The 72,089-nt window shown below is 45.3% G+C and overlaps 1 protein-coding gene across 1 annotated transcript; it reads right to left on the bottom strand.

Annotated features, from left to right (window-relative positions):
- Positions 1-29,503: 29,503 nt before the first annotated feature.
- Positions 29,504-56,791, bottom strand: DUSP10 (dual specificity phosphatase 10). Its single transcript, XM_075088814.1, has 4 exons — positions 56,643-56,791; positions 54,174-55,010; positions 35,108-35,485; positions 29,504-31,777 (listed from the first exon to the last, which is right to left on the bottom strand). The coding sequence occupies exons 2-4, from the start codon at positions 54,964-54,966 to the stop codon at positions 31,512-31,514; spliced, it is 1,437 nt and encodes a 478-aa protein (XP_074944915.1). The 5' UTR covers positions 54,967-55,010; positions 56,643-56,791; the 3' UTR covers positions 29,504-31,511.
- Between the last annotated feature and the right edge of the window lie 15,298 nt (positions 56,792-72,089).

Here is a 72,089-nt window from a genome sequence, read left to right as displayed (position 1 = left end):
TAGTGTACTCCCTGTAGGCTAGAGTGTCTTGGGAAAAACTTTTGGTTTCTTTTTTTTTTTTTTTTTTTGAGAAACTCCTACAAGCATCTACAAAATGTCTCCATTGCAGAGCTCTTTTGCCAAGTTACCCACAGACAACCTGACAGCTCGTAGACTGCCAATTGCCCCAGGTCCTCTGTCTGTGATGCTGACTAGCACCATTTTGTTATTTCCTTGTCATTTCCTGCATGTCTTAGACCATTTGGTCTCAGACTGTGGAGTTACTTGGGAGTGGGGGACTTCAACCACAGAACACCCAGCACTGCCACGCTCTGGGTAGGAAGCAGGCAGTGACAGCTCCTCCCGAGCTTTTGCATGGGAAAAACTATAAGGGAACGTCACAACTGTTCATTACTGCAAAAGTGACACCTCTCTCCATCAATATATTTCATGTTCGTTCCATCTGAGAGCTCACTGACACAGAAGCAGGTAACAAACCACTGTCCTCTTAATGTCAGATGACGTAGTGGAGCCAGCTGGCTCCCAGGAGGGAGTGTTACGCAAAGCAGCTCCCACCTTACCTGCGCTTTGTTATCAGAGCTGTCTGCTGACACTGCACCTGCTGCTTCTAAAAAGTGATAGAGGAAATCTTATAATATACCCAGCTATTACATTACAACCCATGTGGCATGTAGCAAAGAATTGCACAAAGCCCCCAGCGACAGATTGCTAAGTTATAAATAGGTACAGGACCTACATAACTGGAGTGACTTGTAGCTGCAGAGCAGGCCTCCAAATTAATGACATTTATGAAGTTTCTTGCTGCAGCTGGCTTGCTGGCTGCCAAATAACTGACTCTGTGGACTGGGCAGCAGCAGCTTCCCTCCAAGTGCCAGCAAAGAAAGCGAGCTGGTAACAGGCGCATCCAGTCAAAAAAAATTGATGGAAATGTGCAAACAGAATAGAAGGCATACAGGTGGGGGAAAATGTTTTTATGTAAAACTCTCCACTTACAGGGAGCGTTATGTTCACAGCATCCGCCTGTATGCAATGCCAAATCTTGTATTGTTTATCCACATAAAGCCATGCAATGACATAGTCCCAAGAGCAACATGAACAGAAAATGACGGAGTTTTTCTATTTACTCAACCCAATTATCATCTTATCTGCCTGTTTGCATTGTTCTGACTCCTCCTTACAAGTGATTTAATTAAAAAAGAAGAAAAAAAAAGATTTCTCCATGGAGTTTTAATGATGTTTATACCATTGTTTATAGCAGAAATACCCATGACCCATGTTTAGGGCACGCATTCCCTGAATTGCTGCTCTGAGCCACAAGTCAGTACCCCACTTCAAGCACTCCCAGAAGAAGACCATCTGTCATGGCCTGCACGGCGGCTGGGTTGGGAGAGCAAACCTGTCCCCTGCACCTGGCTGGGCACGTTGGCTGAGAAGCCACCTACTCTAATTGACTGGTTTGTTTTCACATGAAGAGTCATCAGAGATGGGGCAACCATTACATCCACTGGATTTTTTTTTTCCCAGAATACCAAAACCAGAACGTTGTTATCACATTTCAGAGTTTATAATCCACTAAAATAGGGATTATTTTATGCCTGATGAGTTGCTTCCAGCAACCTGTGGGCTCCAACACGCACAGTAGAGCATGCTAACTGATTGGCAGTAACCTTCCTTGGGCACACTCTCACCTCAAAAAGCACACAGTGTCTGAAATAGTTTAACCCTCCCTTAAAAAAAAAAAAACAACCAAAAAACCAAGCAAACAACAACAAAAAAAAAAACAACCCCCCAACCTTTCCCCCCCAACCCCACTAAACTAACTTAAACCAGCTTGTATTTGCTGTGAGACAACAGCAAGCCAGCAGATGGCTATGACAGATTAGCCGAGGAGAGACAATCTGCACTTTTCCAAACCTTATGTAATTCAATTTTATATTTTGGCTGAGGTTTTAACACCTTCCTAACTCCAAGAGTTTGCAACAGCATTTTCCCTTCATGGGATGCATCTGTCAAAGCCAGTTCTTTGCCCGGGGTAAGTAGACATTTATACTGGAAATTCTCAGATGGGATTTGGTCACATTATGCTGTGTCCATACATCTTTATCATCCTGGCTATAGTCCATATCTTTATATTCTTGCCCTGAAATATTGATTGTCTAAATAGCATGCCAAATATACTCTGGTTTCTAAGAAAGTCTTTCTTAGGCATTTAATTTTCAAACATGTTACACAGGGTCTATAGATAGCTGAATCATGCACAGAGATGTCCCACATGCCACGGATACAGGCACTGCAAAAGGCAGGTAAGGGTACTTTAAGATTATGGGCCTTACTGACCTGGTAATGACCTATTGCAGGAGTCTTTATGCCCCTACATGTTTGTATTGTATTTTATGCGATCATGGATATTACATCATACACATGCAGCCTGATCCCTTTTTTTTTTTGCATTACCCCATATTCTTGGCTGTAAGGCCCTCCTTTAGCAGGAATACCCCTACAATGGACAGTGTCTTAAAAACAAATATAACAAATTCTTGGTTTGCCAAGTAGTCAAATACTAAAGAGGCTACAAACCAATTCAGTCTCGCACCTCTGATCTAGCAGAGAAATTGTGCTTCTTTTCTTTCTTGTAGCCTTTTCCCTTTTTCTTGCCTTTAGTCATCTTTTAATGTAAAATCCCTGCCTCTCTATACTCCCCTTGCTCACAATTAATCCTTTTACCACTCTCTGGATCCCCCCAGGACCACCCCAACCTATTTCTTTTTCTACTTCAAACTCAGGCTCAAATACCTGATTCTCTCTCTCTCTCTCTCTCTCGTTTCCATTTTCCTCTTGACTCCCCCAGAAACGTTTTTCCTCTTGATGGACCCACTGCTTTCAGCTTCCAAATCACTTCTCAAAGCCCCCACCACACTTCTCCTGCCCTCTCCGACCTGCCTGCCCTTGACTGGGTGCAAAATGCCATGCCTGGTAAAGGCCAGGACATTTTAATTGAGTATTTTCAGTCGCCCACCAACTTTGGCTGTGTCCAGCAGGTTGTGTTAGAGGAGATGGAGCAAAGGTTGGCATTGCATGCAGTGAGGATGCCTGGAGGAGCTATGCTGTGGGCATGCTTGGCCAGTCATCCCAGGAGCTGGGCACGCCAAGCCAAGTACAGCATCAGGCTTGTGAAGCCAACGCATAACTAGTTTTCAGAAAAGCTTAAATGCCCGCTGGAGAACTGACAGCCTAAAGATCACAGTGTTAATAGTGGGCCTAAAAATATCCCCTTGGGAATTCAGAGTGCATAGCATAATCATTAGGACTTCTGATTTCCAATAAAGTCAGAAGGTATTTTATCTATAAAAAACACCTGATCTCATGAAAGTTTTCAAAGAAATCTTCTGGCAGTTCCAGCTCTTACTGAAGTGCTTTAGATTAGGTTTCATATTGAAGGTAAGAATAGAAATACACAAAGAAACCCCAACCCTTTCCACCAAAATAGCACCTGCAGTGTCCCATGGTAAATGTTGTCCTTCAGCAGCCTCAGCTCCTCATTCAATTCCTGCACATACAATAAAACTGCTGGTGACTGGGAGTTGTGGAAATACCACACAAAGCAATTTTTGGAAAGGTTAGGATGGGGTAGATAGAGTTCTGCATCCCAACTTTCCCTGCAGCTGGCAGCATTGCCTGGCAGCAGCCAAACACATACTGCAGTATTTTGCTTTCCCTCCCTGTATCTCGCTGGAGAGCTGCTCTCGGTAGTGCAACAAGGAGCTGAAGATACTGAAACTGTTGGGTATATATTAAGTTAGAAAAATATCTGTTAGCCTGCTAAATCAATGTAAGGCATCAAGAGGCATTTTAGACACTGAGATTAGAAAACTTGGTCCTATTTCCAGTTCTGCCTCTCATCTGCTGTCTCAAGTTGGTGACTTGGCTTCCCTGCTGGTGATATTTCTCTTCCCTCTTAAAACCTCCGAAGTGCTGAGAAAAGTATGCAATGAAAGCCAGTGAGCTGCTAATTGGAACTAATACCAGAAAGAAAGAAAGAAGTAAATATTTATTTCATTACTATTTGTCTGTTGCTTTTAAGGCAACCTCTTCTCACACATCTCGAAAAAGATGCAAAAAGGCTGAAGTGAAATTGTTGTCTTAATCTGCAGCTAAAATATTTAGTAAGAAAAAACATCTCTTTCAGGCATGACTGCTGCTAACATCTCAGTGAAATCTTAAGCAGATAGGCCCCCGTGAGTAGTCCCCCTCAAAAATACAAATTTATGATCATTTGGGCCTCAGGCAATTGGGGCTAGAAATTTGGTAGCAAGAGCTGACAGAAAATGTCATATTGCTCTGTGTAGGGAGGACAACTAAAAATAAAGTAATATCAAAGCTGAGATGACTGCGTCATGCTCTTTGGACATTATTTTGATCTTTCAGTGCACTGGAAGTAAGGTTTATAAATTATAGATGTTATTGGGGGCGGCATGTAAATATCACAAGACAGAAACAGGTTATTAAAGAGAAAGTAAGGAATAAAGAAAGATGGAAAAAAAATTGAGACAGCCTGAGGAGAACAGTAAAATCTGTTCTTGGCTACAACTGTATACAGAGAGGTTTTAATTGGAAGAAGTAGCTTTTTCTGTCAAATACAGCACTATGTTGTCATTGACATCCCAGCAACAAATACAAATATATGAGTCAATGCTTTGAAAAAATACAGGACAGATTAATGAGTCATTATCTCCTACAAACCTCCAAATCATGTGAGTGAACAAGGCGACAAGCTCCTGAAGCATCCCTCTCTAACATAGCTTTCTCATTCAGCATTACAACCAGTAATTCAGTGTGAGATCTTGTTTTGGAGGAGTCAAACTGCCAGAACTAGAATATGCCTATATTTTTTAAATTATCGACAACAATTTCAACCATTTCCTGACTCAAAAAGGCTGTATCTTGACTTGTTCTGGCCAATAAAAAGGAGACACAAAATGAAAACAGAAACCAAGTGGTTACACTTTGGTACATGCGAGTGCTTTGGCTATTCATTTTGAACATCACAGATGAACAGCCCAAACCACTGATCTAACTCTACAACCTGCCATTTCACACAGCTAAAAATATTTGACAATGAGATGGAACAAAGACACATAAAAATATGAGTTATCATTGTTTAAGAGCATTCAATAATTTTAAAAGCCCTTGGTGAAGGGCTTTTAAAGAGGAGATGTGAGCAACTGCACAACTGAAACAACATCGAAAACCTAAGCTATAACACATAGCCAAGTGCGGAAGTTGTTAACTGATAATACAAATTTAAATAGAAAATAATAGACGATTGAAAAAAGAAACTGAATTCAGCACTAAATAAAGAGGACTGGGGTTTTCTGAGGATGCTAAGAAAAGCAAACGATACAAAAACAGTGGCATTATCAGTAGTAACAACCGAAAATACAGTAGCAGTCAATAGATAGTTCTGTGCTACAGAAAGAAGTAGAAGAGCATCAGCTTGTATCATATGGTGATGAAATACCCTGTGTTATAAAAATAACAGGAGAAGGTTTAATGAAAGCTAATGCGGATTCAAGTTTTCAAAAAGAACTGTCCAAAGGGTTGTTTAGATCACTGAAGCCAAATCTTTAAACCTTTGAATGTTGGAGAAGTTCCAGGAGAGTACAAGAACACGGATATTGTACCACAGGCACCTGATTTTGGCCAAGGCAAGAGGGCGGCTGGCGTGGGACTTCATACCAGAGGTAGTTTAGTTTTTACCTTTCTGCAATAGCTTGCCTTCTGGACCAAAGAACGACAACAATACAAATCCATGTAGCACATGCCAAGTAGCTCTCAATTTGGACAGTGGTCAGATCTCCCACTGCAAATAAGGGATCATTTCCAAACACAGGTGGGTTTTTGTGGGATTCTGTGGGAACCAGTCCTCACACAGTGTTATTTACAACTTTTTGTCAGTGACCTTACAGCACAAGCAAAATCACTCTTGATCCAGGGTTACAAATGACAGACAGATCTAAAGACCAGTAAATAAGGAGGATAGGTGCTGATGCTTGGTGACCTAATTGCTGGTAAGCTGAGAAAAAGAAAATACCTCCCACACTCCAGGAGAGCAAACTCAGCAGCTCTGTACCCGAGGGAAGAACCCAGGCCACGCTTACCAGGGAACCAGCAACTTTTAAAAAAGGCTTGTGTTTACAGCAATTATCAGTCCACTGTGACTTACTGTGATCAGTATATTTAAAGCATGCAAACGGGAGTATCAAGGAGCTAAACAACCTCTCATTTGGCTCTGTTGCAACTACTGCTGTGCTCCATTCTGGTATCCACATGCCTAGAAAGCACCTGAAAAACATTAAAGGGATCAGTGAACAATGAAAACCGTTGAAGAATGAGGGATGTACAAAATTCAGTCTATTTAATTTATGTAAAAGAGTATTACAAACGTTTTCATCGCAGTTTAATCACCAACTACCACAACTGCCATAATACTAGAGCATCTTACACTGACCAAACAAGAGTATAGCGGGAGTCAATTGGTGGAAGATGAAGCTAGGCAAATTAATCCTAGAGATAAAACACGAACCAAGAGTGGAATAACTGATCGTTGGAATTATGTATCTAAAACCTTATGATGGATCTTCCCTTACCGGAAGTCTTAAATCAAGAAAAAAAAAACATCATCTGAAAGCTATGCTCCAGATCAACTCTAAAGCAGACTTTGTATTATAGTTAATTCCAGGGAATTGTTATGACCTTTGCAACATAAGAGTTAATCGCTTACACCCTTATGTATTCTCCAAACAATTCTGCTTGTAACCCTGAAATGTAAAAATGGAAATCAGTATAATTCACCAAAATATACACTTTTCATACATTTTGAGGCTTCTGTGCTATCCCATGACCTCACAGTATCTCCATATGGATATATCTTTGTACATCTGTTATGCTGATCGCTGAAAGAGTAGTTTCTTGGAAGCAGCAGACAGCAGCATTAAAATTCAATATTTGGCTCAACTCCACCTCAGCAACAATATCCAAAAAGACCAGGGCAAAAGAAAAAGGTGAACTGACACACATCATAAAAATGTTCTGAGAGCAAGTGGGGCAGATTTTTGAAATCACGATCGGCTGCTCCCTCTGAAGACAAGAGGTAGCTGTGTGTCTGAGGCCCCTCATGAGCAAGGCTTTGGTCCATGGACAGCAGTGGGACTGTGCCATGAACTTCATCAGTTTGCCCCCGCACCCTCTGAGCTGTCCTGTCCTGCTTCCCCACCCCACCATGCCGTGGAGCTGCGTGCTTGTGGCATCATTGCTATCCATTCCCCCAGCTCTTGCAGGCTGAAACAGCCACTGCCCACATTCCCATTGCTCCCTATAAGGAGCATCTAAGCTGGTAGACCCATTTTGAACTCTGAAACCCTCCTGCTTCGCTCTGTGTTGATGGATGAAGCATAAAGAGGGAGACATGCCACTTTGCTTGTGGATTTTCCCAGAAAAGTGATTTTTAAGGACAAAGATCTTTTGGTGACTGCGGAGCACAGGAACAACAAATTATGCACCTGAAAGCCAGGGTATATATTAACCTGTTTCTTGTAGCCTGGTCACACTTAACTTGCAATCCAGCAGAAATTATAACATCAGAGAAATGCTGGTAATAAAACTTCCTTCTTTCTGTCCTCTAGCCAGGCTGCGGTTTGTACTGGGACATCTCCTTTCTTCCAGAGGGAATCCAGTGTGCCAAAGCCCAAACTGGCTTTATTGTACTAGTCTGCCAAACTCAGTTTCTGTTCCCTCAATAAGCCTCTAAGATCTGATACTTTCCTTTCCTGGGTACCTGACGGAGACCCCTAAAGGTCACCTGAGACCTAAAGCACACTTGGAGCATTCCTGGGAGCTAAAGGCAAGTGCAGGGTTGCTGTGATTGATGCTCTGCCACCTCATCAACTCTGATGAGCCAAACACTTGGCTCTCCAGCCAGCTGAACTCATCCTGTTGCACAATGGTTGTTTTTCCCCGAGGTGAACAGCAGAGGAAGAACTGTTGCCTGTTGGTAGGAATTAGGGCACCCTAATCTCAAGCAGGGATAAAGAAGCTGTGGGAGAACTCCAGAAGCCCCCTGCCAGCTATATTGCTCACTCATAGCATTTCTCCACATAAGCCATTAACACTTTGTGTCTTGTCTGAGTCAACTATGAAACACAATTAGGAGGTTCTATGAGGCATAATGAAAAGCATGTATCAAAGGCTGTCTGATGCGCAAGTTATCTAAATGCAAAACACCCCTCCTTTGCCCCTAAATGTTTACACAATGCTATGTACAAGTCAAGCACTCTCACAGAGAAGTTACTGCAAAACTCTCTTATCACTGACTCCCTCAATCACTGTAGAGTCAATAAGTCATTCAAAGTTAAGCATGAAATATTCAAACAGAAATATCTTGGAAACAGCGCTCTCCTTAAAACAGCAAAGCAGGTCATGATAGAGGCCACAGGAAGATAAATTTTCATAGAAAGGGTTGTCGTATGTAAGCACTGGCCTAATAAAAAGTCAGAGGTAAGAGGGCAGGCAGAGAGATGGAAAGAAAGATCATGCTATTTTCCAAAAGACAAGCATGAGATACAGAAAAAAACTCTAGGATGGCCCATAACACTACAGCCTGACTTCTGAAGGAACATAGGTTGGAAAATGCATTTATTATTGTCTCTAATCTATTATATCCCTCAGTGCAACAATGAAGAGAGTAATTTGATTTTGGAGCTGGAGAAAATGCTGTAGATGTTTAATCAAACCTTATCCGTAACTGCTACTGTCCATAACTGTGGTTATTTTAAGGAAGGGTGAATAAGCTACCTTGCAGGAAGAAAAGGGCTCGTCACCAGTACTTTGCAGGTGGACTGACTCCGGGAAAGGGACACTGAAATGAGGATACATTTAGCAATTCCATCCAGGCAATGCCTGGAATCAGGTTAGATTTGAGACTCAGAAAAACATACAGAAAGAAAACAAGTAGTTGAGCGTCTATCCCTCAAAAATACCACAAGGGCATTGCCAAGACAATGTTACAGTTCTACTGTTATGGGTTTGTCCATACCTATTTGTTCACAGCAGCCCCATGTCCCAGCCACAGTTTGCACCTCTTTGGGTCTGATTCTCTGCTGAAATAACTCAGTTGAGCGTATGTCTTTGAGTTGCTGCAGAAAATAAGAGACTAAAGATATTGTATAATTGTAATCAGTTAAAAAAACTGCAGATCTTAAAAATCAAAGCTTGACTGGCAGGAAAAATAATCTAGAAAACAAGACTTTTTGCTTTATTTCCACGTGTTGAAGGGAGAGCAGTGTCTTTAAAGGCAGCCTTTTTTAGATGGGTAGGTTCACTGACACATATATGACTCACTGCTAGTGTAGGTCATGACAGCCTGAACATCAAGGGTACAGGTTTCCTGTACACATCTAGCCTACTGCATAAAAGACTCTTTGGACAGTGCAAACAAAAGGGAAGGGGCAGAGTGTATAAGTGACTGCTGATCTCTTCTTGCCCTATTAATTCAAGATCATCCATCATGTTGGATTTTTCTTTTAAAAAAGTGCATATACCTATGTATTTTATGTGCCCAAGTATGCTGTTTCTTCTTAGCATGTTGAATACCTCCCATTCAATCACTTTGAGTGATTTACCATGAAAGATCCAGCAGGTATTTCTGTTGTCTGAAGTGGGGGAACCTTGCGAGAAGCTTGGGATTCCAGTCCCCATCTTATAGTGGTGCTTCTGCTGTGTTTTGGAGATAGGGAAGTGCTATATTATTTTCTAATAGGCCTTGGGGCCCAATACTACAAAAGATGACCACAAGCAGAACTCTTCTCCAAGTTTTTGTGGAGTTCCTCTCCCTGTTCTAGCTACAAAACCAGAACAGACACTACCATATTTTATATTAACTGCATATCCTCTGATAGTTCAAGTGAATTAAGTGCCATTTTGGGCAAATAGCAAATACAGCATGTCAGAAAAAAAAAAAAAAAAAAAGGCAGCATGCATCTTTATATAAAGCTTCATTTAATGTCCTTTGAAATCAACGTAAAGCCTTGCATTGACGTCAGTGAGCTTTCAGTCAGACTCATACCACTGTGAATGTAAATTCAAGCTTTCCAGTAGTAGAACTCATGTAATAAAACCACATTTTTGATGTATTGAACAGTGCAATCAGACTTTCTTTTGATGATCCACAGCAATCCTCTGTGGGTTTTAAAGTGTGTTACAAAGGGAGGCAAGCATCACCAGCCTCAATTTACAAGCAAGAAAGAAGAGGCAGGAGGAGACAAAATGATTAGCAAGGCTGCCTAATACGTCAGTAGAGAGATGAGAATATAGCACACACTTCCCAACACCAGACTGAGGTCTCATTGTATTTAATAAGTCATACTGATAGAGGATCTAGTTTGTTATTGAGATATCAAAATAATCCTTCCTCTTTATCTTCTTAGGCAGAGCCTTCAGAAGGAATGAGCTCCAAAAGCTTCAGACACAAATTCCAATAGATACGGACGTTAAAAAAAAAACCCAACCAACCAACCAAAAAAGACACCCCCAAAAGTCATAAACAAAACTGAAATGGTGCAAAGTAAAAACCTCATGTGACCTCTGCATGATTCAAAATCAGGCTCAGGTCCACAGTGAAATTTCACATGTGAACCTTACCTTTAAATGGGCAAAGGTTCATGGGAGCTATATTTTTGATATCTCCTGGCTCCTTTCTCCTCCTGGGAGTGGGGTCCCTGACTGGATGACATCTTCTGTGACATACCACTGTGTCGCTTCTTGCTGAATGGGTCATCTCCATGCTTTATTGCACATCCTCCTTAAGAGGAGGTGGCCCCCCATTCCAGCCAGCTGGCATTGTAGGGCAGCCACAGCTCCAATTTCCACCTGGAAGTTAACTAGAAATCAGAGAGGGCAATTGCTCTGTGCACAGCCTTAGCCCTGCCCAGTTGTGGGCATCACCCATCCCAACATTCAGCTCCTACAACAGTTAGCGGCTCCTCTGAGGGATTACCTGCATGACGCTCTACCTTCTGGACACCAAAAACCTGCCAGTGGGCTAGTCAGCTGTGGCACTGTGCAGCACCCCACCTTGGGGACCACCCATGGGCTGCAAGCCCTCAAAGTGAGAAAAATATATAAATGACTAAATTAAAGGAATAAAAAAAAGTTTCACAGTTGAAACTTTTCATATTGCTGCAGTCAGGTATAACACCATGTGCTGACCTTACGGGTGGACAGGTGGAAAAAGGAGGAAAGTCTGATCAATTTGCATTAGGCCAAGCAATTACATATTTATTCCGTTTAAAAGAACTAATATCAGATCCATTCAAATAAAGAACCTATCTAATATTTTACATATCATTTCCCCTGCTCAGAAACTGCAGCACTGTCTTGCACTACTGTTAGTCATTTGTGAGTAGTTTGCTTTCCCTAAATTTCAATGGACAGCATGAAGATAGCAATATCAGATTGCTTGCCAGAAGTCCTCATCATTTATGCAGAGAAAAGCCTGATTAATTAATCAGTCTTTATTTAAGCACAGAAGAGGAAGGGAAAGCAGAGATACCGAGCCACTCCAAAAAAGACTCTGTAAGGAAATGCTATTTTTAATATAAAAGATTGGCTCCCAGTGCAGTGCTCAAAGTCAGAAGGACTTAAAAATTGTTTTCTATTTCTGTTAGCAGAGCAGTTGCAGTTAGGAAAGCTGGAGCCCACTGCTGTTTGTGCATCAGCAACAAACCTATTTATGTAATCTTCCAAGTATTAATATATACAAAATTGCAGTGCACACAGTTTGTAAACAGGCAGACAATGCTGGAGAGCCAGGGATGCAAACACGCACACTCAAACTTCATCTCCTCTCCAAGAGGAGGAGGAAACACTGTGCACTGAACTACCTGAACTTTGCATTCAGGGGCTCTTCCAAAAGTCAAATCTGAAGCTGCCAGATAAATGTTTCCTCGGATGCATCTATGCATATTGATGACATCCTGTGGCAGGTTCAGTTAGTCTCAAGTCTCTTACCTACACTTGCCCCATGCAGCACTACAACTTTTGTCCTTCCCCACCAGCCCCAGCCCCGGGACAATGGTGGATGCAGGCGGCTGCTCCATCACAGCCTGCTCTGCTCAAGGCTGGAATGAGCAAGAGGGCTTTGTTTTAATCAGCTCCTGGGTTAATTAGTATCTTTCTGTCTTTTCTCACCTGGTGGTCAGCGTTGCACCCCTTTCCATTGATCATCTCCCCTGCTGTGGGATAGAGGCAGCACTCCGAGCCCTCCTGCTATTTTCTCCTGCTTCCCTGCGAGAGCACGCGTTTTACCAGGGGACATGGGGCATTGCCACGCTGTTCGCTGCACATCACATTGCCTTTTAATACTTCACGCACAGATCCAGAAACAGCAGCGCATTTTTTCCTGTCACAGGACATAGACCACATGGCCAAGTTACTGTTACAGCCCCCACCTCCAGCAATCTGTGCTTCTCTAAGGTGCTCTTATGTTTAATCTTAAATCCAGTCCCTCTCCTTAGGTAATTGCCATTCATTTAGAGGGCCACAAGCAATAGCTTTCCTCTGTGTCAGAGGAAAACCTTTGGTTTAAGTCTTTGAGATGTGCCTTGCCCCAGAGGAGGTCTCAGATGGCTTGAAGAGCTGGCTGACAGCTTCACTGGCATGAAATACATGAAGATCCTTTATGCAGATGGCATATAGGATAACCCAGTCAGGTTGACTAGGCCTTTCCCAAGACGGTTAAAATCTTAAACTATTTTAGAGTCTGTTGAGATGCAGCTAGTGGACTAACAAAGTCTAGGGAACAGGGCTGTGTCCCTTTCTTGATGGGTGGACGTGATGGTGGTGATAGGGCCAGTTCACACCTCAAGGATGAACAGTTTTTCCATTAAAAAAGATAATATAAAAGTCATCTGTATTTATTTGCAGCAGCACTTTCATAAGAGCTGACTGAAGCAATATTAGGACTGTGCCTCAATGGAATTTATTAATCATACATAAAATACATATGTTCCTCTGGGACTTGTTAACAGGGCCAGGGGCAGATGGGGCTGAGACCACACTTCTTGATGGTTAGATGGGAAAGGGAGATTTGCCTACTAGAAAGGCTTGAGAATCACTGCCGTAATGATCGGTGATTTAACGCTAGGAAAAACTGTAACCCCTCAGTAAAGGTACTTGGACTAGATTTTATGTAAGTAAATGCAGAAAATCCTTACTCATTCTTATGTCACTAACCCACACACCTCATAATTTGCACAGGGTGAGGGGAGGAGAGGAAAATCAGCACACTGCTGCTTGCCAGCCAAAACATAACACTGATTTCTTACTGCCCAGATTTCATTAATGTTCTACAAGACAATAGCAGAGTGTTTACTAACACATGCAAAACCACACACAGACCCCTGGAGGTATTAATTGCCTTTGCTCTTCAATACCCATGTATAACCAAATGTCTATGCACAGGCAGGTGTAGAGGCACAGCCTTTTTTGGCGTGCTACATTTTAATGGTCACAATGAAATGAAATTATGCCATTGGCTGTTATTTGGGGGCATCATCCTTCTTTTCCTGTATGGTTGAAACTCAAATATTTCACAGATCAGCAGGTAGTGTCTTAATGTTAAGTCAGTCTTTCTGTGCATCCTTGTGTGTTTTCTGTTCTTGGAAAGACAGCACAGTTATTATCTCCTCTGCTTTTCCATCCTTCCCTCTACCCACAAACACTTCAGAGGCATTGAGTAATTCAGTCCCTGCTTTCTCATAGCTGCCTCCTTACCTACTGCAAGAGTGTATTTTTAGATAAGAGCAACTAATGAAAGAGAGCCTTTGAGAAGGTAAGGGACCCTGCATGCACAAAGCATAGGGTCCCTTCATCAGTACGAATACACACATGCTGAGCTCCACGTACCCCAACATACGTCATATCAACCGAGTCATACGCAGGGACTTGGTAAGCTTCCACTTCATGAAGCAATGGATGTCCTTTAAGCACCCATTGGCAGTACCCAGAAGAGTGTCTGCATAAGCAGAAAAAGAAAATTAATTAGTTGCTAAACCTTTCCCAGGAACCACATTACCCTCAGACTTGATGATGTTATCTGGTGGTTGCTGGCTTTGGGGTTCTTCTTAACAGCTCCTGATGCTCTTGGTCCTCTTTCCCTGGGAACACTGCATTTTTCATACGCAGGCACATAATTGTCAAGGCCAAATGGTAACATCTGCTCTGTTCAAAGTTATTGCTCCACAAGTACACCATCATGTTATGAAAAAGTACAAGCACCCACAAATCTGTCTCATTCCTCCTTAATTGGGCCCCACAAGACCTCAGGACTACAGATAGCAAGAAGGAACTGAACAAACATATCCACTAAACAAGCCAAACCAGAACTATTTAACAAAAAGTTTCCAAATGTTCTTGCCCTTAGAAATTTTGCTACCAAGGACCTTGTGGAAAGGAAAATATAATGTCCTGACCTTACTGCACCATCATTTTGTGTTTGGTAGGAGACTCTCATTGCCTCTTCAGCAAAGACCAACCAACCACCCAAATTTTGCTCTAGTGATCTGAACACGGAGCTCCCTCACACCAGCATCTGCCTTGCCCTACCCAGCAGCAGGAAATGGACCATAGTGTCAGTCCTGACAGGTCCCGTTCACAGCAGCACTTTCACACAATACAGACATTGGTGTACTCATGCTGTGGAGCCAGAGGCAACCACGGCACTTCAGTTGGCAACAGCACTGCTCTGCTGCCACGAACAGCAAGATCTCCTCCCTCTAAGAAAAGGGGAAGACGATGACCAGGACTACTCACTCCGTGGTCATAATCTGTTGTAACCCTCTGGGAAAATGCAGTATAAGCTTAGGGGAGCTTTAGCCTGCATGTTTGCCTGCTTGGTCTCCACAAACGTGGGAAAAATGTATATTCAGGATCATGAGAACTTGCAAGAACATGACTGATGCCCACAACTTTGCCTAGCCACAGCCAAAAGCTTATGCTGTAGAAGAGAATTAGACATTTTGGAGACCCTCCTGAGGAAGCCAGTTCATTCTTTTTCTGAAAACAGGGCACTGGTGTATAATCAGAACTGCAAATGCAGACACTGAGTCACCCACACCTTTCTGTCACGTAGCTCTAAGAAAGCTGTGGTTCACCACAGCTGCTGCTTTAGACACTTCTAGCAATGCATGCATGAAAACTGACACCAAGTTTCATGAGTTCCGGCCAAGCTATAATTCACGCTCTCTGACAATTATTGTAATTTTATTATTTTTAATTGTGATATTTTGATCTTATTACATCTAACTAGATAAGCCATGATTTTATGAGACTGTACTTTACACCAGTTGCTGGCTATTTAGTTATATGTGACATCCAACATTTTATTAATTTTAGTTCCCTTTTAATTTCAGCTTTACTCCAACTTCATGCCACATTTATAATGAAAGGCTGGATTCCCATATACCCTTGGGGCTCCCAGCCCTTAGGCTTGGGGAACGCAGTCCCCTGAAAACAGAGGCAGCGTGGCAGCTACATCTCACCATTCTTGTGTCACTGAGGTTCAAGTCAGGAGTCTCTGCAAACTTCCCACAGGGAGAGGAGGCAAAGCACATGGCAACACAGGCTGGTAACTCAGCATTAGCACTTCACATGTGCATGAAATGGTGTCTCATCCTCCCTGAACACTTCCCTTTCTGAGGGAAAGCATCAGAAACATCAGGATCTCTTGGAAAATCCACTGTTACTTTAGGATGAACTAGAACAGTTACCACAGTTTTTGACACACACTTTTTTGGGCAATGTGCAGATGTTCTGGACTCAAGATCATTTCCAAGTCCCTATTTAAGCACTGCATAATGATTGCATCAACCCATTATTTCCTCTGATGGAAATTCTCATTCCCAGATGCCTATTTCCACCCTTTCTAGTCAGTTAGAAAACATTATTTCTTGGGCAAGCCCAGTCCTAACCTATGTCCTCTTAACCAAGTCCTCTCCTTCATGATCAACAAGGGACAGATGTGGAAAGAGGACTGTGGTGCTCCTTATTATCCAGAAAGCATCTTCTTTTTTAAACATCTTAAATTTGGTTTATTCAAGATATTTAATTCAACCCTTTCTCACCCCAAATTTTATGCCACTCAGAAACACTATTCAGCCCTGCCTGGAGGCAATTACTATGGTCCAAGTTTGTTTCGGGATTTATGAAAAGGCTTCTACAGATTCTGGCAACAGATTTGTTTGTTATTTTTAAGGAGCTTTCATAGACTGCAGGTGATCACTGAAGGTGAGAGTGTTATTGCCAAAGAACTACATCCAGGTTGGCAGTAGCACTATATTAATTTAAAATAAATAAAAGGAAAGGTAGGTCAGTTTCCCTGCCCGTGCACATAGACCAAGAACAACAATGCCTTTAAATGAAAGCTATTGCTTACATAGTAAAAAAAGCACGTTTTAATGGAGGACTGCAGGTTCCAACCTACAACTGGGTTTTACTGATGCTGAAATCACAACTAACATGCATTTCACATATGACACAAATGTGTCAGCTTTTGGAAACTACCTGGCTGGACTGGATTTGCTAAGTGACCTGACAATGCAGATGGACTTACCCTTCTGCCAAGCCACCTGATCACAAGAACCTAGAGAGTTAACACTCAAACTCAAAGCTAAATTAGTTTTTCAAGAAGAAACTTAAAGACCATGCTGTCCATTAGGAAGGAAGGCGATCACAGGAACACAGTGCTTCAGAAACTGAATTTGTCAGGTCAGAGTAGCTTAGAAGCAAGGAATGAGGTTTACTTCTTCCTGACTTAGAAGTTAATTTAAGTTATTCATTGAAATTTCAAAACCCAGTGTTACTATCAGGATTGTAATGCAGTAAGGATATAAAAACCTCAAAACAATTAGGGTAAAAAAATGATGTAAAGTACATTAATAAAATAAATACATTAAATAATTATCCCCTTATTTGCATTCAAAAAGAAATCCTTTAAAGGATTACTGAATAAGCTTGAAATAAAATTAGTCAATCAACAAGCTAGTGTGTGGTTAGGATGACAGAAAGCAGACTACCTAATTGTTTGTGGAAGGTTATTTCTGTAGCATTCAACCTTGGGGTCAGTTCAGGAGATGATGAAGGAGCAAAGCTGAGCAAAAGCAAAACAGTGTGAACAACTAGTAGTGGGAAAAATATACTGTCGGTGGATTGAGGTGGGTCAAATTGTAACACGACCAACGATCACCACAATCCAAAAAGCTGGTGCTAAACATGACAAAGCTTGAAAATCTGGATTTATAAGTAGCCACTTTCAAATAAGATCACAGATTTTGGCTTGAACTGCCAAAATTAGTGAGTAATTTTAAAAGTATGGGTACAGAGAGGCAGACTTATTTTGTAATCGCTCCAACATTGTGATTTTGATAACTAGACTGGAATTTGAACTTTCACTGATTTATTTTCTGGGTTAGAGTGGCGCTGATAAGGAATAAAAAAGCACCATATTTTCTGAGAACTATTGCATTCTGTCTGGAACAGGATAACTGAGTGTTCAAAACATAATAAGGAGTGGGGGAATCTAGAAAAAAATACATTTTTCTTTACAAATTATCTCTCTCTTTCCATTTACAGAACACAACCAGAACCTGGGGAGAGGCACAAGAAGAACCAGGTGCGTGGAATGAGCATCAAAGCCTCCAACTTTCTGAGAGCTTCAGCTTCAGGCAGTGTTCGCAGGACTTTCAAGATCAGTGGTCTGAGAGGGTTTCCCTTTGCAGGAGCTTAGAAGCTTTGGGGATTTCAGCCCCAAGGCAGTAAATAGGAAAATAAGATGCTTAAAAGGAGGTTTGCAAACTCATCAGTCACCTGGACTTTGGCAGAGGATGTGGCACTCTAAATGTAAAAGCACCAGACTGCCTCTCTAACTACATCACTTTGCACCACTGAGTGGTGAAGGGTGAGGGGTGAAGAAGTCATTTCTCTTGGAGAGCTGAGGATGCCAGTGCTCCCTTCACTAGATCACCAGCCTGACAGGTGGGACACCCCAGCCATATCCTCCATTTTCCTGGTTTCTGAACTTGGTTTTGCTCAGCTATGCCACACTGAATATTTGGACAGTTTCTAAGCGGGGTCTTCCAAGAAACCACACACATCTTTCCTGAGGCTGCTGTTCAAAGACATGCAAAAAAGGCCATGACACAAAGACTGCATGTCTCTCACTTTCTTGAAAGTTTACTCACAACTGCTAATTGCAAAGATGGTTTTGAGGAAATCAGATTGCTAATGCTCTGTAAAAATTTTGCTAGCGAAGTCCAAAAAGTGCTATAAAGTTTATAAAATAATTCAGAGGAAGCAATCCTAGTTTCATCCATGCAAAACCAAAACTGTGCAAACAAGATATGAAATTCTGCACTTTACATTTTAATAGAGAAAAGTTGCTGGAAAATTATTTAAAGTGATACCTTTTACCTCGTCAGTGGAATTATCCGTATGAAATGAAACAATTGCCCCCGGTAGCTGTCCTGCAAACAATGTGCAGATGTTTTTTAAAGACATAAGAGGTAATTTACCAACTTTTATATATATATATATGAATTATGAAGATATTAAAATCCCTTTTTGGCATACTTTGCTTGCTTTTAACTCAACCTTAGATGCCAGCTTCTCCACAGGACTGGTTTCATCATAATTGTGAACCATTTTGTTCTTTTCAGCACATTCTCAGCTAATTTTCTTGTATTGTATTGCAGGTCTTTATACCAGCTTTTACTGCTTGTTCTCTTTTATCACAGGGAAACCAACTTCAACATGTTGCTTTTTTCCTTTCACAATTTTCTTGACTACACTAAACATCAAACCTCCTTTAATTTAGCACTAATCATCCCTAGTGAATACCTAAACACTTTTGCTGCATCTCTAAATGACCCAGGATAATTCTGCACAAAAGCATGGGGATCATATAGCTGAAAAGACAACAGCAATGTTTTACGCCGAGATGAACTAAATGCTCTGAATTATAAAAGCCATGTGTTGCCTTTATCTCTAGCCTGGTATTCAGGCATACCTTGATTTCTTACCAGCATCTTGCAATAGGAAAGATATGCTTTCACTCAGGCTCAGAATGAGCATGGCACTTCAGGCACAAGGCTGTCGGCACAGCCGAGCACTAGGAAAGCAGAGCTGAGCAAATCAGTCATGGGCAATGTGAGGCCCTTGGCTTTCAAGCGTATGAACTTTCATACTCCCTACTTCTTGAATTGCTCTTTGGCAAGTCAAAGCACTATATTGACTTCAGTTGCATAATATTGTTTCACAAACATATTAGTGTTCCTGCTCTTGTTAACAAGCATTCCTATCCCGTTACCACATGCAGTGTCAAGTGCTCTTTAAGTGCTTTCAGGGTGAATCCAGAGAAGTACACCGGCATTTGCTCCTTAGGCCACAACTCCTCTCTGAGGACCTCCAACCTAACTTCTTCCATCCACACTCTCTGCAAGGAGTATGGAGCTCTGAGATGTAAACTATTCCCTCCCCTCATTTTACAGGCAAGAATGCTGAGCATGACAATTAAGATCACACTTCAGCACAGAAGTGTCTGCTTGTCCGGGAAGAGGACCAGAAACAAGGAAACCTCCCCTGACATACCTGTCAGGTGAGATCCCAGATCAGGGAGATCAGCCCCTGCTGTAACCTCTACACTGGCTGGTGGCCACCTTGGGTCAGGATGTGCTCCAGGAAAGGGATGAAGTAGCTCACATTTCTCAGAGCGGGAACACAGCATTGCTACAGCCCAACCCTCGGCAGCATGGTTTGTTCTTGGTGTTGGCTTGGATTCGATAGTTTCCAGGGGTCCCAGCTGGGCTGGACCCTCACATGGAGATCCAACACTGAACACCCAGCTCAAACACATGCCCAGAGTCAATAGCTCAGTCAGGAGGAGTTGCACCTTCCAAGACTACAAAGATAAAACTCCTGTAAGATCTTCTCCTACTACTTTCAGGACATCAAGTGAAGGCTTTTCCCAGTAGACATAGCTGAGTACTTCTAGCCTGAGTGCTCCAAAGGAGATCAGGCAAACAAATATTAGGAAGAAAGAAAAGAAATACCGGCATAAAGTATGTTGTTAGAAACTGTCACCTAGAAGGAAAGCTTCACTTCCCCTTAAGTCTGGCACGCTGAAGAGACTGAAGCAGTAGTTTGGAAAAGCTTGAAACTCTGGGGAGCCTCTGTAAGTCAGTATTTTTTAAGATCTCTCATGAATGTAAGAGTATGTCATTGTTTTCTATAAAGAGAATTTCACCTTCACATTAAGACCCAATTCAGGGATAACTATTTGGCCCCCCTTTGCAATTAAATAGTCCTGGTAAAACAAATACAATGTCAACACCTACCCTCCAGGAAAGATGCAGCAGTATTGTAGGTGCTGTTAGCTGTTGACTCAGACATTTTCCTATCTCAACCATAGCCCCTTAAAGTGGGGTTTAGCAGTAGCATGACTAGGAGTCCATGCCACAGACCAAACTGCCCGAAGACAATATGAACAGGAAACAGGAGCTACTTCCTGTTTTCTCTCTCCCACCAATGCCAGGTTGGACCCTTCTCCTACCTGGTTCCAACCACGAGTGAACTCTTGGACTCACCTGGAAGAGCAGGAGACACATTTCAAGGTGTCAGCACACCACTCTGTCATCATTAACAGATCTGGGTAACACTCATGATGCAGGCAGTTGAGGCAGGCGCTGTGTACCAGCAGTCCCACCAGTGACCCACACAGACCCTGCACAAGCCCCTGGTGAGGCACCTCCACAGCCTCAGGGTGCTTCAAAGACTGTAAAACAAATGAGGCAGTCAGGCAAAGCTCCTCTCCCTGCTCACATTTGCTATTTGGGATTATTATCCACTGCGAAATACTGACATTCTTTATTGGAAGAAACACCATCATTTCAAAAACTGCCTGCACCAAGCCATTTACAAAATGGTTAATTTACAGATGACTGAAAAATTTTGACAAAAGTCAAAGCACTTCTCTCCAGCAGCAACTTCTTAGATATGCATTCAGAAGATGAAGCCCTTTTTTTGGGGGGTGAGCAATCAAATTATTTCATCACTAAAAAGGCCAAAGTAACACACTCTGACCCAATTATTTTCTAAACAAAAACCTTATTAGAATTACGCATTCCATGCAATGCCTTGCTGTTAATGAAATGAATAATTCTCGTTATGAAAATTAAATTATTTTCATTTTCCTAATGAATAAAAATCAAAACATCTTACTCAAAAAATCCTCGTCAGTTCAAGCTAAAAGAGGATTACCTAAGAACACAATGGAAATAAACTAAATCAGCTTCAGATGAGTGCAAAGGGCTTAGCCTTGACACCCACCCAGGATGGAAATATTTAGCCCCAAATAGCTCAAGTTCAGCGAAGTTATAAGGAACTGAAACCCGAGCCTTCTCATGATAAGTGCAAGGATAAGGAAACTGTGATGATACTAACAGAGCCGGCGGGGTGATGACAGAATGCCCAAGTCCCCTGCATGAGGCAACAGAATTTAACCTTCATAGCAAAAGGGTTGCAAGGAAGCCAAGATGGTTCTCAGGTGGGCAAAGCTGCCAATAAGCTGGACACCCAGGCTTGTCTCCCAGCATTAGGATGCCAGCTGGACCCAACTGGCTTTCGGTCATCAGGATGCAGCTAGCCCCAGGCCCTCCCTGGGAAGCTGAAAACTCCTGCAGCATCTCAAACCTCCAGATGAGAACACAATGTCTCCTTTGCCTTCTGCAGGTATCCTATCCCAACCCAGCTCCCCCCACTGCCCAGAGCAGGGACTAAGGTGGACTTTTGGCCACATAGAAACTCCCTTTCTGCTAGGGTCACTGTTTCCATCTCTCTGAACCAGGCCAATGATATCATAAAGAAATGCGTGAAGCAAAATTACTGTTTTGCTCCAGCCCAACTCCCAGGACCCCATTCTTTTCCTGGTCAGCAGTTCATCTCAAGTGGTCCACCTACTGACTGCCAGGGGTGGTGTTCCTGATTCCCCATCACTCAGCAGAGATCCAGCATTGTCCCTCAAACCCAGGTGAGGAGGCACTCTCACTTCTGTGCCCAGGTTTCCCTGTGCGTGCCGTCCTCTCCTTCTTAGCATCTCCCAAGTGTGGTGTTTTCCAGCAAGGTGGTTATGCCTTTTCCACCCTCCAGTCATTAAAAGCCTAAAATTTTTTCACCTTAAAGGTGAAAAAAGAAACAAAGAGAAATACTATCTCCAGCTGAAGCAGAAAGGAGAATTTTAATAAGCAAGACATCATTATTCTGTGGGTGTAGACCATGCATGTAGAGTGCTACTGAAGGCATCCAGCAGGCAGAAACATAGAACAGGAGAGATTAAAGCAGCAAAAATACTATACTATATTTCCTTAGGACCTTAGAATGATCCAGAAATCCTTTTGCCCAGTTTCTCCATACATGACCCTTACTCTGACAGATTGCACTAAGTCATGGCTTCTCTGCTTCCTCATGTACAATATGAGGTCATCCTAGCGAAATCAAGGCAAAGGTAGCAGGAGTTTATTTATTTAACTCCCCAGTGGTTTATCTAGCCACGTCCAGGCCAGTCATCCCAGGAATTCACCTGAGAGGGACATTAGGTCCAGTGTATCCTGGATCAAACAACTTGCAACAAGCAGCTCTTTGCAAGGTGGTGAGTAGGAAAGGGCTTTGCTCTGCAGAGGCCTGTCTTGAACCAGGTTGGTACCGATCAAGCAGATGCAGATGGCTGTCAGATTCAGCTGACACATCAGGGTGTGCTATAAGATGTTGCTGTCTAGCTGTTCAGTCTTCAAAGCCAATAGGATACACACAATTAAAATGAAGAAAATAGATGAGGAAAACATTCCTAGCTTTCAATTGGCATTAGCCTGTTCCAAAACCAAATCTCCTGCCTGCACGATACTTAGTGAACTGCATACCACATGGGTATGGGGCAGAAAACCAAACCCCCATTTAGCAGCCAAAACAGTGGTACCATTGCACGTGTGCTTGCCCTGTTGCTATGGTCCCTGTTTTTGCACTACTGTCCTCCAACCTGTTACACCAGGTAGGCGGCACTCTGCACCTCATGATGCACTGTGCAGCCTCTGCCCTAAGCAGGACCATTTCCCAAGTCACTGTCTGACTCCAGCCTCAGCTTTCTCGTTTGTGTAGTACCTGACTCCAGGCTCCTACCGCAAGGATTTCAGGATGATTGCAATAGTACTGAGTGCCATTAAAGACTCAGGTTCAGATTTCAAGAGTAGCTCACACCATCTCTTGGGAGAAAATTTCTGCAATCACAGCTTAGACTGAAGTCACTGAGGACAGCAAGAAAACACAGACTTGGCTTGTTAACAGTGCTTATTACAGCCCCTGGAAAAGCTTTGTGCAGGTGTCCAGGAAGAAAGGGGACAAATAGAAGGGAGTCTGGGCTGGGCAGGCAGGGACGGCAGCTGCTGTTCCCCAAACTGTGGAGCTGGCACACAGCAGCTCGGTGCCATCACCTGAGCCCGGCTGCATCCATCACCCCTCTCCAGGCTGGCTGCTCCATGCCCAAGGCTTCTGAGAGCAGCTGCCTTTGGGGCATCGAGCTGGAGCTTCGCCTTGGGGCTCGCTGGCCGGCTCCTGCACAACAGCACAGGCCCTTTGCCCAACAGCTCCCTCTGAATTATATCTTCTGGCTTTAAAGTGAAGGCTGTAGCAGTGTAAAGCCATGCCAGCTGGGTCCAGGGCTGGTGGGGCCAGGGAGCAGTTCCTACCACGCTGGTGCTTGTGCTGTGCAGCTGACAGTTGCCGGCACGGGCAGCAGCCCCACCACCCCAAGTGATTAGAGATGCTGGTGTGATGTTTCACTGCTCACCGGCATGGCCACCTGTGCTGAGGCACCTGCCAAACCAGCACTCTTGCTCAGCCTAAAGTCGGGGTTGCACAGACATCTGTGCCCTCCCCAGTAGTCCCCCAAAATGCTGTGAAGCCCCTCACACCCTGGGTTATCTCTGCTGTGGAAAGGCAGCCCAGCCAAGGGCAAGTCCCTTTGAGGCTGTGCTGGAAGCTCATCTTTTCCAAATACGTCGAAAAGAGAAGGCCAGGGCTGGATGCAGGTTTGCTGAGATCAGGGCTATTCTGGTGCAGACAGGCTATGTGCTGCTGATAGGGAGGATTAATGAGCCAGGCTGCTCATCCATTGCAATTAGAAACAACACTACAACTATTTTCGTGCCATTTCTCTGCAGAGTACTCAAAAGGCTTATCAACCCCTTCTATATCTCCATGTAATCATGGCTTTGTTAAATATAGGATGGTAAACTGCCTTACATATGCATTGCTCTTCACTTAGAGCTAAGGTGCAGAGTATCATTTGCTAATGCTCATACAGCAGTAAGAAGGGGTTTAGTCAATGGCACTAATAAGACTTCAGTGTCACTTCGTTGAAGCTAAAATTGCTCTGGCATTTTCAGTGCATATAGGACAGCTGGACACAATAAGGACCTAATTTGCTTTGGCTTCCAGGAGAAGAGCATCGACGTCCGAAGCTGTAGCTAATCACCACATTTATCAGCAACCAGATGAAGTTTTCAGAAACGGATTTGTAACATTAGTAAAGCAAGAGTTCTAGCTCCTGGGCTCTGTTCCTCACTCTGCTCTGTTACCATGGTCATCCCTGTCCTCTGCCCCCCCAAACTGCAAAGTGGAAGGATATCACCTGTCTAAAGCATAAGGTCTTGCCTCCTGCTTCCACAGTGTTATTTACAAGTGTGGGTGAAAATTAGCAGCAGAGAGGACTCCCAGAGAAACCCAGTGCTGCCTTATAGCCAACATACTGTTTCATACAGATCCTATAGACCTGTAAACATTTTATCTGCCTAGATTCCCCAACAAAGTTTACGTACTCATGACTGCACCAAATCCTCAATAAGCATCAGAAATTGAGCATAGGTACCAGGTTCTCATTTCAATCTTTCTGAGATTTTTACTGATGCTACATGGGCAGTTCAGCTGAGTCAATTGGCAGCAACAGCCCACCCAGCCTGCTTGAATTTCCCTTTCAAGCACTGCAACAGACCCCAGCCCAGAAGAGCCAAGCCCAGAGGGATTTCTCCATAGGCTGCACTCCAGTATGATCAACAGCTGAAGCACAGCTGGACTCCACACCATGACCTGATGGTCACTGCAGCCCTTGCCACTCAAGAAGCACAGCTGAAAACAAAAGAGGGTTTGGAGAAGGAGCACAAACTGCCAGTCTGCTCCTCGGCACCACTTGTCTGCCGCTGGAAAAAAATCCCTACAAGATACCATCAGTAACTGCAAGTTTGGCCTTAGGTGTTGGAGTTTTACAAGACAGAGCAAAGCAACGTGAGGCAGATGCACAGCACTGCATCGAAACTGGATGCCTTGAAAAGAGCTTTCAGATAGATGCTAGTAGGGCAAAGCTTTGTTCAGGACTGTCAGACCTTGTTCAGACCTCTGAAAATGTAAATGGCTCCAGTCAAGCTCCTCAGCCCCGCTGCCAATATAGTTTTTCATGCCAGCATCCTTTTCCATCACCCCAATGGGTTTTAACAAATGACCAGAACATGCCCTCAGGAAAGCTGCTGCCTATGCCTCTGGCTAGACGTTTTGCATCTGCATGGGTCCTGGACCAGAGAGAGATCTTACAAATCCGGTGTCTCTCTATTGAGAGTCCCTCTATTCAGACAAACCTCTGTCCATCCTTATAGCAACTTACTACTGTGCTCTACAATGTGATCTTCTTTAAATGCTCCACTGGCATCCGCCAGAAGCGCAACTTGATATGAAACCTCCAAGTGCCAGACAGCTCCTTCATCTCTCCATGACAAATAAATCTTCATGATAAATCCGTGCTCTCCAATGTCACCTCTTATATATAGACAATCAAAGAAGCTAAGGTACACAAGTGTGAAGATAAGGTATATGAATCAAATTACATTTAACCTCTGGTTAAGTGCTTTTATGTATGAGAAATTGTTTGTTACATGTTTTAACTTTACTCCCTGATTCATGTTAGGTTTTTTAAAATGTTTCTGTAGTGTGCTGAACTCTTTCCCTCCCAGATCCAGCAATTCTTATCCCCAGGAACAAAACTTTAGGTTATTTTTCCTCGTCACTGAAATGAACCCAGCCCTGAGGCAGGAGTTCACAGGCTCTGTGCTCACTCTGACAAACTTATGTCACAGCCCAGGAACATGCCAAACAGATGGGCATCTCATGGTGGAGGATTTAAGCCAGACTGGATCCAGTCATATTTAACAGGGGCTCAGACAGCTTTTGAGGCAAGGGACCGTATCTCTACATACTCCAGCATACTGGCTCCATAAAGATGCAAAGAGCGGATCAGTCACTGAGTGACCATCAGGATTTCTGGCTGCACACGGGGTAAGTCCTGCTACAGCTCATTGCACACCTGACAGGCCTCCCCACACTGGGCAGGACCAACTAGAGACCAGCATGCTTCTCAGCAGGTGATTGCAGTATGTAATTTTGTCATCCCAACAGTGTCCTTTGTTTCTAGTAACAATGTGGTTGCAAGCTCACAAGCAGGAATAGCTGCAGAAGGTGGTCTTGGGCTCTGGCCTCCCTAGGAGAAATGCTGTCTGGATAATACCCAAATCAAACGAGGAGCCCATCAGGGTGGCTGAAAACATTCATCCCGCTACATACACCTTGAAAATGACTGGCTTTAAATAGCTTTCCTCTTGCCTGAGGAATGACAGGGTTGGAAAAGATGCAGAAGACAGCTAAAGCAAGACAAGAAAGGAGACCACTCTTCCATCTCAGGCTCCACTGGGACAAGAGTCCAACAGATGGTGTGGAGATAGCAGAAGAAAGAAACCCCTCAGCAAAAGGAGCACCTGATTGAGCAGACAGGTTAATACTGCACCCAGCAGTGGGAGGATGCCGGGGGCTGGCAGCACCCAGGACTGCTGGGAACGCAGCATGGCTTGAACCACCTCACTTTGCTGCCAGCAGCATCATGCCCAGGGGGAAAACCAGTGGCTCTAATTATCGGCTGCTGATGTCAGGCTGTGCTCAAACCATTTGAAACCTGCTCATCAGTAACCTCCTCCGTGGTACCTTTAGGAAAGCAGATACTACTAATGAGATAGCCATAAACCACTTGTTATCTCTCTGATTACTTTCTTAACTCAAAGAGATAGCATGCTTTATTTTTGTCCTCCCTACTGAATCAGCATCTTCAGTTCCCAGAGGCTTTCCTGCTGCTGGCAGTGCACGCGCTGGGAGCCAGCTCCATCGTGGCCGAGTGGGACCCAAGGCCAAAACGCTCCCAGTCTGCTCGGCACTTTCCCACACCCCTCATGGCTCCTATCTCGGTCTCATCAGCTCCTGCGTGTGCTTTTGGACACACCTCCCTGCAATGAGTTGTTGGCAGATCCTGTGACCATAAAGTAACAACGCACTCCCTACACGATTGCTTCATCTTGAAACATTCCTAGCCCGTATCTGTCAAGCAGGTAGGAGAGTGACCTTTGATTTGTCTTTCCCCAAAGGGTGTTAGCACATTTGTGAAAGAGAAAGTCGTAAGAAGCCTCAGAAAATCATCTGTCAAGACAAAAAGGGGGATTTGGTTTGGTCCCTGGTGTGACCCAGAAGAATAAAGCATATGAGATACTTAGCAAGGAACTTTAAACAATCTCTTGGGTCTGAAAGTCCAACCTTGAAATCCGGATAGCTTGCAAGATCAATGAATTGAACAGTTTTAGCTTTAATAGAGATTTGCAGCAGGTCTTAACACTCTCACACACTGATAGTTCACCATTCCATAGAATTCCCAGTTTACAAAGAGAAAGTAAATTCACAACCAGAAGTGACACTCGCTCCAAACACCCTGCCTTGCTTTACAAGCTCAGTCTGAGGGACCTACTCATGAGACCCAGGTCTCGAGGGCAATGCTCTCAGAAACAAGTACTCAGGGGTCTATCCCAAGCGCCCAAAGGGGAGAAATGGTTAATAAGTTATGAGGTAATCAATTTTCCAGGACTGTACCTGTTTTAGCATACCTTGCACACAAGCACAGAATGCTGACGCTGAGCTGGGAAAAGCAGGTCCTGCCCTCACTGACACGCATGCGTACATCAAAGGCTATTGAAGTATTTTCCTGATTTATGTTTATTTTATCTGTGCCCTACCTTGGAGAGGCTGGGATTGTGTTGCAGCCAGCAGTAAGAGCAGGGGATTGGTGATCAAGCCTCAATTCTGACCTTAAAGTCAGAAATAACCTTTCTGGGGGGTTCTGTGGTAAAGCAACGCCTATGTCTGCTTAAACGCCTTTGCAACTGTAGCCCCCACCCCTTCAAGCCTTGCTTTCTCCTAGAAATGGGGCAAATCTATTTTTCTTTTTCTGGCTCTAAGGGAACAGGTCTGCACAAATGAAGGATTTGATCCACTCTGTCTCCACTACCGACAGACCCACAGCAAACCCCACTCACAACCTCACATCGTCCCGTCCTATCATTTCCAAGTTCATCACACTGGAGAGCAACATCAGGCACTACCTCCCACCATGACAAGCATAAAGACTGACAGGGTTTCTGCAGCAGGGAGCAAGCCCTCCAAACTCCACATTCATGCCTGCAGGAGCAGCGCTGCTCAGCCTTACCAAGGCAAATGCATTGGACCCTCCACTGCCAGTAACTTAGGGCTGCGAGGGTTATTCTTTCTTAGGTAAGAATCAAACACAAGAACTTACACAGCTGCAACCTTGATCCTGACCCAAGGAAGCAGGTCGCAGCCAAGGCTGAACCAGAGAGGATGCTGAGAGTCACATCGGTGTGGCAGGCCCTTCCTCCCACTGGAGATGTTCATATCAGGCCATTTAGCACAAGCACAAGAAACCCGCAGTAACAGGGAAGACTGATTTTGAATTTAGTCCTCCTTTCCCTCACGCTTAGGAGAGCTGTGTCCCAGGTAGGCAGCTTGCACGCTCCCCTTGCTGAATAACCCATTTCCCTCACAGAGCATCAGCACTGTTATGCAGCACTTACAGCCGCAAGCACAGGCTGCAAGGACCAACTTTTCCGTCAGCCCTCAGCCCTGCTGCCGCTTTTAGTTCTCTGGAAAGGAACAAAAATATTTTCTAACCTCCTCCCTGCTATCAAATGACCTGCACCTGCAGTTCATGGAGAACAGCTGGAAGAGGCTGAGTCCAAACACAAGGAAAGGGGGGAGGCAGACCATCTTTGTTAAGAGACCACCTTCCTCCTGGAGCACAAAGGTTCCCAACCAGCAAACAGTGACTTCTCTGTCCAGACAGTCTCTCCTTAGTCCCTGGAGCAGTCAGACTCCGAGAGGTTTTGCCACCTAGGCAATGCTTGCTGCCAAGGGTGTCTCACTGAAAGGACCAATATTAATTGTAGAAAAGAAAAAAAATAAATAAAAAAATCAATTCCAGTAGAAAAATAATTTAATAAAGGGATAAGTTTCAAGAAAATACCTGTATAGTAACAACATTTTAAGTAAAATGTTCACAAAAATATACATGTCTAATGTGATTATACATAAGTTTTCTGACAGGTCCTGTTTTAAACTTGGTTCAGTCCACCTACGTTTTCCTTTAGGAAAAACCTTTGCTGCTACCAGACTTCCTGGGATATATCAGTTTCCACAACAGAATCATTAAGAGAAGTGTTTTCTACCTCATTTTAGGCTCCTACAAATAAACTGTAGAGTTGGTAACAGTCCAGAAGAGATGAGGTTATAGCACATAATTAAAAAAAAGTAAATACAAAGAAAGCAAAATTCAGCCATCTAACGGACACTGTCAGGCAGAAACATCAGCCCTAGAAATACACACCACACTTAACACTGACACAGCTGGAAAAGGCAGGCAATGAAGGAAAGATGGGCAAGAGAGAGGGAAAATGCCAGGAGGAGGATTCCCAGGGATCATGGAACTGCTAGAGGAGCAGGCTATAGAGAGGCCAGGAAAAAGCACACAAGAGACCAACATATTTCTAGAAACCGGACAATTTTATAACATAGAACATAAGCTAATTGCAGAAAGATCAAAAGGAATCAGTGCAGAATATTTATTTCTTATTTTTCCAAATGGCTAGTGAGCTGTAGAAATAACAGGTCTGTCCCAAAGAGCCCTCACTGATAGGGCTAATTCAGCTGAACAGCTCCGAGACTGATGTACTTCCAAAAGACAAAAAATCCGGTTACAGAAATTGAAGGATGGAACAGTACAGTATAGACTAAAGAAAACATGTTCCACCAGCAGAGGACAGGAATGAAACACTGAAAAGGAGATGCCAAGAGTTATCAGTTTTGTCAAAGGGAGATGTACGCTGCAACAAAAAACAAAACAAAAAGAACAGAGCATAAACCCATCCTACAGAAAGAAAACGGAAATTGCTAAAGAAATAAAAGGACACACATTTTCCAAAAGAGTTTTTGTTTTATAATCAAATTTTTTACATAGACAACTGAAACACACCAATATTCTGTGCGAAAAATATTTTTAAATAAACTTTGCTCGTTCTTAATTTTTGTACATTCTGATATACATATGTAACAAGGTTTATGGCATTGTAACCAGGATCAAAATCATACAAAGGAACGAAATAATTGCTCTCATTTATCCTTTCTGAACCAAGCTGGCTGCTGTTGCACTATTAGACTTCAAAAATTATTTATTATTAATGGGCAGCCACCTCTAATCGGTTTAAACACTCAAAATAAACCCGAAATTATTATTGCACAAGAAGCCAGTGAAGGCATATGGCATAGAATGATCAAAGTCCCTTACTGTTAAAACCTTACACCCCAAAATAGAAAAATAGAACTGGAACATGAAACACGCCAAATAAACTTTTCTTTTTCTTTAGTTTGAGTCAGGGTGTGAAAAGTGCCTTGCAGCCTTTTTAAGCTGCTCCAATTTCCATTGCATCGGTGAGCGTTTAGCTAGGTTATCTTTAGCAATACCTTTGCAGAACAAAGGCCCTTATGTTTCAGGGAGTTTTTTTTCCTGCTTTGTTTTGGCTGTTTGTGTTTCATCTTCAACTTAGGTTTCTTCAGTCTATGAACCTGCACAGACTACTTCGCCATAAACTCTACAAATAGCTGGAGAGGAGGGGAAAAATAAAAAGAAAAAAAAAGCCCCATATTTCTTCTTCTTGTTTTGATTTTAAGAAGTACTCCTTCTGCTCTGAAGCCTCCCTGCTCTGCCAGCGTCTGGGAAGGAAATCACAACAGCATCCCAAACACGGGGAAGTTCTTGGATCTCTTTTAAAAACCTTTCCTTACAAAAAAAGGTTTTTATTCACAAAAAGTTTGCCACAAAACCCCCCTTGAAAGCTAAAAAGAAAAACCCACAACCCACCCATCACTGCCCCAAATCAGGTGAAGAATAGGTTAACCCCTTCATTGACCACCTCCTCACAGCTTTGCCATCACACGACAGTCTCTACGCCGATCAACTTTGGTGTGAGGATTCGTGGTGTAACACCGTTGTTTAGATCTTCTTCAAACTCCAGTAACTGCCCCATAAAGTTAAGGTTAGGGGAAATGATTGGTCGTTTGCCTTTTACAAATTTATAGGCATCCGTCATGGTCATGCGCGTGTGCTTCATTAAGTACGCGATAACTATGGTGGCAGATCGGGAGACACCAGCCTGGCAGTGGATGAGGAGACCTTTTCCACACTGATGAGCTTCCTCTGGAAACAAGACAGACAGAAGAAAGCAAGATTATTTTTTTTTTTTTTGCCAGTTTGTGAATCGGAAAAGGCTCAGTGCAATTAAGAGTAACTTAATATGGAAAGCCCCTTTATTTCATTAAAAGCACAGCAGTTTGTGTCCCATCCTCCACCCCATCCAGTCCATCTTCCTTTGGGGTTTCAGAGTTACTGAATGTGAAACACAGGCCAGTCTAACACTGAAGATACTCATATTGATTATCATCTCTTTATTAGATGAGCTGCACACAGAGACACTGCAGCACCGCTCCCGTGTGCTGCCAGGGGGCATTTACTAAGGAGGTCATGGCCCACAATGAGGCAGCCTGGACCCCATCTCCACCTCTATCACAACACCGCTGCGTTTTGTCAGCATCTCAACCTCCCTGTCTTTCAGAGCAGGACACCCCCTTTCCAAAAAAACAGGTATTTTCAGATTCAATTCATAACAATACATCTGTTTCAAAGCCCTATTCTTTAAGATCTCAAATTCTGACTCCTCACCTTCTGCATATCAGGCTCTTTTTGTTTTGGCTTGATCACCTTCAGCAGTGTGAAAAAGGGATTTGCCATCCCTGTCTCTTCATGATTTAAGCACACCATCGCATCCTGCTGAACGCTACCCCTCCAGAGCTGCTCACTGGGAATGGTGGGGAAAGGATAAGGTGGGGAGGGAGGGTGAACAAACCACGCTCACACTCCCCACCAAGATGCATCACTTAGAGGGATGCAACCTGGGCAGGATTTAGGGAGGGCAGAACCCCTGGGGCCACATGCTAACAGGACACAAGAAAAAGGAGAGTCATCACCATACCATCCTCATCTCCGACAGCTTGCTTTTAAAACAGGAGATAAAACTTTCATGATGTGACACTTCAACCTATTTCTTCTGTTTTAATCCACAGGAGAAGCATGAATTTAGTTTACAAGTTTTGGCATGAATCCAACCCCACCAAGAGTATAGTTCCTCCTACCCCGCATGTTCAACCTGTGTTGTGAAAGCACAAATGTAGCCAACTTCCCTCTAGATATTTTTGCCAGTTATTGTTTCAGAAAACTGAAACTCTATGCATTTTGACACACTTTCCCAGACAATTTTGGATTATTTCACTTCCTATGGCTTTAGTCTTAGCTAAACCTGGGTTTGGTTGTGGTTTTTTTGGGACTTATTTGAAGAAGCACAGGCCAATGATCTGCTCTTTAAACATTTCCAAATCTTCTCAAATGTAATTTAAAGTTTACCCTGAGGAAGGGAAGGCTTTGACTAGTTACTTCCCCAGCTGGCTAAATTTGCTATGGAAAAAACTCAATGTTTTTAATAAACAAATATTTCTCCAAAGACCCTCAAGCTATAATTATTAAAAAGGAAAGTAAAATGGGTTTTGAAACACTTGCTAAACCTTTTCAGAATAAGGCTGCTTTCTGTGCCCTCGGTAAGGTCATAAGCCAAACGCTATCTTTTAGTGGTTTCAAGAGTTCTAATCCTATAGTTCATAGGGATGCTGAGTGCAGAAGTCGCCCTCCCACCCCCAAAGGGCCTCAACAGACCTTTGCAGCTTCTTTATTTAAGCTTAGCCTATTGCATCTCTCCATCTTGTTGAATTCTAAGTTTAAGGTTTTACTGGATTTCTTGACCCAACTTTTCTTCCCAAAAGATCAAAGCAAGGTTCCCTCTCACCTGCCCTCAGAAAGGGCTTCCCTTCACCCAAAACAGGGCATTCACCTTCCCATGCACATAGTAACTAGCAGTTTGGGGAGCTGACAGCACTACTGTTAGAGCTAGGGTTGGGTTAAGAACACTAGGGAAAATTTGAGTTTACACAGGGATCCTTTGATCCTCTACACTATAGAGGACAAGCCCAAGGGCTCCTAGTAGAAGCTGTCAGTGGTAAGACTCAAGCTTTAACGCTGCACGCCATCTGAACTGCAGTGTAAGCAGTGATTTGCCTATTCACCTTCACTAAGGTAGCATGGCTACTGACTGCATGCGTCCGTGCACAATGACCCCCTGCCAACATAAACACAGCCGGACTAGGCTGACAAGCTGCTGGCTTCAGAGCATACGGCAGGGGCAGATGGGCTCAGAAGAATATGCTGAGCTTGGACCTCCTGCCCTGGGATCCAGTCCCATGACTGGGGCCCAGTCTTTGCTGAGTCCCAGAGCACCTCCACAGAACCAGCACAAGCAGGCTTGAGTTTCAGGAGCCATGTACGCACGTCCTGACTCAAGGGACAAACATTGACAATTTTGAAGGCAGGGAGGAAGATGGCTCTGCACCCACTTCAGCTGACCCACTTGGGGTCAGCTAAGGACCTAAGCTGTGACACAGCAGAGAAGCACAATTCCTTTGTCTAGTCCTCCACCATCAAGCCTGAAGTATTGGTAAAGAGACTACCCCAGCCCCAGGACAAGAAAGTAAATTTATGTCAGTGGTCCCCCCCAGCGTTTTTCAGAAAACCTCTCAGGACATGTACTTGGGCTGGGGAAGCACAAGTGGACATTTGCTATGCTGCAAAAGCTGTGCCCGCAAAGCCATAGAGAGGGGCAAGGGAAGGTCCTCAAAAGCTTTAAAATCTTTCAGGATCATGTGTTGATGACCTCTCTGACCAGCCTTGCTTAAAGAGGCCACCTGGCTTTAGCCTACATGACCAACCACAGCTGAACACACCCCTAAACTTGGCTGAGAGTTGTGCTCTGTGGATTGCAGCGATGTTCAGAGCAACGTGGGTAACGTCGCTGGGTCATTTCTTCAATATCATCCCCAATAAGCTGCATGTCCGTGGTGAACTCTCTCACACAGCCTACAGGTTTAGAGGCTTATTAATATAAGTTTTCCTCACAATCCACTCATCCACACATAGACTCTGAAGTTATAAATCTAATAGCAGAACAAGTGAAGTATGGAAGTTCTCATGAAATTAAGTTAGGAAAGACTCAGCCATCATTAAGAACAGTTACTATGAAAAATTGGCTGGAAGCCACTGTGGAAACTAGGAATGCAAGGGAATCAAGAAGAGGGGATGATAAAAGTCTCAGTTTTCTGGGGTTTCCCGAATTCAGAGGCCTGGAGGTAGGTATCGCTATCCACGGATAAAAATTGTACCCCCAGGCTACTTAACTGGATATGCCAGAGACGAGAATAGACACATGAGGTACTTAGCATTTCTGACAACTTAAAGGTAAATATGGCCTTACACAGCCCTTAGGGTAGTTAACAAAGCATAAAATTCACTCTAGATTCTTATAACAGGTAAAAAACCCATCTAGCAAAAAAAACCCAAACAGGAGTATTTTCAGTCAAGGGTAATTACCAATGAACTCAAAAGCCTCTTCAAAATACTGCCTGAGATTCTGCTTGTTGCTGTCAGTGGCCGGGAGCCGCTTGTAGTTGAACATGCCTTTCTCATAATGGTACAGGGGCAGGTGTGTGGTCACATTGATTACGTAGCCTATGTTCATCCTCTGCATTTTCTCCAAGTCCTGAGCATCGTGCTCGTTTCCGAGGAAGAGGAAGGGCAGGATGGGGGTGAGCTCAGCGTTCTCGATGTCCGGTGTGGTGGGGATGGACTGAGGTAGTGTGGGGGGCACAGCAGATGCACCGCCCCCTCCTCCCCCCTCCGGGCACTCTTGCAGCTGGAGGGAGTTATCGCAGAGGTTTTCATGGTTCTGCTTGAAACCGCTGAGTCCTCCTGGGAAGACAGACCAAGCAGATATTTTGGTTAGACACTCTGAGGTCAGTGATGCTTTGGGCCCACCTTTCTTCAGAGAACGTACTGGGGTCACCAGGACCAGAGCTGGTTCTATCATCACCACCACCACCGTCACAGTGACTGATGATGGGCATGGCCACCAACAGCAAGGGTGGCATGAATCAGTGGCACACATTGTCTTCCCCTCCACGAGGCTGACAGTGCCAAGAACAGGCTCACAGACAAACATGCCTCTGTGCAACACCAGTGCACTGGGGCTGCCTCACCTACGAGCCTATGGGAGGAAGCAAGGCAGGGGGGACAAAAGGCATTTTTCCAAGAAGGAAAACATTGCCAAAACTACAAGCAAATGGGCTAGCAGCACACCAAAACAGAGCAGCAAGCCAGCTGGGTCGGTCTTTTAGCTTTACCTGTCCACAGCAGATGTGCCTGCTGGGAGTGGCCCTGCAGGGCAACCCCGCCAAGGAGGAGTGGGTGCACCTCATACCAGCATCACTTGGGGATGTACATGTTTGTGCAGCCGAACAAAAGAAAACTGCTCCTGTAACCTAACAGCAACTGAGGTGCTCACTTAACATGTGGCAAACAGTTCTACTTTTTCTGCCCTGGTTGCCTGAAAATATCTAGCAAGGGTTATTTTTAGGACATTAATATGGATTGGGAAACGGATCTGAGGGGGAAGAGAGAAGTAATTTTTTTGGCTTGCACCTCCCCTGTCTCTACTGCACATTTTGCTGGGGTTTTGGTTTTTTTTTTTTTCCCCCCAAGAAGCATTTCTCCCCCCACCCCCACTTTTTTTTTCCCCCCCCTCAGGAGGGTGGCTCTGCAGAACTGGAGCAAGAAAAGCAGACCTCCTTTCTACACCTCATTGGGCAATTACATCAGCCCTAGGCTCCCCACCTGCCTGGTTTCCATAGCAATTACACAAAGCACACAATGACATCAGCTAGCATGACATCAGCTCTTTGAGCGCAAACAATACAAGAAGAACTACTTTGTGTAAGGCCTTTGGTAGGAGGCCGCGTTCCTGGGAGCCGCTGATGTAATGCTAACAGGTGGCTCCTCCAAAAGAAAAAGGCGGAAAGAGAAGAAATGCAATGATATATTCCCCCCCGCCTCGCCCGCAAAAGCGCACGTTTGTGTTGTACCAGGATACTTGGAGTCATGCACCACATTGAGACAGGCCAAGTGTTCAGACTCAATTGCACTTTTTTTTTGGCTTGCATTTCACAAACCACAAACAACCACACACACCCAAGGAGGGGGGAGAGCTACACTGAAGTTACTAGAAAGAGCTACACTAGCCAAAATAAATTCTGAATATCACCATTCCACTAATCTGCTGCCTTTTTTTTTTTTTAAAGAGGTTATTTTCTTTTCCATACTCTTTGACAGTGATCTGGCAAATAAAAATTTTAAAGAGGAAATGACGTTGTCACACCAGCTTTGGATTAGATAGAGCAAAGGGCTTCCATGCCTGTACCTCAACTGCTGCAACTCCAAACACCCACAGGCCTGCCCATAGGGCGGGACCCACCCAGGGCCCGTCTTGGTGCCCTATGCAGTACGCGATGGCCACGAGGTACCCAGACCAGGTCACAAACATCTGAACCCCTCTAATACTAGTGCCATTTTTAACATCCAGACTTCAGTTCTCCAAATGCCACTAGTAACTCACTTTCCCAGAAATCCCTGAATCACCCACAAAACACAGTATTTACCCCACCTCAAAAGCATGCTTGTCTTCAGCTGTTTCTGCTGTTTACAGTACACAGAACAAACAGATTTGCCTTAAAGATATCTACTCACAACATTGTGGTAATAGGGGAGCAGGACAGAAGGAAGAGCAAGGACAAAAACCTGAGCTTGACTGCCAACTGCACCACCTGGCCTTGACAGGGTCTGAAAAGTTTTCTCAGTCCACTCAAGAAAAAACAAACAAGACTATCGTCCCCACGCTGAAGAGGTTTCAAGCCTCATGCAACCTGACAGCCCCAGCCTAGAGACTGGGCCAAAGGCTAAGCCCTAACCCACATTCCCATCCTTCTGCATAGACAAGCAACCCATTCAGCTTAAATATTGCTGTTTAAACAATAACCAAAGCATGCTGGATTCCCAGGAAAACCCCTGAAGAATAAGCTGCTTTAGTGACTCCAGAGTCAATGCTCATTTTCCACCTCTCTTGCAGCCTTCTGGCAATAAGCGGCCACAGGCGGAGGTAGGATCCCATTGCTTCATCACTCAGGTGCAGACACACTGATCGTGTGGCAGACACCATCCTGCTTCACCAGCTGCCTTGTAATATACAGGAGACCTTCAGAGTCTAGAGCAAGACCTTTCCTCACCACCTATATCCTTCTTTTGGGGCCTCTGCCTACCCTGTTGGCCAGAAGACACTATTACTCCTGTTACCCACTCCTCAGTGTGAGCTTTGGTCCAGCAGATGAGAACAGGGAGAACAGGACAGGGCAAAAGACCATTACATTGTGTGTTATCACTGTACCCAGAAGAGAGAAAGTGGTGCAAGGCAATTACCACCACTCCAGCAAGAGCATCAGGCCAAAGGACAGGAAGGCAACCCCAAAAACACCACGTGGAAGATGCCCAAACAAGTGGAGTAGCCAAACATACAATAGCTTCACCCACAACTTCTTTTCTGACATTCACCAGCGAAGAGGTCAACTTCCCTAATGTCACTCCACATCCCCCCTCCCTCTGTTCTCCTCCCTTATGTGGGTAGGGAGTTAAAAAGTCAGTTCAAGCAATATTTAAAGTACCGTACCCAAGCACCTCTCGGAGCAAATGTTCCTAAAACAACATGTTACTGGGCAGAGGATTAATAACCTGAACTGGCTCAGACATGTGAGCAAGGGAGAACTGGACAAGAGTACTGGTACCCAGAAAGGATGCAGCAAGAAGCAGTCAGAGGGAAGCTGAATTCTAAAGCCAACAGTAGGAGCTTAGCTTGGATCTGCACTACCATACGAGTCATGCAGGTCCCAAAAGAGGATCCAGAAACCTCACAAGTGCAGTTCCCTTAATCAACTCCCCCCATGCTCACCACACACGCTCCTTGCTCCTAGTTGATTTATGAGGCCCTACTGTGATTTAAGTGGAGCTCATGCATCCATAATGTTCAGGTTTTTCTAAAGTTTGAGACTACTTCTCAAAAAAGGTCCAAGCAAAGTTTGTTATGACCAGTGAGAAAGAGTCAAAGAAGGATGGACTTTCCACATCAAGGTAAACACAGTGTACATGGTATTCAGGTGCATCTGTATTCCTTTGTCAAAGAGCTGCTATTTCAGCATTTAAAGTCTTTGTGCAGTGGGCGAGAGGAGGTGGGAGAGAAGAGGCTGTACCTGGAGATGAGGCCAACACATAGCTATTGCAAGCCTGGTCTGAGTTGATTCATTAAACTCAGCAAGGATCAAGACATATCACTGTTACTGACAGCAACTCCAGAACACAAGGAAGTTCAAGGCATAGATGCAGAGACTCGTCCCATGGTTGTAACAGAAGCTGTTTTGTGGTTGAAGCTGCTGAAACCTTCCCAAACCTGGGGCATGGAGGAAACGTTACAGAGGGCTATAACAGGGAGTGTGGAGGAGAAGCACAACCTGGTGGAAGCCTCTCGCTAGCACAAAAATAAGCTGCATTTTAAAAGCAGCTTTTCAACTGCTGTTTGCAATATGCAAAAAGCCTTCTTCATACACAGGCAGCCTAAGCAAAGAGGCAATATATCCACCAGGAAAGACCATTAGCATGCCTAGCAGTGCAGTCTGAACAGCCATGAAGCCTAGACTCAGCTGCGTAGCTACCTTCGGTGACAAACCAAAATGCCAGCAGCTAAATAAGACACCATTGTTCACTTCTACAGAATGCCATGCTTGTAACCTGTCTCTTCTAGCTTTAGACATACCACATAGTTTTAATAATCAAAGTACAGCAAAAAGCCTGAACCGCCCAGGCAGTTTGACACGGCCCATGCATGGATGCAGAGAACGTGCCAAGTGATTTTGTGCACATTCTACTCCAAAACAGCTGTCAGGCAGGCTTGTAGGGAGGACTGAACCTACCCAAATCCAAATGAAAATGGACATGCAAGGATGCCCAGCCCACTGGGGAACCCCAGGTATTTCTTCTATAGGGAAATGAATCAATGAAGCAGGATCCTTCACGGCAGATGGCCTTGCCTGCTATCCAGTGGAACACAACCGAAGACAGAGGGCTCTTGCTCGCCACTAATGCAAGAGCAAGACATTTTTGCAGTTATCTCTGCATAACATCTTCCAGCATCATGCCCTGCCAGAATGGTTGGTGAACAACAGACTTGGGATTGTCCAAGACCTCAAAACTTTTAGGAAGTCTCAAGTCAGCGCTGTACATGCTCCAGCTATTCATACTTGTTTGTTCAAGTTCTTTGCAGCCATCTGCCCGTAAACATCTCAAGGCTACTCAAAATCCCCTGCCAAGCAGGGCCTGGGCAGTAGCTGCACACAGATTTCCCAGTTCCAAAGCCACCCAGGAGACCAGGACTTGCACCATTGCTATGAGGCCAGGTGAGCAGCAGGACAGGAGCCAGAGCAGCTCTGGACAAATTAAAAAAAAAAAAAAAGACAAGCAGCATGGTGCTTGCATAAAAGTCATGCCAAACATGGTGCTGTCCTTTGCCACCAGAAGAGGGCAAATGAAATGCAAAACAGGCACTACAGGTATGGCAGGAACTAGGCAACCAGCTTTTACAAGTGACCATGACCTTGCAATAGAAACAATCTTCAAAGAAGGCAAGAAAAACAAACTTTACCTGCAAGCATTTTATAGGATTTTTTGTTTTGTTTTAAAGATTGAGAATTAAAGAAGGCAGGTGTTACTGTTCTATTTGTACTTTATCTGTATCTTCTCTGGCACCTCTTTCAACCATCACTGCTATCCTATGGCTGTGTGTCTATACACAAACTAGGATGTGGGTTTACAATATGTTTTGTTATATTAGGAAAAATATTGCAATCTGGAAACAGGCTCTTACCCCACAGAAAAGGGAGTAGGTGACCTTGTTCCCCCTAGAGCGAGAGAGCTTATAGAGAGGCACTTGCCATGAAATACCCTCACATAAAGCAATACCTTTGCATTACCTCATCGGCATGGCCATACTTTTTTCTGAGCGTGGCAGGTACTGGGTGTTCCCATTACGATTACAAACAGGAACATATTTTTATACATGACAGATTGCAGAAGCAGGATCCACATTTAGACATAACACGTGATCCTGGGAGACAAACAGACCTTTTATACAGCTTTCAAAGCTGTCCAGGCGGATTTCTGGATCCGCTCATCCTCGATTACAATACCACAAAGCCATCTCAAAAATAAAACCAACACACACATGCACATCAAGAGCAGAAACCCCAGGATGCTGTGAAGTAGCAGCAGAAGAAATGTTCAGTCTGTAACATCCCCTACTCTTGAGTTGCTGGGCTGTCGTGGGTTGAGCAGCAGAAAATTCAGCAATACTGAGGTTCTGGCCACCAAAAGCTTTGCTCACTTGGGAAGTAAGCCAAGTTTTAAAACACACACTGAGTGTGTGCCCTGTCAGTACCTACACAGCAAACTGAGCCCCTGCAGCTGCATTTGAGTGTGTTCAAGGTCAAAATGTTAAAGCTATCATTCGGGGTGCAGGACAGAGATATTCAGACAATTGGTGTATATCTGTTTAAGATGACGCTTTAAATTTGTGCAAGTACAGCCTGTTCCTTTAAACCTGTGACCTCATTTATTTACATTACTGCAGAAAACCACTGCCAGAAGCAACAGCTGATGACAGTCTCATGTATTTTTCCACTAAGACAACAATTAAACTGCTCCTGTGTTATTAATGAACAGATGACTTTGTGTCAAGTTGACTCAAAGTGCAGGATCCCTCAAGGTTAAGCAAATGTGACTCCAGCATGTAAAAACAAAGGCCAGGTACTGTCAGCTGCTTCACTTACCTGGTGCTGTACCCCTTCCCCACCCAGACAGGAGGGTCAGAGCCACAGGGCCACCCCTATGGCATGCTACCAGCGGTGTCTGGAGGTCCTGCTGCAGGGTGGCACACTGCTGCTGAGCCACCACCACTTCACTGCTGTTGTTTGGGCTGCTCCTGTACCACAGCAGGGCATGCTGTGGACTGTCACACCATGCTTGAGTGAGATGCACTTACCTTTGAGCACTGTGCTTACTTATCTTTTCTTCCTTACTGCCACATATTCCTCCCCTTTGGCTCAGGCTGCAGTCCCCACTGGCTTCAGCAGGTAGGTAGCATCATTTTGCTTGTGCTGACCTTCACATAACAGGTTTGCAAACAGCCAAAACTATGAAGCTATCTCAGCTTATTTGGAGGCAGTGCCTTGTCCCCAGGTCACAGGTCTATGGTAGGAGTGCTTTCCCACACAAGGGGAACCAGCAAGCTCCAGCACAGAGGCACTCCATGGGATACCACTCCCATCTGACACAGGCTCACTTTTAGCACCAAATCCATCACAGCATGCTTGCTTCCACATAGGAAAAAAAAAGAACTGTACAGGTTGAAACAGAATTCATCAAGTACAGGCCAAGTCCACTCCTAGGATGTGGACAACAACCCAGACCATCTCTTCGTACCACTGACCAACACAGCCATGTCTGCAGAAGTTTATGGCTGTGCACAAAGGATCTTGTATCCGGGCCGTAGCCAACCAAAGGGCCACTACCTTATCTCCAACACCAGATGACATGAAAAGAGTAAAAGCACCTAACTCCCCATATTTCTTCTGTAGTACTCCCTTAGCCTCAAGCAGAGGTAGGTCTACCAGGTATCAAAGGCACTAACAGGGAGGGCATGGAGGCACTGGGGGTGCACCCACAAAGCACCCCCAGAGGTAAAACCACCTTGCAGTGGAAGATCTAGCCATCAGACTTTCCCACAGCTGTTGCTGGCACCATTCTAGCCACAGCAAAGATGGTTCATGGTGTATGCTGGCGATCATTCTCTGTTCATCCTGAGGTACTGAAAGAAGGGATGCCCACATTTCCTGAACAACACAAGACAGCCACTTTCCTCGTCCAAGCAGGCCTCTGCACACTGTGGTGAAGAACTTGTGCTTCCCACACCTCTTCTAGAGCAACTGGGATAATCCAACCAGGTCATTGTAAGAGTGTGTTTGTACTCTCCAAGACAGATGTCCTCACTACAGCTGCTGCTGAGCAGTGCTCAGGGCTTGTCCTCATTCCTGTAGAAAGCTTGACATGGTTGAAAATATTGTATTTAGCCCACACAGTGGCAAGCTGAGATGAGAAAGGTAACTCCCTTCTGTCAAAAAGGGTGGGGACCTATCAGACCACACTCACCCAGGTGACATTAGCAGTTTCTCCTTTGATTTCAGGGAAATGGTGGTTTAGGTTTTGGGTGGGTTTTTTTGTTTGTTTGTTTTAAAACACTGGAGAGAGATTTATGAGGTCAAACCCACAATAGAGGAGAGCCCATCCTTCTGCAGTACAAGGAGACCACAGTGACACCAGGACTGCTTTACACAATAACATTCCTGCTGCTAAAGAAAAAAAGGGGGGAAATAAATCCTTTTGCAACATAAGTATCCACATTTACCTCAAGTGCCCACATTGCCCCCGTTTTCCAGAAATAAAAGGCATAACTGAAGGGTTTTCCTACTTCTGTGGCTCCTAGGAAGTAGAATAGGTCTGACCTTCTGGTCATGCGAGTGTATTTCTCACCCGTCCACAGGAGGTTCAAAAGACCTGTTGCAGGATTTCTTTCCCTGTCACCCACATAGCATTCAGCATCAGCCTTGCTGCAAAAGACTTAAGCTTAAAACAAACACAAAAGTAAAAGTAAACATAGCTCACAAAGAACAGCTTCCACCTCAAAACAATCTAATCTAGTCTCTCTCTCTAATCAAGCTGCCAATGGCACTTCAAAAAAAAGGAAAAACTCCACATTCCAGAGAACTTGCAAGGTCAGGTTTTTTCCATGTGGGAACTATCCCAAGAAGCTGGTTTGTACACAAATTCTGGCCTAGAGGAGTTACAAGCACATCCTTGACACAAACGCTTTGAGGTCCCTTTAGAAGTCACGAATATGATGATGGATAAAGAAGAAAGGTTTCCCCACAGCATTGAGGCACGTGTGCATGCATTTGCACAGTATTTCTGATTTCATCTCGCTACTGCTCACGCCCCTTGCCACAGCACATCCTCTCCCACTTGGCCTTTGTAGTCCCTGCTCTCATCTACTTTTATTTTGTACTATGACACCAGGCAGAGAGCTGCCAGCTGCTCTAGGGACATGTCCCAGGGAGGGAGGAAAGAGATTACTGAAAGCCCCTTCACCTGCCAGGCTGGGCCAGAGATGCTGGCTCTAGCCAGCTCCAGTCTCAGCTCCTCCAGCCTCACCACCACCTGCTCTCAACCACATTGCCACCCCCAATGCCTACCACACCTCAACACGACTTGTTTCTTTCCACCATCAGCTCTTACCCCTTTGCACTTCTTCTTCTGAGGGTAACTAGATCATCCAAATCAGTTCCAACTGGAAAACAAACAATTCCCCCCCCTCCCCCCCATACTTGCCACTAGGGAACCTTTCCTGGGATTTCACTTTGGGGTGTTTTTTTTGTTTGTTTCATTTGGGGTTTTTTTTGGTATCTTAAACTTAGTTTTACCTCAGACCCCCAAGTTTTGGGCCCAGGCCATCCATGCAAATCCCACATGTCCCCTCCCTCCCTTACTTGCCAGCTTTTCCAGGAGATGCTGCTAACTTCTGGACCGCTCACCAGCCTGTCCAGAAGCTGCTGTGAATTCTTCTGGACCACATCTCCGAATTCAAGACAATGGTTCCAGCTTGTAACTGGAAATCCCCCTATGCTGAGTGAGTGCAGAGTCTTCCCATTTGAAAGAAGAAAAAACATTCACAGGAAAATAAACTACATGACAGCATCTTTCAAAGCACTGAGTTATCCTCAGGGAGCAGTCAGGAAGGTGAAAGAGGAGAAGGCCTGCTCTCTCAGTTTTGGTACAAGGATGAAGCTATACAATAATGTAACGAGGAACAAGACAAGAAACCCCACATCCCAAACATGCTACAGTGACAATTCCACAGCAACAGACGAGGATTGGACTTGCCCTCCCTGGAGGGCAAGCATTTATAGCAGAAACTCAAAATTAGACACATTACAACTTCTCATAGCAAAAGTATGCATTCCCGTGGGGATGTAGGCTAACATGAAGTCCAATTAAATAATCACTGGAAATGTCAGTGTAAACCCTGAAGGAATACATACTTCTACTGTGAAATGCTCCCACTGGAAATCATATTAACAAAAAGGTCATCAAGAAATGCTAAAGCTATGTACAAAGGAGGCAGGGGAAGTGAGGGGGGAGGGAACAGAAACTATTTTAATGCAATAAAGATACCACAAATGGTTTTATACTGACAAAAAGCTACGAGTCCGTTTTCACAGACAGAGGTAGAACAGACCAGATTTGCCCAAAACACCAGGTTTGTTTTGGTTTTTAACCTATTACCAATTCTCTCCCTGCCCATCACCATATGCATCCCTCAAGCAACTGCCCCACTTGGCCTGGAGACAGCCAGCAGCCGGTGTGAACGCACACAAGTACAACATAGAGGACTTTGGCTCGGCATGTCTGAAGAGGGGGAAGGGTCCCAGCACCGTGTCAGACATCTGTAATCCTGGATGTGTAGGAGTGGACATTTCTGTTTAATTCACATGTTTTAGAGAGCACAGATTTTCATGGTTCAGCTATCCATTTATTCACTTTACCCTTTTAAGGGCAACCTCTTCACGACAGCTTCTTTTTAACAACAGAACAGGCTGCTTTGTTTCTCCCAAGGATGAACGCAAGCTCTTTTCCAGTCCAAACCACCGCTCTTCCACATTAGAAACACCAGCAACATTTATTTGCATTAATATGAAAGAAAAACAGAGTGCTGATATACCGCACAAATGTTTGGGACTGCCATCCATTCCTGCTGGATCTAAACTTCTTTTTTTAAGTACAGAGTTTATATCCTTTTAACTAGAAATAATAATAATATCTGTCTTTGATTTGACACTTTCCAGAAAGGTTTTTCAAAGCACATGAAAAAAAACCAGAGAAAGTGAAGGGTGCTGTTTTGACATATCCCAGTGCCACATTGTCCAAGAACAAAATCAGCAAACTACTGGAACTAGCATGGTGAAAGCCAGCCCCCACACTGACACAGACTTCAGGGCCAGCCCTGCTGGCACTTAAATCCCAATCCTAATGGTCAAGGAAGCAAGGCTAAACCCTAAAAACGCCAAAGGGCAAGAGAAAGTTGACCTAGTTTGCATCCATATACTCCAGAGTCAAGAGAAGAAAAAAATATACATATTTACAGAATCCAGAACTAAATAGCAATCAAAAAGGAATCTCTTCAGCCAGATCAAAACCAACCTGGGTCTCCTTTTCTCCACAGAGGGGTTAACACTAATGTTTCTCAGGAAGCATAAGCACCGTGTTATCCCTCAACAGAGATGTCATGCAGCCTTACACAACTAACACAAACACCTAGGAACCTAAGATTAACCTCATGTTAAACAATCACGTTAAGTGGTTTTGTACCTAAAATACACCCACAAATTCTAAGCAGCAGCAAAAGGCTTATTCTTAGTTTCCATCAACTGAGCAGACAGACTCTCATTGTCTTAGCAGAGACCAAAAAGAATTAGAGCCCATCACCAACACAGTACAGGTCAACTGCTCTAACAACAGCTTTTGCTTTAAAACATAATTGGTCAGTGGCTTAAATACAGCTTAATGTCACACTTTGGCATAATAAACTGGAGACAACCAATTTGCCTGATGTGACAGGAGCTTGCAAGTTATCTTCTTTTTTCCAACTCTAAGATATTGTAAAAAAATATATATGGTAATTAATGTGTGGACAAGGAGTAACTTTTTTTCTTTTTATTAGCTTTACTTAGAAACGATTCTTCTCTGTTGCAGCAAATCAAGTGGGAATTAACCCAGGCACACTGTAGGCTTTCTGAAGCTAGAGAATAGTAAGAGTTGGAACCAACATGTTCACATCATTTAATATATTTTTAAAATATTTTTTTCCAAGTCCCTTCTACAAACCATGTATCTTGGAAATAGAGCGATGCATACATGCAAAGCAGCATCTAACCCTGGTAGGAGTAGTGGCTCCCAAGCCCTCCCACCGAGTGCATTCACGTCCCCCCAGCAGAAGTTGACGACAGATTTATAGTCACCCTGACTGCACTAACGCCAGACCCCTCTGGTGGGGACAGCCCAGTGTAGGGACACATGAGCTGGCTGGACACCAGCCAAGGGAGCTGTGGGTGTAGCTGAGCTAGACAAGGCTAGCGTTGCCCCAAGCAGCAGCAGTCAGAGGCTCGCTCCTTCAGGACAAGAGGGACTAGGTAGCACCCAGACATACAAGGTCCTAGTTGCTCCCCAGAGACTTGCTGGTTCAGGTTTCTATGCACACTCCCCTGGGACATGCTCTTAGGGGTACCACTAAAAACAAGTGCCAGGAGATATGCTTGTGCCCCTTCTGGATCTTGGCCTCTTCACTGGGAGTGGAGCTTTCCTTTAGAAAGGAGATAACCTGTTCACCCAAGCAGAAAGAGACATGAAAGTGAGACTTGAATTTTTAAAAGAACAAAACCCTCCTAGAGGTAAATCAGATCCTACAGTTTAACACTTTAGCAAAGATGTACTTTTCAGAGACGAGGGGAAAGGGGTGCTTGCAAGCCTCTCTCCAACTTTCTACAACAGGCAACTGCATTGTTCAGGGCACCACTGTGACAGCAGATGAACCTGGGTCAGCCACACTTAACACTGATGGCAACAAGAGAGATGAGCTCAGCGTTACAAACAGTGCAGAGGACAGGAAAGAAAAGCCAGACAGATTAAAATGACTTGTCCAAGGCCTCACAGCAAGTCTGTTGCGTGTGCTTAGTCACAGAGCAGGGGAATGACCACCGCACAGCCTTGGTCAGAACTATCCTGGCCCCACAACTGCCCTGCTATCTAGGCACAGAGTTATCCTTCTAGCCAGATTACCCCCTTTCTGCACCACATGGAAGAGACGCTTACTTCTCCCCATCTCCCCCCTCCTCCTCAAGCCCTAAAATGCTGCTGTACAGGTCCAGAACCAAGCCAGAGACCACTTTCTGGAGGGACACATGCTCCCAGGGAACCAACATCTTTCAGAACAGGGGAGGACACACCAAAACCAACCTCCAGTGGACTGAGATGCTTTAGACATGAAGTTGCCTTAATCATAGATATTAATTGAAGCAAAGAGTTTCCTACACTAAAAAGTCACAAGGCATCTGAAAAAAAAAAAACAAAACCAACCCAAACTAACCCTGCAGCTTCACTACTGAAGCTACTGGCAAAGAAAGCATCAATTGGCCACTCTGCACAGAAACCACAAGCATGCTGGGACTTCCCTGATGCAGAGATCACCCTGCTGAAGCCCTGAATGTCTTCTGCTCACAGTAGCCCCCGTTCTGTGCATTGCGTGCATTGAGAGGCACAGCCAGGACTAGTGGCCAAACCCAAAGGGACTGGTGCGTGTGTGAGCTTTAGCACCATAACCATCAAGAGTCATTGGATCAAGACCAGGTGAAAAGCAGCCACCTGACAGGCCCGCCAGCTAAAACTGAAGCAAGTGCAATGCTCATGACAGCACCTTTATCCAGCCTCTTCTCAACAGGACTTTCTGCCAGCTCTGACTTTTAGGGGAAGAGGGGAAAGGAGACATCCACGATATCCACCACTCTTCTTTAAGCCTCGGCTTACCAAAATACCTTTGTGATAACAAGAACCTCAACAAAGTTTAACTTCTACAGTACAGAGGTGTTTAAACACACTAAAGACATATTCAGGTGAGTACCTAGAAACAAACCTCCAGGCAAACCACTGCTCACGATAATTCAAGTCAGCCTTGTGATTTCTGTAACCAGTGATCTTCCAGGCCAACCAGAGACTTTCCAACAAGGCCAAGGATCCACACATAACCTTATGTGCAAATGGACAATGCATTAGGTCATCTTCATAGATTACCATAATCTATTTCTTTAAACAGTGTGACTTCTATAGCCCCACAAGCCCATGCTGAATATTTGAGAAATACTGCCCTCCTGGTTGGCTGGTAAATTTGCAAAACAGATAAATGTTAAGCCTGTGTGCATGCTGCTCCTATTAATGGTATTTCTTCACTTTATTTATGCTTTCATAAATAAAAAACTAATATTTCACAAAGTAAAGAAAGAGTCATAGCCTAAAGACAAGTGGCCGATCCCCCACTTCAAATTCCAAGGTAATCTCACTAAAAACTTTCCTGCTCCTAAGCATGGTAAAAACATTGGCTGCTGCTTTGGAAGGAAAACAACCCATGTATAGGTCCTAAAAAAAGGTGGTCTATCTGTATTAGTCAACATCCAGATACCACTAAACCTCAAATACAGTTACTTTTCCACCCTGAGTCTCAAAAAAGGGCTGTGCTCACCTTAATAATAAGCAAGAAGATATACCAGCAAGCAACTCTAGATTTTACTAGTATAGTGTCCCACCTCCAACAGCGTAAGGGCAGCACATCAGGCATTCAGCTCATTATAACCCAACACCTACCTACCAGGAACACTGCAGGGGATGTCCCCCCAGTTTAAACAGAGCTGGAGTCAGATTTTTCTTCACAAGCACCAGAGATATTTACCTAACGTAACAGTTTGCTTCTTGACTATTAGCTTGGCTTCCAAGCATTTGAGAAGCTGGAGAGCTAAAAAAAACCCCTCCTTCCTGTTCCTCTCTTTTCAAGGCAACGTCATTGCTCTCTTCCCCCCAGGGACAGTTAAAACGTGACAGGCGCTGTGCAAGCCAGCACTTTGAACTCTCAGATGCCATCATCTGGGAAGAAATGCTACACTTCCCATTACTGTTGAATAGGCAAAGTTTAGAGGTACACGCCTCTGCAGAAGTATCCCTTGAAGTATAGAAAAGACTGTGGTCTCCAACCACACTATTGCACCAATTTATTTATATGCAAGAGGTACAGACACACACAACCAATTTTCAAGTGTTACGGCCAATAAGATTACCTATCCCAGTGAAGAAATATGTTAAGCTCCAGCAATGTCTGAAAACTGAAGGTGAAATCTCAGCCCTAATAGGGCCAGCAGAAGTTTTTTCCTCAATGACTGATGGGGCCAGATTTCCTCTGCAGCCTAGAAGGAACACGCTTTAGTTTTAAACACATTGGACACTTCGCATGCATTACTTACCACTTAAAAATACACATTTCCCTATTACAACCATGACCTAATAATAATTATTCAGTGGAGATCTCTGGTGGAAATAAGTGCCAGGCACATGTTTTGTTCGTCAGCTGGATTTGTTGACCATTGCATCGAGTTTTACTCTCAAATACACTTGTGCAGTGTAATCCAATTAGGGTTTAAAGTAACACCGGCACTGTTAAATTATATACTATAAATTAATAAATATTCATTATAATTTATGATAATTATTAATAATGTATTTGCAACAGATTATGACCAGGTCAGGTATTCCAAAGGCAGTTGATCATAGTCTTTTACATGAACACAGAACAACATAAAGCAGGTACTTATTCCTTTTATAGGTGCCTCGGTCCCCCTGTAGTTGTTTCAACTTCGCTGATACGCGACTTCGCTGTGGTAAGAGGTCTGAAGCTATTCTTAGACTGTGGCAGAAAGCATGAAGTGGTTTGCTGGCAGGTCTTATACTCCCCACTATAATGAGAGCGAGTCACTTCATTTATTTCCCTGTTAGATGAGCAATGAGAAGACTGAAAGCCAGAGCATAAATAAGCTCCTCAGACCAGGAATAAGGACAGAGAAGCATCCAGTTGTTATCACCACCAGCCGGTTTCTCCCCATCCCCCTTGCAGCAGTCCAGCCATCAGTTTACAACACACAGGGCGGGAGGGGGAACAAAAAAAAGATTATTCACCAAATTACGTTTTGCACCTCTGCTCCTGAATTTGGTGTTTCCCTGCAGTCAAACGCAGAAGCCTTTAAAAACTAAAGACAAGACTGCAGCGGGTTGACAAGGCTCCTGCTGCTGGGGCTTGAAAGCAGAGGAGGATGGGCGGGATGAAGACAATACCGCTAGATAGTGGCCAGGGAGACAAAGGCAACTCCTCTTGTGTTAAAAGCTGTTGAAATGTGTTGGCACAGATACGTCAATTTTTTCAGTTCTGTTTCATTTGTAGATTTAACTAAACTTGGAAAAGAGACACTCAACTACAAACCTAAATGTTTCATTCTGGGTAAAATAATACTTTTCATCTGAATGCAAATGAATTTCCCACTTCCTATTTTTAAGTTCCAGTAGCAAACTCAAGCACACAAGGCCCCCAAGACTCCAGGCCACTTTTGCTATGAGCTGCAGTGCTCAGGAAAGGCAGAGATGCCTCACTGTTGGTTTGCGGGAGAGAAAGGGGCACAACCCCACCAAGGAGGTCCAGGGTTGCTGAGCCAGACTGGGGCTGCGCTGCCACGCTCTCCCTCCCCAGATTTAGCAACAGCATTACTGCTGGTCTCAAGCAGAAGGGACGCTGGGCTCATATCACTGGTTTTTCTTCTTCCCAATACTAAGCCAAAAAAAAAGAATCCACAAAAACAGAGACCTTTAGGTTTCAGTAAGCACGCAGTACCATGGTCTAGTATGAAGGTGTGTGGGTGCAGGGGGAGAAGATGACTTCTTCCTGTTTTGTATACAAACAGACTGAGCAGCAGCTTCAGCCCTGACAGCACAGTGCTGCTACATGGGCTCTAGCAGCCTAAGTAGTACACAATTCTTTTTTTTTCTTTCCATAAAAATAGGGGGTTTATACCTGTCTCAAGTGCTGTTGTGTCTTGTGAACAGAGAAATAAGCAAATCTTTGCTTCTGAAGAGCTTAAGTAAAAATTACACAAATATTGTACTTATGAAAAAAAACAACACAAAACGCTCCACATTAAGGCATTAACAGAGGGGCATAGATAGGAAGGTAGGAGAAGAGGTCTTAAAATCCCCCCATACCACAGGATACATAAAATCCCAACACTCTTGTCACACTAGTTTATATATTGGTCTGCTACACTAAAAATAAATCAGGCCACCTCTTTTTAACTTAAGTCTAATAAGGTGCCCATACATACATTATCCATAGATCACAGCCTGGCCTTTGGAAACAGCACAGACTTTTCTGCTGCTTAAAAAGACTCGGGCACCTAAAGCCTAAATACAGGCAGGGCCACGTTGCTACCTCAGCGCGCTGTAAGCCAAAACTGTAACTCAACCCTCAGCTTTGCCAATCAGATTCGCCCCACAACACGACACCATGCCACAAAAACGGCAGCGGGGCCGCGGGCTGACAGGCAGCACCAAACATGGAGAAGGTGGCACCAGATCAGGGGGACATAAACTTGGACAGCCAGGCTAGCAACCAGTGTTTGCAAACACAACACAGGGGATCAGATGGGCCAGCAATAAATTAGGACTGGACTGCAGTAAGCAGGAGAAATTGCTCGAAATAACAAGTGAAGGCAAAGAGGGCTCCCCAGCTACCCCCAGTTTCATTTTGGGGCCTGAACCCAGGGGCATGCACATGCCAGCTCCCAGCCTGCTGAAGCATGATGGAAAAAAAAAAAAAAAAAAAAAGCTATCTGACAAGTCAAACTAAATAACCAGTGCTTCCAGCACCGCTCCTCCAGCTCTGAAACTAAACCACAGCCTTCCTAAATGCTGTTTTATTGTACACTCAATGCCATTAGACTGCAGTTCAAGCCCCACTTCAAAGGGCAGGGAGAGGTTTCAAGGTGATGGGGGGAGCTCCTCATTACACACTTCCCCAGGTGAGGTCTGCTCTGGTGGGCCAGAGCAGCCAATCACTACATCCAAAAAAAAGCAAAGGATTTGGGCTTACTCTGTCTTCTAGAATACTTCCAGATCTGTTGGCAGAACAGTTTGTGGAGGGGATTTCTGCTAAGGACGTCTTCAAGGCAGATGCTAACATTTCCCAGTGGTTGAAAACCAAAAATGGCCCAAGCAACCCCACAAGCACTCAGTGAAACCCAACGCAGCAGCCAGCATTGGCAGCTGGGAGAAGGGGCTGCCCAAAGGACCCGGCAGCTTGGTACTACCCAACTGTAGCTGTGTGGCTCTGTCTCAGCCAGGGCTTCTTACTTCAGGTACTGGAAAACTGCTAGTCAGAGGTCCACAGGAGCTTCAGTGTTTTCAGAGAAACACAGAAAAAAAAGATGCCTTTCAGCATCTCACTTTTGTAAGGATAGGAAGGCTTGCAGACTACAACCATATATCTAGTTGTAATGGCTGTACAACAGAATGACTACTGCAAGAAAGAGGACTTAAGCAGTAATCTCGCCCTCCAAAGCGCCTCCTCTCCCTTTTTACAGATGAAGGGCACCATCATGACCTGAAAGACTCAATAAAAGGACCCTGGGAGCTTGAAGCAAGCGTCAAAATAAGGTCAGCATGACCATATACTTACTGGGAGCAAGAAGAAAGTTCAGTGCAATTTTAAGCTTCCACAAGATACACCCACAGAGGAGTATCTCACAGGGCCCTCAGCTCCTATAAAACTCTGAAACTAAAGAGAGGAAAGGGAATAAACTACCAGCCCAATCCATTTTCCTACCACGTTGTACAGGTTAGAAGTAGTAAGCTAAACAGAAAAATTAAGTGTATTAAATACGTAACAGGATAAGCTAAGAAACAAATCCTTCCATACTTTCTCAGTGCCACAGGCAGTCTCTGGCAACCATGCCTCTGAATGGCATAAACACCCAGGGGAAAGGAGATTCAATCTAGAGGGCAGCATTGTTATAAACAGGAGCTACAGAATCAAGTGAAGAAAGGAAAGTGTCCTTGGATGCCGCCTTAATTGGTGGGGCTCATTTCCCCCAAAGCATTAAGGGACAGACCAAACACCACATTAAAACAGGAGCCTTTACAGGAAAGCCATATACCTATGTGAGCATGCATACATGTAAACAAACACTTTCAGATCACTTTTTAGACAAAATCTCTCCCTCTGTCCATTATTCTGATCCAATACCACCAAAAGAAGGCTTGACTGCTCCTCAAGTTTTGCTGACTGGCCCATGATGCAATGCCTCAGACAAACTGGCCACCCTCATCTTTCCTCCTCCCTTCTGCCCATCCCCAGCACCTATGAGTTCAGTTTTAAATGGACTAAAATAAGGCTGCTAAGTAAAGGTCAGTCTGATGAGCTAAGAGACATATACCCTCCTGGACCTCTGCCCCTTGGGCTATAAATACTCATAGCAAGCACTGGGGGAAATTCTTTGTCTGCACAGACAGACACCAGGAAGCGCGTTTCCTCCTCCTTCCAGTTCCCACCCTCTCCGCTACTCAAAGACAACACTCAGAGAAAAGCAAGCATCTCCCCACTACGTTCATGGAAGACACTCGCTTTGCCATTGGTGACTCAAGGCACACAGGCCTTCCTAGGAATAAACGCACGCTTTGAAAGTTCAACCAGCTAGACTGATGGCAGAATACACATGCTGCAAAGCAAACCATGAGGTTACGTGTGGGTAAAGAGGATTACCTTTTAGGACTAGGGGTTCCTTGCCTTCTCGCTTCAGTGACTCCAGCACTATGTGGAGTGGCTGGGAAGGCATTACTCTGCTTGGCTCATTGGTATTCTCGTCATAAACTATGATTTCTTTGGAAAAGATCCTCTTGAAGGAGTCCTTGCCTTCCCGGCAGGAGATCAAGTCCAAGACAGTGATCTTGCCCTGCTGGAGCCTCCTCCGGCTGATCTTGTCAGAACAGTTAATGTGGACAGCCCCTTGAATGTGGCTCTTATTATACTCCATGAACGGCCTGCAGTCAATGATGACAGGCCCTTGGTTCTGTTGGTGGCTCTTGCTGCATTTGGTCATCTTCTTCGCCAGATCATTGGGGTAAATGATTTTGATGCTAGCTAGTTGCTTGGTGGTGCCTGAGACCGGGCTCCCCACTCCGCCCAGCGGGCTCAAGCTACCGGTGTTCTCATTGTTGTTGACCATTTGGTTGGCAGGGCAGGCGGTGGAAGCTCCGGCGTTGACACTTGCTTGAGTTTGGGCCTGAGCGTCCTTGTCGTACGTTGCCACAGTGCAGCAACTGGCACTGCTGCATCCACAACTCAGGGAGCGTGCAGAGCCGTTAGATGAGGGCATATACGTGAGATTAGCAGTCTTTAGGGACACAACAGCTGCGCCGAGCAGACTGGGGTGGCTTTCACCGACAGAAGAGGCAGATTCAAGATAGCTAGAGTCTAAACAAAGGTTGAGATCCTGAGGTCTCACTGGCCTCGAAAGTGCCACAACTACCCTGTCGTCTAAAGGAGATGGAGGCATGAGGAGGCTGAGCACTAGCAAGTTAAGAAGAACTCAAGATCACCCTGCAAAACAAAAAAAGGGAGGGAGAATAGGAAGAAGAAAGAGGTGATGAAAACAGATCATGAAATCGCATAAGCCCACAGACATGGCAACTCACTTTCCTAACACTCATTACCCACAGTTAGTAATCCTTTCTGACAGTTACCAGCTCACAGTATTTGCTAAAGAACCTTTTCCAATTGTGCAGCAAATACCTCAGCTATCTGCATGCATGCACATAGCATGCAGAATACATGCGACTATCCTGGACTGTGCAGCTACACCCAGGAGGCGGCATTTGTCTACATGCAGATGGTGCTGAGCTATTCTGAAACCCCAGGCTACAAGGTATGCAACCAATAATGACAGAGGCATGTTCTCTTATTCCCGTTGCTTACTACAAGGGAAGCAACTACTGGACTGACCCTACTACTGGGAGGAACATTCAGGAGCTGAATGTGTCAGTGGTGATATGCAACTTTTCCAGCAAGCTAGAATAAAATTAGCTTGTGAATAAATTCTCCAAGACAGTTACAAACTTGTACACATAAAACTAAAGGAAAAACAGCCAGGAAACAAAACCAGGAAAATTAGGTTCTGGAGAGCTTTACAAAAAGTAAGCATGCACCTTGTGATTACACACACACACACACACCCCCCCGGTTAGAGAGGTTAATCCAGCCCCAGCTAAGTCCCCAGCTCCAGGCCCGGGAAGGCTGCTGTTCCCTGGCAGTCCCGGAGCAGTAGTTCCCTCCTCCCTGGGAGGTTTCACAGCTTCTAGAAAGAGGGGTCCCCTCCGCCCCAGCAAGGTCACAGCCTGCCCAGCCTTTGGCTTGCCATTTGCTAAGAGACAGAACACAGGATTAGAAACTCCCCCATTTCCACTCGGGAGGGAAGGAAAACAACAAGAGCAAAGCAACCTAAGAAAGCCTAGACAGTGCCGCCCCTTCCCCAGCAGCTTTCGGGGCAACCGCGGCTCTCGCTGGAAAACACATCCTAGCAGCAACTTCACGAACTCCGCCAAGCCCCCAAAAGCTGGCGAGCGCTTGCACCACCGGTTCGCCTCCCGCGCCAGCTTCGCGCCGGGCCCCTTGATAAAGGGCACAGAGATGCCCCATCCCGAATAACGAGACCTCCTGCCGGGGCGGCCCCCAAGATGCTGTGTCGTCTCCCTCCTCCACCACATCCACCGGAGCAAACCCGCGGGCACCTCCGGAGCAAGAAGTGCCGCCACCCGCCCGCCCGGTGACGGCGGAGGTACCGGGGCCGGCCGGAGCGGCCCCGGCGGCAGCAGCGGCTCACGCGGGAGGTTTTCCAGCCTACTCTTCTTTTGCCAAACCCCTCCTCGCCCCTCTTCGTCGCTTAGAAAAAGTATAAACAAGCCCTGAGCGTCTTCGCTTGATGCAATTAAGAAAACATTTGAACAAACGAGGAAGATAACCCGGCTCCTCTGGCTGGGGAGGGCGGACACAAGAAAGGAGCACCAGAGAAGCGGGAAACTCAAGTTCTACCTCCGAGCGCAGGGCCCGGGGCCGCCGCCAGGCCGGTGCCCCCCGCCGCGGCAGCCGTGCCCGGGCTCCCGCGTCCCGGGAGGCACCGCACCGCGCTCCGCACCGCCCGCCCTCACTCACTCACTCACTCACTCACTCACTCACCGGCGCGGCGCGCTCCGGCCCGGTACGTCGCGTCCCCGCGCGGCCGCCGCTGCGCCTCGCGCCCGCTACCCCGCGCACGCCGCCCGCCCCGCGCCCCGCGCGCCACCCGCACCATCCTCGTTACTTTCTCTTTTGCTACCGCGTAAATGTACAGCTCGGCGGGGGCGGGGTGGGCGGTGACAGGCGGCCCCGCCGGCCAATGGGCGAGCGGACGGCGGGAGGAGGGGCGGGGAGGGAGGCGTGGCCGGCCCGCCGGGCGCCGGGGAGGTGATGTCATCGGCAGCCAATCGGGAGGGAGCGGCACCGGCTCGCGCCCCGGGGCAGCAGCTGCTCCCCGTTGACAGGCGGCGGTGGTCCGGCGGCGTGCGCTCCCCGCGGCAGCGCCCCCTGCAGGACGAGGTGCGCCCTAGGCGGCGCCGGGGCGCCGGCGGCGCTGCTGGAGGGGCCGGGGGCGGCGGCGGGGGCGGGGGTTAACCCGGCCTTGCTGGTGCGACCCACCTGCGCACCCGCTGAGGGAAACCGTCTGCAAAAAAAAAACAAAATAATTGAACGTCCCGAATCGGTCCCTTCATCGGGAAAAGCCACAAACTCCTCACGAACGCCAGGCCTGCCGCCCCCGGGGCTACGCCACCGTGCCTCAGAGGGATGTGCCATCCCCCCATCACCACCACCCCCCAAACTGCCTTCTGAAGAAAGCAAGCTGAGAGAGAGCGACTGCAGGTGCCTGTAGCCCAGACGCATCATTTCCATAGGCAGAGCTATTGACATTTTGATTTCAATATAAAGTTTTCCAGCAGGAAGGGGCCAGCAAAACCACAAACCGTCTTTGAAGCAGGCCCTAGGGGCTCTCCCTAGGGCTCAGGGTTTCGGGGCAGTACTGCGTGTCCTCCCCAGCCCCCACAACAAGCTGTTCCAGTGGTGTGAAATCAAAGAGGCTTCTTTTTAGATGCTTTTCCAAACAATCCTCTTTTAACAAAAATAAACCCGCAGAGGGTACTTTGAGTAGGAAAAACAATAACTTCCCTGAATGGCAGCTATAAATCACGGGGAGGGCAGAAGATGTCCCCCACACGTACTCGGAGCCAGCTAGTCCTGGAGGTCTCCACCTGCCTGACCTCCATGTTAAAGATGGATCCAGTTGCTCTGTGTTATGCAAATTCAGATCAAATTCAGCTTCTGGCATGCTGCCAATCCATCCTTGTCTGGCAAAGATCATGAGCGTTCAGATTAGACTGGACTCTCCCAGTGTAAAAATGAAAGCAATACAGGCTTGAGGACACAATTTCAGAGACCAGTTACGAGGACAAGTATCAATCCCTTTTGCCCTTTCTGTCAGACCTTGATATGGGTGAAAATAATGAGCTCGCATACTTGCTACAGGTGCACTACCAGGCAAAAGGTGAAAATTGATTTTCGAGCCATATGGATCAACTCATCAAACACTAGGAGAATACCTGGCAGCAGCACGAGATTTTTGCACCCTTTCCTTCCCCACTGTGCCGTCCATTTTAGCATTTCCTAGTTCAGCAACCACATCTCATCACATATCAATCTCACGTTTCAATCTGTCACGGCAGAGATGGGGAAAGTGGCATTGCCAGAACGATGCATCTCACCCCATATATCCTCCCTGATGGAGGGAGTGCTGGAGAGTTTCACCGACAACCAGGAATGCAAACCCTTTGAGCTAGAGGAGGAAGGGTGATGTTAGAGCAGATAAGATGCTATCAGTAAGATGAGATTGAATGTAAATTAGCCCCCAAATATTTTGGTTCTGGGGTGAACATGGAGAATTCGTTTTCAACTGCGATTTTCAAGATGTGACTACCAATCCAACTGGGACTATTACCAAAAATAGTGCAAATTATAGTAATACCAGCATTCTGCAATTCAGAGTAAAAAAATCTCATGAAAACAGATAACAAGATTTCACAAGCACTGAATACTTGATTTTTTTGATTAATAGTTCTAACTTCAACAGCAAGTCGAGTCATTCTCCTCACAGCCATCCCTTCAGCAATCACTTGCTTTCCCCTAAACGTTCCTCTCAGGACAATGACTCATCCAGCACAAACTCAGCCTTTTGGTTTCCAGTCTTGCGATGCCACAGTAGGGCACCAGTTCTCCTGTATGCTCTAGAGGAAAGGGGAGCTGGGTCAAGGCTCTCGCATGCCACAGCTTCACCTCCAGCAATCTGCTCCCACTGAGAGCATGCATGTGGGCAAGGACTTTGAGCAAGTAAGTCATGGAGTGGCTTCATCCTCACACTGGCAAAGACTGCAGTCTGGAGGTATCACCTTCTGAAGCTTATAAAATATAAGTCACCATGGTACCCAGCATAAAGGTAAGCTGGGCTTCTAATACTGGCATGTAGTTACTACATTAGCAGTTACCCTCCCCAACGAGACTGCAAACAGAATGATGGAGAAATGCACTGGCCTCAGACTCTCTCCACAAACGTGGTTCAGTTCCCTGGAGATATCAGTGTGAGACACCACTGTATCTTTTTCATGGTCTCTATTCCTCTTTGTCCATGGCTTGCTGTGGTTGGCACCGGGCTCACCGCAGAGAGGAGGGTTAGCTCATGCTTCTCTCAAAACTGTCCTTTCAAGACACGCTTGAGCTTGGGGAAGGAGCTCTCCATGGGCTTGTGCTTGGTTCACCTCCTGAAGTGGTCCTTCCAACCAGGGGAGCTGGAAATGGTGTTTCTGTGTTTGGGCATCCTCCCACAGCTAGATGTGTCCTAAAGCACACTTGCTAGAAAACACCTGGAATCATTGATATAGCTATCTTTTACCTTCTGACCAAATTTCTCAGTACTAACAATGTGAACTGGGGAAATGTTTCATGACTTGTTTATGGAGGAGCTCACCTCGCAGAAGAGCTGCGCAGAGCTTACCCGCGGCAAGCACTGCTCCCTTCTGAAGGATACTCAGCCTTCGCCAAGTTTTCTTACAATACAAAGGGAGGCCAAATGTAATTTTGCCTTGTATTTGACTTAACTTTATATTTTTCTAAGACTGTTGACTATAAGTTGCTATTCGTCCCTGGTTTAAGAGGATTTCCTACAGAACTTTTACTGACTTCATCTTTAATATATTTTATTAGCCTGTGACATAAGATTGGCCTCTTTCCTGCTCTCAGAAACCACAACCCGCTGTGATTTTTTCGGAGCATGTTCAATGAACAGCTTTCTAAATGCTTTTGCTTTCTGTAATTCAACACGCATAAGAGACACAACTTATCTATCCTCTAACAATTAAACTTCTATTTTCTGAAAAGCATACAAGAATTCTTACTACGAAAGCTGGCAGATCTTAGTTAAATTCGTTAAATTCCCTCTTCCAGCAGTAGCAGCACACAGGATTTTAACATTCATTTTCCTCAAATACTTTTGCCATCATGGTGCACTTGCTCAGATATTTGTAGAAAGCCACAAGCAGACAAAGAAAAATCATCTCAGAATTGAAGCAAATGCTCACAAAACTCTCACAGTATACTAATTGCATAAAATCCAATCAAAACTGTTCAACCTCACAAAAAGGGTAAAGATTGCTGAAAACACATGCTGAATATTGAACAGACATGAAAAAGAAGCCATCGAAATTCTCACCAATAGCACAGACACCCCTTAAGTGCTCTCAAACTAAAGAGGCATTGTTATTGAAAGATTTCTTCCACACCGAACCATTCTTATCTTCTGCTCTACATTCAGAGACCTTTTCTCTTGTTTGCGATTAAAAAAAAGTAACTGCTTTCACCAACACAGCCATGTACAGCACCCACCCCACGGTTAAGTGGAGAGGAGGTCTGCTGTCCTGTCCCCCCTTTAACATTCAGATCTCCTTTTATGGCTCATCCCCAGTAGGCAAGCTGCTATAAAATGACCTAGGTGACAAACTGAAATGCAATACCTATGGCACTGTGTGTAGATGCTTTTTCTGCATGGTAAGCAGCCTGTGTGGGTTTGGTAAGCCACGGTGATGCCAGGTGTCCCTTCCCCAGGGCATGCCATGGGACCATTTGGGCAAGGAGGTCACGGCAGTAAGCAACACCCTTTAAAGAAAGCAACAATGCAGGAGGTCACACATGTGAAGTCAACCCATATCTGCTGACCTCTGTGCCTGCTCCAGTTTAGCTCTCGGCTGCTGCGATGGGGTTGTGATCAGATGCTCACCCCACAGCCCTTGCAGACATTCCCACCTTCCTGGTGCTTGGTGGCAGATCTCAGCTCGAGACCACTCTGCCAGAACCCTGAGCTGCTGCAGGTGGGAGGGCTTAGGCTGAACAGCAGCTGAAGCAGGGGACAAGCTAACCCAGGAAAATTTGCCTCCAGCAGCCCCATGAGCACCCCCGTGACCCTTCTGCTGGCAGAGTGTGCAGGCAGCTGGGAGGAGCGGGAAGTGGTTTGACACCTTTAAGATGTGGCGCTCAAGTGAGATGATGATCTGTGCTCACAGCCTTGTTTATACAATTTCATTAAACAAATGCAGCTACAGATTGACATTTTAATTCCTCTACAGGACATTTACCCAGGGCTTCAAAACAAACGTATTTCCACTTACCTGGCAGTATATGCCATCTTTAAAGCAACAGAGGAATGATTAAATAGGAATTTGCTTCAACAAAGTCAGCTAGTTTTTCAAACCTGCCAGGTCCAACTTGCTCATTTGTATTTAAACTTCTCCAACTATCTCTGGCTGCAGCCTGGCCAGGGACAGTCTTTTTATGATTTCCCTGTTTAAGCTTGGCTGTTTGGGTGAGCACACAGTGACTGACCTCCCCAGGGTATGTGTACCATAGGGAGCAGAATAGACTCTGGTCATAAGAAGTCTTCAGACGTGCTCCTGGAGCCCCCACACCACCAGCATGAAGCAATGCCAGGAGCATGTCAACAGGAAGGGACAGGCGGCACATCTGTGCTGTGCAGGAGGGGACATAAGGGCCAGGGAGGGAAGGACTAAGAGTGTAAAAAGAAAAAGGGAACTGCTTTCTGAAGGTCTTTATTTATAAATTGCTTTCAGGCCAGACACAGTCTTACTTCCTTTTCTTAGAGATGGGGTGAGATCCCTCACTTTGTCTCTGCTTAGGAGAGCCGAAGGGGAAGACAATGGTGATGGGGAGCCGAGCTGGGAATCAAGACCAGCTGGAGTCACTCCTACAGCTCTGTTCAGCACTTTGGGGTCATAAAGGCTAGTCCTTCCTGGCTTCAAAAAGAGATCAGGGAAGGTGAATTATTCAAATCAGCTCTATTGGAAAATAAATACATGAATAGTTGCTGCCCTGACAATAACTGTGAGCTGATCAAGCTGAAGTGCTGTTGACAGTCAGCTGAGCCAAATCCTGCTCTCCGTTGCACCCAAACCTTATCGATTCAGTGAGAGCAAACTCTGCCATTCTGTGCACTGGCACAAGATCTCCTTCCCAGAGGCAAATATCCGATTGTCCTGTCCCGGCAGCCAGGGAACAGGACAGACGTGCATGGGGTAGGCGAGGGCACACCACAGCTGACACCACAGGACAGGGGGCTTCTGAGGATCTTTCCAGGCCCCCAGGTGAGAGATGCTGTATGTGTTCTCCCAGGCAAACCTGAGCCCTGGTGCCCATCTGCAAAGCCGGGTAAGGCCAGCCCTTTCCTCCTTGTGGTGGGGACAACAGCTGCCTGCCTGCCAGAAGTGACAGCTCTTGCTTTTTGTGTGCTCTCCTGGTTTTAATTTCACTGGCCAATGCGGCTCCTCCCTCCTGAGCCATCAGAGTGAGAATACTCCGTCTTGCATATTTCTGCCTCCACCCCCATAAACAAAAGGGGAAGCAGGACGGGAGTATGACCTTTATTGCTTAGCCATACCTGGAAGCGTACCAGAACAGATCTTCAGAGATGCTTGTTTCAACTGTCGCTGTAGCTCCTTCACCAGTGGCTCCCAGACGGCCCCTCTTTGGGAACTGCAGCTCCTGTCTTACGTGAGAAGGTTCTTGTCTTCCAGAACAAGCTTCCACATCAGACCTGCCATCAAGACTGCAGTTTTGGTCCTGCTCAGCCACAAAGACTGGCCAGGCTCTGAAGGTCAGGGATGTGAAAATGTGCACTGCTGCGTGGCCAGATGAAGCCCTGCTAGACAGCAGATGTGCCTTTATAACGCAGCTGAGATCTTACCAGCCTTATTCACTTCCATGAGCGATCTGCCTACCAGGGGGCAAATCACAGCTCAGATAACCAGCACTAGCAGTATTTGTTCGCAAGAACCCAGTATTTTGTGACCTGCATCACCTCCAGCTGCTGCTCCTGCCTCTCTGCCTGCTCTGCGCTCATCCAACAACACACACAGGCACATGGCATGGGGAGGTCATGCGATGGAGACAGAAAGCAGCAGAAGAGGCATGGATTCCCCTTCCTCTACCTCTTCTTTCACCAGGTCAGTTCTTCAATTTGCACCAGCACTCGTGCCAAAACAGCAGAGGGGAGCAAGTAGCCACCAAGGTGGGCAGCTCTGCCCCTGCCCAGGGGCACAGAGCAGAAGAGCTTCACTGGCAAAGCACCATCCATGTGGGAAAACCACCAGCTCTGCTCCTTTGCTTGAAGACCACCTGAGCCTGCACCAGCCTTTCTCGGGGGAGTCAACCACGTGGCTCACTCGCCCACTTAACCAGGGAGAAAGACCCTGGGCTCCCAGCCCTCCCTCCAGCCCAGAGGAGACGAGGGGACGGAGGGTACTCACAGGCAGGTTGCAAGGTAAAGTCAGCCATGAGCAGCGCTGTGCTCTGGCATTTGCAGGTGTTTTGAAGGAAACTAATTGAACTATCACAAAACCACTCTGAATGTTTGTCCTAAGAGAACATCCTAACTAATTTGTTTATGGCAGAGGCTTTGTATTGTAAGTTGCTGCTCATTTAGATTAGCATTCAGTGCCAGTTTCCACTCCACCCTATTTCCGTCTGTATTAGACGGAGGTGTCAGCATCTCGCCTCCAACGAAAAGAGCATCAATATTCTCTGGCAGCAGGCAGGGGATGCTCTGAACAAAGCCAGTGTTTTAAGTTTAATGGATATGCAGACTTGTAAACCTGGGAACTTTTGCTCAGTCAAACTAGATGGTTCAGCCCAACCACCTCCCTCCTTCAGTGCAGCCTCCACCAGAAGGTAACTCTTCTGACCGCTTACCTTCTGCGTGGCCACACCAATGACTGGACGGGAACAACTCCTGAACTGCACAGACCCTCTCTGTGGGCCAGAGACTAATTTCTTAAAGTACCTTTTCAAGCAACTCCTCTCCTCCTGCCTGGGCTTCAAGCAACTTCCCCTCCATGGGATAAACGGCCTCTTCCTCAGCTTGATTACAGCAATCCTAAAATTGGAACCAAGAAATTAACAGGAAGAAAGAGCTGGGATCTTATTGAGATCAACTCTATTTCTGTCACGTTGACTGAAATAGGCAGTTGACCTTGTTCTACTTATGACTGCCACAGCGCAAGCCACAGCTTGCTTTATCACCAGTGAGCAGGTACAGCAGAGGCTCCTCAGCACCCTCCACACTGGACTCTCACCCTGCTTCACAAAACCCATGCTTCCCACCACACTTGAGTGACCTGTGGTCACCCTCATGTAGCCAAAGTCAGGTAACAGGGAAAGTGGAATTCATATTAATGGGCTCCAAATTTTCATCTCGCTAGTCAACGAGCAAAGTGCTGTGGGTCACAGGGCAATCTTCTTTCCCTCCTCCTCTGCTCCCCCAAGGCGGTGAGCAATAATTACGCTCACCATCTTCCTTATGCTGATATGACAAACCAGTTTAACTACAGAGGGTGCTTCCCTTGCCAGACTATTGTACCAAAGGCCAATGAGCCCCACGTGGGTTTATGCAGCTTTCATTGAAGATATTTTCCCTTTGAAAGGGATGACAGCTTAATCAAAAGCATCTCCTGCCTCCACAGAACCTCCCTCCCACCAGAAAACTACTCCTCGCTTCCTCTGCTCTCACAGCTGCCAGCTGGGTGCCATAACATGCCTGTGATCCCCCTTAATTTTGTCCCTTTGACCACAACACCAGGGGCTGCCAGGACTTCCCAGAGGGGGTGCAGAAGGACAAGGCCCTGCTAATCCCTGCAGATGAGGAAAGGCAATGAGGGACACCAGCTCACAGGTTGCTGGTATCAAGTTCTTTCCCTGGGAGGTCACTGCTGCTTTTAGCTTAGCACAATGCACTAGCCTTGCTGAGCCTCTAAACATTGCTTGAAGGGGAAAGGCACACTCTCTCAACGTAGATCAGGTGTTCCCTCTTCCTTTGTGAGGTGAATATATTAAAGCCACCAGGAGATGAGGAAAGGACATTGAGGGCTAAAGACGGTAGGAGAAAACTACAGATCAATATAGCTCTTACTGGGTGACCCTGTCTCTGTGGTTCATGCTTGAGACAAAACTTTAAGCAGGCAGACGATGTTCTTACCACATACATCAGTGTGGGTCATTCAGATAAGAGAGCAATGGGGCAGTATAATCAGCTAATCAGTATAATCAATGCTTACAATTGATAAAAATTTTAAGGCAAATCCTTCTTAGTTGACTCATAGGATTGAGGGACTTCCTAAGGGACTAGGAAAACAACATGATGTAATTGAGGGAGAAGAGGAAGCTGGCTCCCTTGTGCCCATTTGTGAGAGTACAGCAAGCAGTATTTGGCTGTAAATATAGATCTTGTGCAAAACGTTTATTCTTGCTTAGAAGGTAGATTAATCACACTTGGATTAGACTGGTTGCTCCTAATAGGAAATCACAGTGTCCTTCTCTTATATAGCAAGGAACAAAAAAACCCACCCAGTTTATTTCAGGTTAATATTAATGTCCCAGCATTTCTTACAACTTCTGTTTTCCCACACTGATGATCCTGCAGCTGATGGATTGTGAAACCACAGTGCAGGGACTCACACAACAGATGTCAGCCGTGGAGATTACACACTATGGGCTTGCTTCCCCAGCCCACTGAGGATTATCACCACACCTACCATCTACTTAGGTACCTCCTGAGAGATTAATTTGTTGGTTGGACCAATAATCATTTTTCCCCCTAGCTACCCGCTGAAAGCAATTCGGCCTGCAGCCAACAGCTGACCAGTCCTTCTTCTTACTCAGTCCAGTTCCTGTAGTTCTCCTGACCTCTAATGAGCTCCTTCAGTCCTTATAAGTATCCTGTTTTCACTAGGCAGCTACATACTGCTCCTAGCTGGCTATAAAATCCCTACCAGCAAGCAGTGGCCCTGGCTCCAGAACCCAGCAGCACTCTGCCTTGCAGCAGGTGCAATGTATTGGAAAGACATCTCTCAGTGAGACACTCCTGCAGTTTTGGGTTACATGGTTCTGCATAAGAGAGATGGTAGTCTCTCAAAGAGCACAGCTGTAACTTCAGTGTCCGCTGGTGGTTTTGGTCAGCTCATCCCTTGTTTCTGTGTTCAGCAGCAAACTGCAGATATTAGGAACTGGGTGGGCAAGCTTTAACCGCAGCCCCATTCGTTTTGTCAAAGCACCACCTGAAATGGTGTATGTGGTATTCAGGGAGGTGTGGGACAGGCTGTCACTACTGTAAGGATCATTAACATGCAGCACCGTATTGCTCCATCACTTCACCACAGTGGCCTTTTGCAGGTGATCTTTGTCATGGGTCATCCTTTGAGCTCTGTCTGAAAAGAGTCACTACAGATAAAAACAGTGGTAGTGCCAGTCTTCCACAGCTGAATCAGTGTTGCCCATGCCACCCACATGGCAACATCTGCACCAGGCCCCAGGTTGGCCTCCTTCCTTACCACTGAAGAACAGTTCAGAATGAGCTCACAGTTACAGACCTTGTGCGTCCTCAGAGCGTTGTCAGCACGTTGACCCATCTTCCATGCCACCTGCATGAGATGAGGAAAAGAGGACCTGGCACTTTGCAAGCCAGTCAGATGGTGCCATATGCAGAAGTGGCCCTACAAGCTCCACAGTGACCATGTGAGTGATAAGATCCTGTCCAAGGCGTGGGGGAGCATGGTGGCTTAGAGATCCCAGGTGACTTAAAAACAGACTAGGACATAAAAGGATGAGGAGCAGACATAGGAGGAAGAATCCAGGGCAGATGTCTCTCAGCCCCAAGATCAAACCACTGAGAGCATGCCAGGACATGCATCAGAATTTCAGTTCTACGTGAAGCCCGCTTCAGCAGCAACACACTGAGTCTGATGGTGTAAATAATGCCTGGGTGTTTTTCACCATTGTTTCCAAATTCTGCTCTTTTTCCTAAAGCCCTGCTCAATTTTGCTTTTATAAACATGCTTGAAGAACACTGCTTCCCCTCCTTCTTCTCCAAAATAAGGCCATTAACTACAGAGATCTAATAATAAAGATAGAGTAAACTTGCAGGACTTTGTATGTTATTTATGAGGTGGTGACTCAGCCTTAAAATGCTGTGGAAGCCAGTGGAAGTGGCTGTAGCCTAGCAGAAGAGAAAGGTTTCAATAGCAAAGCCAAGTAAAACAATCACCTGTATACCACGACAGAGCATTATGCAAATATTTCCAAGCTGTGCTGCAATATTTCATTTGTGCTGCGTTTGTGCTGCATCAGGCAAATCAAGCGGATTTCCTCAAAAAGAAAAAGGATTTTTCCTAGCCCAGCAAGTGCCTTTACTATTAGTCTGATTAAAGCAGTTTTCAAATATGACTAATCCCATCTGGCCAGCAAGAAAGTAAATAACAGCATTTTTCCCCCGTCAGATGCAGCAGTACTACAGCAAACACTGTTACTCCAGGTATCACGTGGGTCTGCCTTGAGTCCCGTCAGGGGACTTTCATTCAGGATTTTAGTCTCCTTCCTTTCTAGGCAGCCATGCCATCCAGATGAGACACCCAAACCACCCAGATGAGGCACCCGACCATTGCTGCCTAAATTAGATGCTGCCCCCAGATCACTCCAGTGCTCTGAGTCACCCCCCTATCCACTACTTATTGAAGGAGATCTAAGGGGAGATGCCAAAGTCAACAGTGCGAGTAATTACTCAGGGTTTTAATCGAAGGAGTATAAAAATTAAAAGTGATGACATAATGAAGTGAAAGATTCTTTCTTGATGAGTGTTAATTAAGTCATCGTCACACAGCCCCTGTGGGAGCTGTGAGTAGGTTATGGTCTTCAGGTGGGGCAACAGATGTGGGTCTGCTGAGCCCTATGGCCATTATGGGATTAATGTTCAGCAAAGGGCAGTTACCATACCTGCACTCACCCTGCGAGAGAAAACTCTCACCATCTCCCTGATCCCTTTTGGCTCTTCCCCTTCCCAGAAAGGGGATTACACCCTCCGTCTGGTGTTAGATAATCCGGTTGCCTTCCACATCCCAGCCCCGTTCTGCTTTGCTGCTTGGCCAGGGAAAATCCACACAATAAGCAGCAGTCAGGCATGTGTGGCGTTTTGGAAACACCACAGAAAACTGCTAAGGAAGAACAATTTTTCCAAGAGGTACTTCCAGAGGCATTGCAGTAGACATACATGTTGACAATAGCAGCTAGCAGAACCCCGCATGTCTGTACAGGCACAACACATGTTCAGGAAGATTTATCTTCTTTATTTCTTTAGTTCCTACAGTGCAGAATGACCTCTTCAGAAATAAGCACTCCAAGGGGACTCTTCCCATTATATTACTGAAGATGTACTTCCCTGCCTGCATTGGTCAGCCTTACATCACGATTCAGCAACTATTAGCAGTAGCAGCACTGCCCAGAGGCAGTTGGAGGATAGAAAGGGATGGAAACTGGAGTTTTATTACCCTTTTAAGGGCACGGATCATCAACTAAACAGGTTCCAAAACCAAAAAGGACTGAAACTTACAGTCTGCATTATCTTACCAAAAAAAAAAAAAAAAAAATTCTTTCTGGCATCATGGCCAAACAGGGGCCAGCAAATGTCACAACTCAGCCCAGCCATGTGTCCAGAACCACCAGTAAGCACGGTTGAGTATGCCAGCGCCTTGTGTGCTGTTCTCACTGGCGTCCATTGAGAAGCTCTGGGGTATGTTATACACTCAGCCATATGTTAACCTGCTCATTTTGAGAACAGAGAACAAGCTCTGTCCACACCTGGCTAATTTCCCTTGTTGCTCTGTGCCCTGTACCTGCAAACAGCGTGCATAAGTCTGTGCCTGCAGCTAACGGATGGGGGCAAATCTATTTACTATAAATTTTGCCAAGAGTGGGGAACCTATGCTATAAAAAATGTACCCTGCGTGTGTGTTCAGTGTTAGAGATGAGCAACTCAATGTCAGTTTTTAGCTCCAAACTAATTTTAACAGCTGAACCATAAGCACGCAGACAGCAGGGTAATGGAAATCGTCACGAGCCCTTATCTGCCACAGCTCTGCCAGCTGCTGCTGTGATGCTGTTGCTCGCTTCTAACATCTTTTTTTCTCAAAAGAGTCTTTGCCTGTCACCTAGTTATCTGCAGGATGAGCAGAACAGGGATTGAGAAACGTGGAACAAAATTGTTTCAGACCCATGGAGGCTCTGATAATGAATCACCAAAGCTTTCCCTGCCAGGGAACACATTTCTAATCTCAAGCACAGCCTGAGCACTGCTTCTCCTCTGCCCTCGTCTTCCTACTGCTCTCTCATCAGGGCATCAAGACCAGAAAAGAAGAGAGGTCCTGCAGTTCCCAGGCATCCTGTTTTTTGTCCTATCCACTGACTGCCCCCCTCCCAACTCTCGGATCACACCTTCGTTCCCAGAAGGGGCTGAGTTAGCACAGGGCACCCGTGGCAGGGATAAACTGGTGAAGGAAATAGTGACATTCCCACCTATAGGTTTAATAAAATCAGCACCCCTTTGGCTTTTGATTTACATACCACCTACGTCTGACTCCACTGCCTGTGATTAGCACTAACTGTAAATGCCATAGGAGTGAGCAACGTCCTCTATGTTAAACACAGCACACACAAACAATTAGTGCTCAATATACAAATAAGGAAATGCTTCATCAGACGAAGGATGTATGCAACTGCCATGATGAACAATAAACAACAGGTCTCTTCAACTGTTCCATTAATCACTGCAAATCTAAGTCATCTCTCATCCACAGCATTTCTTAAAAAACTGCATTGTATTATAAAATTATACATCCTTTCAAAACAGATTAAATAAAAGCTTAGAGGACCATTGTGTGATCTTATGGATATTTAATTCATGACTAACATTTTTCTGGCAAACTTTGCATAAATAAAACTTCAGCTTGGGCTCAAGAGAGCGATGGGGGCTTCCAAGCATTCTGTCATCCTGGCTGGATTGATGTCCCACAGCCTGGCCGGCTGGGGAACAGCAGGGACCATGAGCCACTGCTCAGAGGCCTGGGATGTTCACATTCCACTAAGGCATTCCATTTTAGCTTAAACTGCAAAGTTTGGTGTGAGGATCTTGCACATAGCAGATTTGGAGAGGGAGAGGGGAGAGGAAGGGAAAAGGAGATTGGTTTAACCTTATTGAATGTTCAGCCCGTTATAAAAGAAAGAATTTGCAAAATTCAAACCTAGCTCAGTTCAGGATTTGGGAATGTGCATGCATAAGCAGCTAGGAGGCTTTGTTTTGTTTTTTTTTTCCTTGATACTGCTGTCTTCATTGCTACATTTGCTGAGGTCAGTATATAAAATGGAGCCTGCAAGCAAAAAGGTGATAAATGCAACTTTTCTCCTTGCCAATGTCATGCCTTCAAATTTTTCAGCCATAAAACTTAGTGAGGTCTGAACAATTATGCATATTACATAGTCTCAATTTACATAGTGTGCATAGGTATATTTACACGCACACGTACACACACACACACAATGCTTTTGGTGATTCCCTCCATGCTATACAAACCAATTGGCATTGCAGGCAATCCTTCTCTGACTCTGAGTCTCTGAGAGGAAAAAGATTCAGAAAAAGACTGAATGAACCCCTCAGTGGACAATCAAGGAACAGCTACAATATCCAAGCCTTGGCAAGTGCTCCTGAAGGCGAGACTCGTTAGTGCTTTTGATTTCTTCTAACAGAGCTGTTAGGAACAGTCTCATTAGGCCTCTAAGTGTTTCATTCACTTTCTTAATTCCACTTGCCTCTTGACCTCGAGGCTCTCTATGAAAGAAATTCCCACGTGTTAATTACACCTTGTGTAAAACAGAGTGTTATTACTCCTCACACATTTGCTGCCTGCTAATTTTTCTGGGATAGTCCCACACTGTGAGAAGCACTGTGAAAATCTGTGACCTAGCTTCCCCAATTCACGTGCTAGCCAAAAGAAAAGGGCTGTGATCTCAGGCAGTTTCAGTGAGCCATTCCCTAATCTTTTGGTTTGATCTTTCCCGTTACCAGAACCTTCCTGATCCTCTGTGACTTTATTCTCCTGCTAATGAAAAAAATGCCTGGGAGAAGAGTCACATTTGGGTCCGAAGGACTGGTGAGCTCACTTGTCTTCATCAAGCGACAATGTTGCACAATTTGCAATCATTCATGACGGTGATGACTGGAGTTGATCAGTCATGGGCAGACATTCACAGTACAGGAAACACTCTAAGGGAAACACATTTGTTATCAAGTTATGGAAAAGGGAAACAAAAAATGATTCATAAGCTTTAACCATTCAGAAATCAAAACTGACACAGAGGTGGTAATTACACTGGAAAGGTGGTGCAGCATATAAAAAAAGAGGTGCCTAATTTCAGCGACTACCCTCCAACCTGTGTGCAGCTCACCCTGCCAGGTCACAAAGAGAGGACTTTCTTTTCTAAGAGAATTATACATAATTCTTGTGAGGGAGAGGAAGAGAGTTTTGCTGAAATGCCACCACCAACAGAGGGTGTAACATGTACCCAAGGGTTTCATTGTGCCAGTTTAACAGCAGTCAGGTGGATGTGCTATAAAACATGGCCATACCCTACGGATGCTGCAGTCTTCCCTGGGACTCAAGAGATTTCAAGAACAAGACTCCTCAGGCTGCAGAACACCTTCCTGGTGGTGCAGTACTGCTGCCCCATACCCCCTTGAGCCCACTGCATAGAGAAATGATCTGAGCGCATGCTACACATAAATATAAATTCACAAGCAGGATATGGGTCTTTCAACTTTTCAGCTCAGATCTACTTGACTGAATCATCCAGTATATTTTTGTTTTCCTCTGAAGATACCTTTTTGTTGGCAGAAAAACAAAGGATTCATACACTTCTATGCTCATGGACTTTTTTCCAGGCGTGCAGGCTCTCGGGGTCGAATGGATACCAGAGATCAGTTACCACCGAAGCTGTAAAGGCAGGTACTGGTATTCCCGGTCCTGCAGAGTCAGACGAGCATGATAACCCATCAGTAATGCAGTAGTGCACACCCACCAAACAGTAGGAAGAACAGAGGCAGTATTTGTTGGGACAGCTGTCGGCAAGTGTAGCCAAATGTCTCAGACTGCTCCTTCCTGTACA

The sequence above is a fragment of the Phalacrocorax aristotelis genome, chromosome 3, assembly GCF_949628215.1.
Source record: "Phalacrocorax aristotelis chromosome 3, bGulAri2.1, whole genome shotgun sequence".
Lineage (NCBI taxonomy): Eukaryota > Metazoa > Chordata > Aves > Suliformes > Phalacrocoracidae > Phalacrocorax > Phalacrocorax aristotelis.
The sequence above is the reverse complement of the archived record's forward strand: the minus strand, read 5'-3'. Positions and strand labels throughout refer to the sequence as shown.

Excerpts from the sequence above, each read along its gene's own strand:
- DUSP10 (XM_075088814.1), bottom strand. The coding sequence starts at position 54,966 with ATGCCTCCATCTCCTTTAGACGACAGGGTAGTTGTGGCACTTTCGAGG. Across the intron at positions 35,486-54,173 it reads GGAACCCCTAGTCCTAAAAG|GAGGACTCAGCGGTTTCAAG; the intron begins GTAATCCTCTTT and ends CTGTCTTCCCAG. Across the intron at positions 31,778-35,107 it reads AGAGGCTTTTGAGTTCATTG|AGGAAGCTCATCAGTGTGGA; the intron begins GTAATTACCCTT and ends TCTTGTTTCCAG.